The sequence below is a fragment of the Oncorhynchus tshawytscha genome, linkage group LG27, assembly GCF_018296145.1.
Source record: "Oncorhynchus tshawytscha isolate Ot180627B linkage group LG27, Otsh_v2.0, whole genome shotgun sequence".
Classification (NCBI taxonomy): domain Eukaryota; kingdom Metazoa; phylum Chordata; class Actinopteri; order Salmoniformes; family Salmonidae; genus Oncorhynchus; species Oncorhynchus tshawytscha.
In genome coordinates, this window is record NC_056455.1 from 11,209,040 (window position 1) to 11,269,987 (window position 60,948).

General features: G+C 41.5%; 2 protein-coding genes across 2 annotated transcripts in view; one reads left to right on the plus strand and one right to left on the minus strand.

Annotated features, from left to right (window-relative positions):
* LOC112246037 (ubiquitin carboxyl-terminal hydrolase 31) overlaps nt 1-17,705 on the minus strand; it is a 20,577-nt gene extending 2,872 nt beyond the window's left edge. The window contains exons 1-16 of the mRNA XM_024414299.2: nt 16,373-17,705; nt 16,077-16,208; nt 14,799-14,893; nt 14,602-14,694; nt 13,114-13,249; nt 12,219-12,366; nt 11,876-12,056; nt 10,158-10,269; nt 7,629-7,723; nt 6,631-6,708; nt 4,396-4,525; nt 3,697-3,816; nt 3,185-3,410; nt 2,898-3,056; nt 2,562-2,717; nt 1-2,371 (exon numbers count right to left, since the gene is read on the minus strand). The exon at nt 1-2,371 is cut by the window's left edge and continues 2,872 nt beyond it. Of these exons, the coding sequence (XP_024270067.1) occupies nt 903-2,371; nt 2,562-2,717; nt 2,898-3,056; nt 3,185-3,410; nt 3,697-3,816; nt 4,396-4,525; nt 6,631-6,708; nt 7,629-7,723; nt 10,158-10,269; nt 11,876-12,056; nt 12,219-12,366; nt 13,114-13,249; nt 14,602-14,694; nt 14,799-14,893; nt 16,077-16,208; nt 16,373-16,936 (3,894 nt within the window). The 5' untranslated portion in view covers nt 16,937-17,705 and the 3' untranslated portion in view covers nt 1-902. The remainder of the gene's footprint in view (nt 2,372-2,561; nt 2,718-2,897; nt 3,057-3,184; nt 3,411-3,696; nt 3,817-4,395; nt 4,526-6,630; nt 6,709-7,628; nt 7,724-10,157; nt 10,270-11,875; nt 12,057-12,218; nt 12,367-13,113; nt 13,250-14,601; nt 14,695-14,798; nt 14,894-16,076; nt 16,209-16,372) is intronic.
* A 17,720-nt stretch (nt 17,706-35,425) lies between these two features.
* On the plus strand, nt 35,426-60,649 carry LOC112246022 (interleukin-21 receptor). Its single transcript, XM_024414284.2, has 9 exons — nt 35,426-35,675; nt 35,987-36,102; nt 36,346-36,454; nt 36,664-36,851; nt 37,252-37,394; nt 37,503-37,674; nt 37,828-37,918; nt 38,572-38,665; nt 58,714-60,649. Exons 2-9 carry the CDS (start codon nt 36,045-36,047, stop codon nt 59,407-59,409), a joined length of 1,551 nt encoding a protein of 516 aa, XP_024270052.1. The 5' UTR covers nt 35,426-35,675; nt 35,987-36,044; the 3' UTR covers nt 59,410-60,649.
* The last annotated feature ends 299 nt before the right edge of the window (nt 60,650-60,948 follow it).

Here is a 60,948-nt window from a genome sequence, read left to right on the forward strand (position 1 = left end):
GGGGGGGGACATAATTAGAATCATTTGTACACTGCAAATTACCCACAACTAAGGCCAAAAAAACAGATTGTTCTCAAATACAATCATTTCATATCTTGACTACATTGAGCCACAATCACATCTTTTTTCTTCATTTTTTTTTTTTCAAGAAAATACTTGGGAACAGAGCTCCTAAACTAAACACCTTTTTTTTACCAAAAACTTAATTCCCAAAATACATACATATATATGTTTATTCTAAAAACTTTGGGTAGTCCCACAACACCCCCCCCCAAAAAAATCACTTCCTGGGCGGTTTCGCACCACAGGACGCCTGTTGCCGACCCCTGACATAGATCATTTTTTTATATTTCAGAACCTCAGCATTTTAAATATTTCAAAACAGTGCCAGTATTGCCCTTTGAACAGCACCAGGTGTAGAAAAGGAGTAACATTTTAGACTACTCCACAAACTATCTTAAGACTAGTGTACCCTTAACAGCCTTAAATGTCAAGTCCCAGACCCGTTACTCTAGTTTCACGTGACCTTCTTAAACCATGTAAAAGTATTACATAAAAATTGACAGTAATAGATTTTTTTTTTACTAAGTTACTGTATAGCGTTGTTCTGGAGAAAAATATTCCATACTGTATTTACAAAGTGCTATCTTAAAACATTCCTATTGAGTTTTGTGTACAGTAGTATACTAATACCATACTTTGCCAAAGGCAATGATTTGGTTCCATGACAGGATAGAAAGGCGCTTTTGATCATTTACATCTTGCTTATGAAAAGAAAAATACAAGTACATATATATATTTATATTATATACTCTCTCAATCTATATATATTTATATCTTAGGCACATGGAAAAAAAATTGCTGCGTACATAAAACAATGAGACTGCTATCGATATATGATGTCATTGAGGCTTCTGTGTTGGGCGTGCAGAAGATTGCATGGCAGAAAGCTTTCTGGAGGACGCCTGCTTCTCAAGAGGCTTTTTCCCATTGGGGGGAGAATTAAGACTGGATTCAGAAGTGGAAGACTTGGATTTGCCTATAATAGGTAACAGAGAGCGTCTGACTGGGGTGGAGGGCTTGGAGGACTCCTTTACCTCAGTGACAACCTCGTTCACATGATGCTCTGAGGCATTGGCCGACCCATCTTCCTCCTGAACGCTCAGCCTGGCTGTCCTCTCAGAGGCCTTCTTGGCCAGGATGCTGGTCTTACCCAGATCGGCCGACCGACGGGACTCTCTCTGGCGCAGGGCGTTCTTGAAGAACGACAAGCCCTTGTCCTCTGACTTGCTGCTGTGCCTAGGGTCCCTGCAGGAGACGCTGGGGGAGCGCAGGCTGGTGACAGAGGAGCTGCTGATGGAACTCCGCAAAAACCTCTCTGGACGGACCCCCTCTGCAAAGGTCTTGGTGGGGGTCCTGGCTGCAGCGTTGCTGCCCCAACGTGGTCTATCAACCAGAGGGCTTACCAACCCTGAGTCCCGACTGCAGCTCCTCTCCAGTATCTTCTTCCGACCAGAGGTGCTCTTCTCAAGGCCAGAGGCACTCTTCTTTACGGTGGGGGAGGGGGAAGCGGAAGACTGCGGTGTGGAGATGCGCTGCTTGCGCTGGGGGGTTCCAGCTGCCGAGTCAGAACCCTTGGAAGACAAAGACTCTTTCTTTTTGGACGGGGTCCTGGTGGGAGTAGCGGTGCTGCTGCTGGTGGTCTTGTCTTTACAGTTGGTCACCTTGGGGCCCTTCACCACAGGACTGGAAGACATTTGGGATGTAGAGGATTTGGGGGTGGAGAACGAACACTGGCGCTTCTTGGAGTTTTTCTCTGGCTCAGACTTGGTGGAACTCTTTTTGGACCCGGCGCTCTCTAACTTCGGGGCAGATCCGGCGGTGCTGCTCTTGCGTTTCTGCTCTTTCGACAGGGGGGCTTGTGCATTTTGGTCCAGGGCTGTTATTTGGTTGTTGTTGTCCGTCGGGTCACTCTTGGAGCTCTTCTTATCGGCCGGCGTGGGGGCCCTGCAGTAGACTTCGTCTAGGATCTTCCTGCCATGGTCCTGGTCGGTGCTGTTCCCCTCCATCATGGCCAAGGGGGCCCTGCCACCAGGGTAGCGCTCGTGCCGGCTGTAGCTACCGAAGCAAGATGTGGATACCTTGTCATCACAGGCCTCTCCCCTCTCTCCTATCCTCTCCAAGGGGGGAGAGGAGCGTGAGTCCAGGGAGAAGCGTGAGGGGGAGTTAGACCTCATATGGAGCTTGCCAGAGAGGGACCAGGAGGGCTTCATGCTGTTCTCACTGAAGGCCAGAGGACTGGCAATGGATGATCTGGAAGACAAGCTCTGACGCTGGATGCTCCGAACAAAGGGACGGGTCGAAAATCCACCTAAATAGATACAAATGAATGAGTTTACACTAATGCACTAGACTCAATGAAAGGATAATTGAATGCCCCTTTTTCTCAACTGGGCCTAGTAACAGCTCCTGTAAGGTTAGAAATAATTAGCTAAAGGAGGGGGAGAGGAGGGCAAAAGAGCTGAAGATGGAGAAAGACAGAGAAACCTAGTGTATCTCACCGTCATCTTCGCTGCGGTCCCCTGTGGTGAACTCCACCGACTCGCCCAGGGAGGCCAGAGAGGTGCGTCTGGAGGAGGCCCCGGAAGCCAGGCTGGCCGGCCTGCTGCCTTGGAGACGGTTCACCCAGTGGTCACACAGTGATGAGCTGGTGGAGCCTGGCACAGATAGACACGACAATCAACCCCTCAGGTCTCTCAAAGATAACCAAGATGTTGATGCTACTGTCCAACTAAGAGTGTTAAGTGACAGTTTTTATGTCACTTAATGGCATTTCTCCTGTAGCACCACGTAATACACCATCTTAACGAAACATTAGTGTCAGGAAAATCCCACACCTGCTACGGAGCTGTTGGCGGACCAGGAGGGGATCGTGTTCCTCCTCTGGTAGAACAAGATGTAGGCCGTCTGCTGACACACATCATCATCAGCGACGGGCTGGACCTCACTGTCGTCAAAGCAGTACCACTGGCCGTCAACAGAGTTCTTACAGTAAGCTGGGGGTTAGAAGAACAAGAGATTTAAGGTGATGGTGAAGAAACTGTCAGAATGTAGTGTTATTTTCCTATCCATCTACCTCCAGTCAGTGACTACTACCACCTTACTGCTAAACCACCGGTCTTACCTGTGTAGTGGCCTCCATGCATGTTTCCGTGGTGATTGCAGACGGCGTACAGGTCGTACAGGTAGTCGTCAGGGTTACGCCCAAGGCCGTAGGGTCGTCTCCATGGTGACCAGTGAGAGGGCAGGCTCCAGCTGCTCTGGGACCTCTTCACCATGTGAGGAGCCATGTCCATGCCAAGCAGAGGGAACCGCACCATGTTCTGCATCTTCACCCTCCTGTCAGCCTCCTACAGGACACAGCAGTAAACACAGTACCCAGTCAACTGAACTGGCGCTACACCTGCCTCTTCGACAGGCAGGAGATTGGTCACCAGGTAAGACTGAGTGGCAGTGACTGAACATGGACAAGACAGAACAAGCAACACTGACTGAAGGCAAACCAAGAATAGGAACCAGTCGGGCCGCCCAAAGCATGAGAAACTACCGTTACTAAAACAAAACAGGAATTATTGGACACAATTTTCAGTGGGGGAATTCGAGGGGGTGCTGAATGCTGTGTTGCTGCTGCAGTACCTGTCTGAACCTCTTGAGGTGCAGTATGAGCACATCAGGCAGGGTCCACAGGCTGAGCTTGATGTGGCCTTGCTGCAGCTGCTTGCAGTGGGGGCAGCGCCAGGCATCATCTGGGGCCAGCTGGAACAGAGACAGCCCACCCATGCGCGCGCACACACACACACACACACACACACACACACACACAGCCATCAAGGAAAATCTCCCACCGCAGTGCTTTTAAATCAGTCTCACTCACAGAGGGAGTTCCGGACTACTCTACTCCATGTTTTCACAGCACCCTCATTTCTGTGACCAGTGCCAGTTCTTAAACTGACCACCTCCAGCCTCTGCTAACCACAGTGTATATTCAGTCTATCTGGTGTCCTTCCAGACAGAGAGAAGCCATTATAAAAATGCTGTATTTCAAACCTAGAATTAGGGGCAGAATCTCCAGCACCCTCAGCATTTCAACCAAATTAAAGGCTATTGGATGTTCAGCTGTGGAATAATAAACAAACCCTCTGGTAAGAAGAGAATATTCCTTTTTCCTGGTCTCTTTTCTTGTTTAAATACATACAACAGCATCGACAGACATTGTGTGTGTGGCCTTGTGGTTTCAGCACAATGTGTGTGTGTGTGTGTGTGGCCTTGTGATACCAACACAATGTGCGTGTGTGACCTTGTGGTACCAACACAATGGGTGCCCTCCAGTGTTACCTGCTCCTCTTTGGTGTAGAGCTGGAGGCACTGAGCGAGGGTGCAGGCCTGGGGCTGATGGTGTTGCTCTCTGTGCAGATACACACTCTCCGCATCAGGGATGTACTCTTCCTCATTGAGCCCAAACAGACTTCATGGAAGGGGAGGGGAATCACAGTCAGCCAATCAATCACTCAACACACAGCCTCCTATCCTAACAAACAATACTAAATCTGACACTTCCCAATAAGTGGGTATTGCTTAGGTAGTCTAATACTTAAGGATTTCATTCCTTTATGTAATCCTGTCTCCAAATGTCTAAAGGCACCAGCATGCTTCCCAGCCGAAACAGTTCCTAAGAGTTTGTGCATACAATATGAAGGCATTATGTGACATTTCTGTTCATTTTGGAGTTTGGTAAGGGTTTTTTCAGCTGTTCGGGCACATTAGTCGAACTGAGCCGAAGTCTACACCCCTTCGTCGGTGATTGGTCAACAGTAGGGATTCTTCAATAGAGCCTTTGTCATTCAACGAGAGACGGCTTGCTTTCATGCACATTTTTTTAAATTAAAAAATGAATACTGCACCAGACATCTTAGTTAAATGTAAAATTGCACGACTATGCAAAAACGTCAAAATGAATGACAGATTTCTTGAGTTATCTTCGATTCATTCTGACTATTATGTGTAAGTTTATACTAGCTACGGCATCTCAAAATGGACAAACAGTACTATTACTGTTTTTTAAAATATTTATCAATGTATTTTAAGAAAAGTATGCAAGCACACTCGTTCGGTTTGCCAAGCCGGTTTTCGGCAAGGCGCCCGCCGAACTGAGCATGCAGACTTTTGCCTTAAAGCAAAAACAAACATCGTCAAAAAATCTATTTTATTGAATATTTGGTGGCTTTAAGGGATGTGCATTTGAAATGATTTCACTATTCGAATATCCAGATAGTCAAAATACATACGTTTTAAAGAAAAATGTGGACCTGGGAGGGCATAGACCCTACCACGTCGGAGCCAGGCCAAGTTTCCAATCAGAATGAGTTTGTCCCCGACAAAAGGGCTTTATTAGAGACAAATACTCCTTAGTTTCATCAGCTGTCCAGGTGGCTGGTCTCAGACGAACCAGCAGGTGAAAAATCCGTATGTGGAGGTCCCAGGCTGGCATGGTTACACGTGGTTGTGAGGCCAGTTGGACGTACTGACAAATTCTCTAAAACAACATGGATGCGGCTTATTGCGGAGAAATTAACATTCAACTCTCTGGCAACAGCTCTGGGGGACATTCTTGCAGTCAGTACGCCAGTTGCATGCTCCCTCAAAACTTGAGATATCTGTGGCGTTGTCTTGTGACAAAACTGCAAAGTTTAGAGTGGTCTTTTATTTTCCCCAGGACAAGGTGTACCTGTGTAATGATCACACTGTGCAGAATATTTGAGAGAAATAAGCTTTTTGTTTATATAAAACATTTCTGGGATCTTTCATTTGAGCTCATTAAACATGGGACCAACAATTTACATGTTGCATTTATATTTTTGTCCAGTATAGATTTTTTCCAAAAGTTATGGGGTCCAAAATGTACCGCTAAGTAGGAATGACCCAGCTAATTTAGTTAGCCAGCTAGCGAGGATAATTAAGGCAGCAGTGCCCCCCAAGTCATTGTCTACAACAACTCCATTCAAATTAAACAACAGCCTACCTGTTGGTTGATCATTGTAGCCTACTTATTTACTTACATTTAGCCAACTTAATTTCCTTAAATTGTAATTCCATTTTGCATTGATTAGAAATCTTGAACTTCACTTGGTACACATGGAGTCTTTGATGGTAGTGCGGCTTTGATTGACCGACAATAACAAGCTACACTCGTGAAAAGTGTGTAGGCTACTGGAACGCCTTTAAAAAAAAAAAAGGAGCGCACTCATAAAAACTGTTGTTTTCTTAAAATGTCTAATGTCATGTGGTCTGTCCTTGTATGTCGCAATGTCACATAGCCTTTTCATTAAAATAGGCCTAGCCTATCTATCTGTCTAAAATGTCATTATTTTAAATGAATACCCTCGCAAGTAATCGAATACTAACGTCCATTTGGATATTCTAATAATCGTCCCCATCCCTAGTGGCTTTATAGGGATAATTTATGGGCCTGTATTTCCCTGCAGGATAAATCTCACCACAAACACCCAGAAACAAGGCGTTTATCAAAGAGATGCAGAGCACCAGCAATATTGTTGTGCAGCGTTCACTCACTAATCCTTGGTCTCTTTGTCCCACTCCACCACTATCTTGACGTGTGACGGTCCCCCCTGGCCACAGGACTTGTATGCTCTGCCAAGGAAAGATTATGTTGAGGAAAAACGAGAATAAGCCAGCTTCACAACTTAAACACATATCAACCAACAAGCTGTATTCCTCTTATCTTCAAAACACTACAAATCTAAGTGAATTGGATTTACATTACCCGTGGCTGTCTTTTTGCCTGCTGTACACATATCTATCCAGCTTTTTAGTGTGTGTACTGTGTGACAAACTCCCATTCTAGTCAACAAACTTCCATTCTATTCAATTGAATGAGCAACTGGGATAAACTATAAACCAAACCTGCTGAGCAAGCAATGTGTGAAGAAACAGATACCAAAACATGTAAAGGCATGCCATTTAACTGTTCTGGTGACATCAGAGCATCTGATCTGGCATTCAAGTGTGGTTTGAGGATTACAAGGAGGCAGTAAACTATAAACAAAATTGTGAATTGGTGAGAGGAGGTTGTGTTCAGTAGGAAGAAAACATTTTGAAAAAGGGGAGATACTACCTGAACACAAATTATATTTTTCTGGTGAGAAACATTTTGCTGTGTGCCCTACTGAACATGACTCTGGTTGAGAGCTACAGTTGAATGATATTATAAAATATGCCATTTAGCAGACACTTATATCCAAATCGACTTACCGTCAAGCGTGCATACATTTTTCTTTTTACATAGATGTGCTTTCTCAATTTGATCACTCTGTTGTCGCAGAGAATTTTCATGCACAATGCAAACTTATTGCATTTGAGGTTTAATGAAAAATGTATCAACCCCTACAAAAATGTCCATTAATTAAGATCCACATAATATAGAAACTGGTCAAATGAAGATATCACATCTGTATTGGTGGTCCTGGGAATCGAACACACTATCCTGGAGTTGCAAGTGCCATGATCTACCAACTGAGCTACAGAGGACCAGGAATAACAAGGAGACTGACCTTTCCACTGTTGGGTGACAGAGAGGCTGCTCCTCTTGGGGCAAGAGGTACGTGATGCCAACCACACCAACCACTCGTAGGCTGAAAGGCCCCACCTGCAGATAATACCAGGACTTTAGTTACTCACAATCCCTATTCCCACCACCTGACTGCTACATATTGACATGTTGCCATGGCCGTGCTTTTCAAACCAGACCAACAGCATTCTATCCAATGAGGCAACTTAAACGTCTAACAAGCCCTTACATGAGAATCAACTGTTTATTTCTTTAGAGTCTAAGACATTGGCGGATAGGGGATGCTAAACTGATATAGAATTGTTTTAAAATGGTCATACTTGATTTTGAATTTTAAGACACTTTTAGGTACAAAAAATTATATAAAAAATGTCTTTACTACTAAAGCCCATAGAAATGCATTGAATAACACATTCAAGAATGGCAAAAAGGACAATCAAAAAATAAATCAGAAGAAACAAGGTTTTGAAGTGTCTTTTCTAAATCTAGGACATAAAAAACAAGGAAATGTCCTTATTTTGTGAAAAAAAGCTAATTATTGGTCCATTAAAATAACATCAAATTGATCAGAAATACAGTGTAGACATTGTTAATGTTGTAAATGACTATTGTAGCTGGAAAAGGCAGATTTGTAATGGAATATCTACATAGGCGTAGAGGCCCATTATCAGCAACCATCACTCCTGTGTTCCAATGGCAAGTTGTGTTAGCTAATCGAAGTTTATCATTTTAAAAGGCTAATTAATCATAAGAAAACCCTTTTGCAATTATGTTAGCACAGCTGAAAACTGATTATAGAAGCAATAAAACTGGCCTTCTTTAGACTAGATGAGTATCTGGAGCATCAGCATTTGTGGCCAGAAACAAAGAACTTTCTTCTGAAACTCATCAGTCTATTCTTGTTCTGACAAATGAAGGCTCTTCCATGCGAGAAATTGCCAAGAAACTGAAGATCTCGTACAACGCTGTGTACTCCTCCCTTCACTGAACTGCGCAAACTGGCGCTAACCAGAATAGAAAGAGGAGTGGGAGGCCCCGGTGCACAACTGAGCAAGAGGCCAAGTGCATTAGAGTGTCTAATTTGAGAAACAGACGCCTCACAAGTCCTCAACTGGCAGCTTCATTAAATAGTATCCGCAAAACACCAGTCTCAACGTCAACAGTGAAGAGGCGACTCCGGGATGCTAGCCTTCTAGGCAGAGTTGCAAAGAAAAAAACATATTTCAGACTGGCCAATTAAAAGAAAAGATTAAGATGGGCAAAACACAGACACTGGGCAGAGGAAGATTGGAAAAAAGTGTTACGGAAAGACAAATCTAAGTTTGAGGTGTTCGGATCACAAAGAACATTAGTGAACCACAGAAAAAAATGAAAAGATGCTGGAAGAGTGCTTGATGTCATCTGTCAAGCATGGTGGAGGTAATGTGATGGTCTGGGTGTGATTTGGTGGTGGTAAAGTGGTATATTTGTACAGGGTAAAAGGGATCTTGACGAAGGCTATCACTCCATTTTGCAACGCCATGGCATACCCCGAGGACGGCACTTAATTGGAGCCAATTTCCTCCTACAACAGGACAATGACCCAAAGCCCAGCTCCAAACTATGCAAGAACTATTTAGGGAAGAAGCAGTCAGCTGGTATTCGGTCTATAATGGAGTGGCCAGCAGTCACCGGATCTCAACCCTATTGAGCTGTTGTGGGAGCAGCTTGACCGTATGGTACGTAAGAAGTGCCCATCAAGCCAATCCAACTTGTGGGAGGTGCTTCAGGAAGCATGGGGTGAAATCTCTTCAGATTACCTCAACAAATTGACAACTTGAATGCCAAAGGTCTGCAAGGCTGTAATTGCTGCAAATGGAGGATTCTTTGACGAAAACAAAGGACAGAATTATTGTTTCAAATAAAAATCATTATTTATAACATGTCAACGTCTTGACTATATTTCCTATTCATGTTGCAACTCATTTAATGTATGTTTTCATGGAAAACAAGGAAAAGTGACCCAAACTTTTGAACAGTTAGTGTATATATTTTTTTACACATATTTAACCCTTATTTTGGGTAGCACAAAACTACCTTCATACTTCCATTCGTTTTTTAAAACCGGTACCGGTTATCTTTAGATGAGTCCTGAGACACTTGTGGGGGTCATAGAGCAAAATTGAGTTTGTGGGAGTCTTACCTTTACATAGAGTGGTCATAATAGTTTCTAGGACAAACTTTTCAGATGCTACAGACGTTTTCGTGAGAAGAACGATTTTTGCAACGTCTCATGGTCTGAGAGGCATCCAATGCAAAAAAAAAAAATCTCTAGCTTAAACTGAGATTTTGATTGGGATTTTTTGTTATGTAATTTATCAAATCTAGGGGGTTAAATGCAGTAAACCAGAGTGCCTACTAGTGAAAGCCTGCACAGTTTTTAATTCAGACTTTAGCCATTTCATTTAAAAAATATATATTTTACCTGCATTCTGAGGGGTTGTTTCCATTCCATTCACTATCCTCCACCCACCTGAATGTAAACTCCTGGCCTGAGCAGGTGATGCATCTTCTCCAGGATCTCCTTCTGCAGGATATCCCAGGTCACAGTGCGATCCATGTACAGTACAAATGGAAGACCAAACCTGGAACAGAGGGCATGATATTCTCCTGTTAAGGTATACTTGGAGTCTGTTAACTTCTTATGGCTGGGGGCAGTATTGAGTAGCTTGGATGAGTAAGAAGCACAGAGTAAACTGCCTGCAACTCAGTCCCAGAAGCTAAGAAATGCATATTATTAGTATATTTGGATAGAAAACACTCTGAAGTTTCTAAAACTGTTTGAATGATGTTTGTGAGTATAACAGAACTCAAATAGCAGGCAAAAACCTGAGAAAAAAAACTTACCAGGAAGTGGGAATTCTGAGGTTTGTAGTTTTTCAACTCATTGCCTATCAAATATACAGTGTCTATGGGGTCATATTGCACTTCCTAAGGCTTCCACTAGATGTCAACAGTCTTTAGAACCTTGTTTGATGTTTCTACTGTGGAGGAGGGGGGAATGGGAGCTGAATGAGTCAGAGGTCTGCCAGAGTGGCATGAGCTGGTCACGCGCGTTCACGTGAGAGTTAGCTTGCGTTCCAATACATTTCTGAAGACAAAGGAATTCTCCGGTTGGAACATTATTGAAGATTTATGTTAAAAACATCCTAAAGATTGATTCTATATATCGTTTGACATGTTTCTACGGACTGTAACGGAACTTTTGGACTTTATCTGCTCTCGCCTCATGAATTTGGATTACTGGGCTAAACGCACAAATAAAAAGGAGGTATTTGGACATAAATGGACTTTATCGAACAAATCAAACATTTATTGTGGAACTAGGATTCCTGGGAGTGCATTCTGATGAAGATAATTATAATGCTATTCCTGACATATGTTGACTTCACAACATGGCGGATATCTGTATTGCTTGTTTTGTTGTCTAAGCGCTGTACTCAGATTATTGCATGGTGTGCTTTTTCGGTAAAGCTTTTTTGAAATCTGACACAGCGGTTGCATTAATGAGAAGTTTATCTAAAGTTCATTGCATAACACTTGTATTTTCATCAACATTTATGAGTATTTCTGTAAATTGATGTGGCTCTCTGCAAATCACAGGATGTTTTGGAACTACTGAACATAACGCAGCAATGTAAACTCAGATTTTTGGATATAAATATGAACTTTATCGAACAAAACATACATGTATTGTGTAACATGTATTGTGTAACATGAAGTCCTATGAGTGTCATCTGATGAAACTCAAAGGTTAGTGATTAATTTCATCTCCATTTCTGCTTTTTGTGACTCCTCTCTTTGGCTGGAAAAATGGCTGTGCTTTGCTGTGACTAGGTGCAGACCTAACAATCGTTTGGTGTGCTTTTGTCGTAAAGCCTTTTTAAAATCGGACACTGTGGTGGGATTAACAACAAGTTTATCTTTAAAATGGTGTAAAATACTTCTATGTTTGAGGAATTTTAATTCTGAGATTTCTGTTGTTTTGAATTTGGCGCCCTTTCACTGGCTGTTGGGCTAAGATCCCGCTAACGGGATCAATATGATGTCTCATGCATAAGAGGTTTAATATAACAAATATCATTTGACCTGCATGGTGTAACGGTTTCAGAGGACAGTGGGCTGTAGTACCCATAGAAATACAATTCCAACATTGCAGTCAATATTATTAATATTACATCTCTATAGTACCTCCTCCCTTGGTGACCGGTGCAGGCTCGGTTACAGATAAGCAGGATCATCTTGTCGACCCCCGTGTTCTTATTGGCCGACGCAGTGGCAGGATTCACAGCTCCTTGCATGAAAGATGGAGTCCTGCTCATCTCACTCCCAAACTTTAAGTTGTTCTGGTTCAGGTTGGCAAGGAGACTCCCTGGATTTCAAATCCCAATCGGTCAGTGATACTCAGTCAATAGTTCAATATACATTATACAAAATGCATGACAAGTACACTACCAAAAAAAACTTTAATTGAGAAATGCCCAAATGTATTGAATAATGTGATATCAACAGTAGACGAATAGTGAAGAGGTACCTCTCTTGGTTCTAATGTTCTCTAGTCTGAAGGTCTCAGGCGTCTCAAAGGCAAAGATGGAGTCGCTCTCCTGAATGATATCGAGATCGTCGTCGTCATCACAGAAGGAGCGGTGGAAACCGTCATAGTACATCTCCGTCAAAACAAACTGAATCAGAGGGATGCGGAGATGGCCAAAACAAGTCAATACGCTGCTGCCATTTAGTCAACACTGAAACCTTTTATTTAGATAAGATGGTGAAACAGATTAGAGTTAGGCCATGCCCATTTCAGTGAATGAATTACAGAATATAAATAAACAACATCAATATTCTCTTCAGTGTATAGGCCTACTACCTCTTCTGCAAATACAGAACAATGGTAAATATGGAAGGCTACACACTATGACTGAAAACCCCCTCCCTTTCTCCTGGAGTCCTTGCCCTATCCCTCAAATCATGACAACTTTTCTTATTCTGACCAGGATGTCACACACACTAGTGTTCTGCTTAATGTAATCCAATGAGAGCACTGTATGAACGTTTCAACCACATCAAACCCAAGGCATCAGTTCTGTTGTTCTGGGATACAATGGGCTCTGTTCGAGTGATCCCTTCATCCTGATTAGAGGCTATGATGCACTAGCCTAATAGTACTTACAACAACACTGTAACGCAGCTATTAGTACTGAAATGAGCACACCTGCTGGTACAATCAGTCTAGTACCCAGGGATGAATCGTTAAAGGAAAAAGTAATCCTAAGTAGGGTACTCCTTTACTGTTCTTTTCAGATAACAATCCTTAGAAGCTAGGTACCACCAGAAAATAAAGCATTCAAGTTTACTTCTGTATGTATGTAACCTAGTAAGAGAGAGCTGAGGCTGCTAGGGATAAGAGAGCAGGAAGGAAGCAGCACCTGGTCCTGGGGGATCTTGGTCTCACGTGACACAGCATCTCGGAGTCTGGACACGGTGCTGTTCAGGGGCACAGCCACGCCGATCCTCATACAGTGAGAGTACTTCCCCTGGTAGACCACTGTCACATACAGAGGCCTGGGAAGAGAGAGGAAACATGCGAATGACAGGGATCAAATATTGGCACCATATAAGGAATTACAAAACACCAGAAAAACCACTGACAAAGGCCAGGAAATAACAGAATGGACAAACTCAACAACTTTTGCCAAATTAAACACAAGTCCAATAATCAACCTCCTAGGAGAGGACACGTTTCCACCTCCTCTAGTAATGCTGCTACAACACTGTCTGGAGACGGCTAATTTATAATTACTCTGTGAGAGCACTGAGCAGGATTTTTCTGGTGACTGTGTGGATCAGTGCTACTCTAAGCTGACACTAAGAACTCAGCCAGCAGGCACAGCAACGCAGCTCTTTCGGGAGTTCAGTTTGAGATACCCCACATACCCCTCCTTTTTAAGAGGGTTGCCATTTCCGAGTTTCTCTGTCATTTGAACTTCAGTTATGTGGGATCGGTCTTAACACCAGCTATGGCCAGAAACAGTGGCATAACAGGCTTAGCAGAACATTTATTTATTCAGATAAATAAACTAGATGCTTCAGACTAGTGATAACTGATAACCCAAAGTTGAGAAACAGAATTGTGTTTCTGGGAGAAGGACGAAGTAGTAGTGAAGCCAGAGCGGTGAGCCACTGAGCCTTGGTCTGGAGGACCATTATTCTGTCATCAATCAGATGACAGCCAGAGGACTAATGGGACATCATTTGCCACTGCATATCTCCTAATTTCACCTAATTCTTCCCATCTTTAATAATGCATGGACAGCAATGAATTTAGTGGCTTAAAAAAAAGAATCAGCACCGAACAGGCGCTCTCTCCTTGATGTGACAGTATAACACCATTGTAAAAATAGCATCACTGTATCATGAGGACAAAAAAAGGCCATGCATGTCCCAGGTACCTCCGTTTAGGAGCATTATGAATCGTCAGCTGAGTGAGCATAAAGGTGGTTTTGACTGCTAGGCACAAATAATGAAACTCAAAATACTTAAACTATGACAGAGAAGAACTCAACATATTTCTAAAAAGTCATAGGCCTACATCTTTATTTTTAGATTTAAAAGTAAGTCCATTTCCCTTTTTTACTTTAGCCATTGAGTGTTTTCTGGGCATGTAGCCCTTAAATTGACTTTAGAAATAGAATAGTCACGTAATTACTGGCTTGGTTTGGTCTGCAGATATATGCCATTTCGGAGACTTTGGCCCCAAACGACATTCCTTCTTATTTACTTTGCTTCCGCATCCCTGGGAAATTGAAATGAACCGCAGTCTCAAATAGTCTCAAGATGTACATTTCAACACTTGTCAACAGTCTTGTTCCTCCCATCAGACCCAATGATGGAACACAACAGAGGTGTGTACTCACCTTGTGTGAGGTAAGAGGATGGGCAGGGAGATGCAAAGGAAAGGATCAAAGGTGTTGCTCTGTTTTTGGCAATGCGGGCAGGTGAGCGACGACCTGTTGGTAAGAAAGGGAACTAATTTGTCTCAGAAGAAGTCATGAGGAATAAACAGAATGGAGAATATAAAACTCCTCAGGGGTAAGCATCAAATAAGACCTACCTGTACTGGGCCTGAAATAGCTCTTGCACAAATGAACCGGTTGAGAGCGGAAGAGAAGGCCCCTCTAGGCCCCCATCATCCTCTTCCACTGGTGGCTAATAGGACAAAACAGAGTGGATGAGCTCCTACTGCATATTAGACAATTTAGGATATTGAGGCTGTATTCTATTCACTGGGTCAATGAGCATCCAAAGCCGTCTGAAAGACATCGAAAGGATAAGAGACCAAAATACAAATAAAACTACCTGTGACGCTGCGGCTCCTCTGACTTATCCTCAAGGAACTATGAGCATTTAACAAGGCAGGCTAATCAACAAAGTTCTGTGGGGTCTATTCAGGTCACGTCTCTCACTCTGCATGTCTAAAGTCTTCTTCATGCTTCGGTTCGGGCTGGCGCCTAAGGTGATCCAAACGAATGTGCTCGCATACTCCCTTAAAAGACCTTTGCTTGAAAAATGACAAAGTGACAATAGTACCGTTTGTCCATTTAAGACACCGTAGCCAGTATAAACTTCCTCAACATATCTTAGATGAATTCTGACTAACTCAAGAAATCTGTCATAAATTTTTACGTTTTTGCAGAGGAGATCTAAGTCGCACATTTTACTTTTCAAGTGAACAAAATTTGAATGAAGACGATTTGTGAAGACAAACTCTACATTGAATAATCCCTACTGTTGACCAATCACCCACAAAGGAGTGTAGACTTCAGCTACACATTTTGGCTTGCCTCTAGATAGAACGTCAGCACGAACAGCTGAAAAATCCTTGCCTAAGACCAAAACAAACAAAATGTCACCATAATATATGCACAAACTGTTCCAAACTGTTTCAGATGGGAAGCAATCCAGGAAGGGGACACAGAACACCATCACTTCCTGTTCATTCTCCCACAGGAGATGAATCCGTCAGCACACCGTAAAGTAGGGAAGTGAGCTCTCTCTCCTAATTTGTTTGTCCCAGTGCTCTGGAAGATTGATGCCTGATAAGGGGCTCTGCGTTTAGAAATGGGTTAGGTCGGTAAATCTGCCCTGCAGGATGCCAGGCCCTTACCGCTCAAATGTTATTCTGTTTGGAATGTCTGAATGAGTCTTCAAAGGACATCACAATTAGCCAGCCACCTCGTCCACTCAAAGTGCTGACTCACCTCAGGTACTGCTCCATTCACTGCTAGCTCGAGGTCACATCACTGTCTCGTTGTGCTAACCTGGCCACTACCACCGTTCCTGAAGTTGCATTAGTAGGCCCCAACTCTATGATGCGCAAACAAAAGTTTACCTTAATGGAAGGCCTGTTGTTGGGATGGTTGTTGAGGTCTTCATGTACCCTGTCCAGAAGCCAGAGCAGAAACTCCTGAGCGTCATGCTGAGCATTGCCTTTATACTGCAAAGCGCTCTTTGAGACGGCATTCTGCAACAAACAGCAACACTGCTTGAAAATTCTGGTGATAGCCTAGTCTCAGAAGTATGATGTAGCCTAAATGTATTTGACCATTTCAAAGACGTGTAGTATAGGGCCAAATGCAGTTCTGTGAGAGAAGCAGTCTTGCTTTATGATACATTGTACCAACTTACTTTGAACTCCCTGCTGTGCTGTGGGGTGTATTCAAATGTCCACAGGGCCCGGACCAGTCCAGACAGCTGCTCTGTCACCTCGCCTCTGTCATGAGGGCCCTTCCTCCCCAAATGCACACCGTTTGTCTTTGGTTTCTCCTTCTCCTCATCCGTTTCCTCGACTCCCCTGTATTGTTCCAGTGCCAAATACTCAGCAAAGAGTTCAGTGTTACTCAGGCACTGGAGGATGGCATTCATGAAACAAGTGTTACCATGGTTTTTGAGACCAGACACTCCAGGGACCTTCTCTCCGAGGAAACGGTCACTATCATCCAAAGCTGGTGAATCTTTGCCTCCCGTTTTGAATAATGTGAAACCCCCATCGTCTTTGTCACCTTCAATAGCATGCCCATCTGATCCAAAATGGGACAAGGTTGACAGGGTCCTGAGGACTCTGCCCATAAAACTACCCACGGAGCGCACAGAGCTTCGTCTGAAGAGTTTCTTGCTGAAGCTACCAGATTTCTTCTCTTTAGTCATGGCTGTACTAGACATGATTGCCTGATTTGTTGGGCACCCCCTCATGCAATAAATTTCTAAATACAATCTTTCCTGTGAGGAATTAGCTGAACTATCAAGCAAACTAACTTTCAGCTGTCTCGTGCTACATCTTAATTGGGAAGTCAAGTTACATCTCAACCCATCAACTAGCTAGATAGCTAACAGTAGCTTGCTGGGATATATTTCCCATACTAGGGGTAACGTTATAGTATTGACTACCATTAAATACGAGTCAACACATTTTCAAAGACAAGCGTTATGTTGACCTAATTGGATAGCTAACCTTAGCGTGTCAGCTAACACAAGAACAGCAACTATCCATAGCTAGCTAGTTAGCTAGCTAAATTGGTTAGCTAGCTTGCAAACTATCCATTAATCCATCTTAAGAGATTCGATTTAGTAAAATACACAAATTACAATAAACTGTCGGAATGCATTTGTATATGCTAAACAAGTCAAGTTTATTCGCTGACGTTCATGCAAATCGTTTCTTGTAGCTAGCTGATTGTTTTTAGTTAGCATTTGAACATTAGCTGCTAGCCACTGCATAAGAGTCCCTTGCGCAGAAGTGTCCTTCCATCCCATCCGAAAATAAAAATGTAGTTACCAAGCAGAGACGTTTAATTCCGTGTCCTTGGTTAATTTGAGTGGGATTGTAAAATTTCCTATGCTTTCCAAGCTGAAATGTTCTCCGAAATCCGAATTTCCATTGCAACAGAGTCAGTTTTTCACACTTTCATCTACAAAAACACGGACACTGCAGGACAGCAGAGAAACAGCTGACGTAACAGAGTCAACGCCAAAATACATATGGGGGAGAGAGGGGTTCCACTGTGCCTTTTTTTCTTCTTCCATAAATCAAACGTTTTGTATCTCAAAACGTGTACTATTGAATAATAAAGTAAATGTTTTTTTGTTTTTTTTCAAATGTAGGCCTATCCATAATCATGCAGTTGACAATTAATGAAATACTTCCTGATCTATGGACAGTCCAAAAAACATTGGTTGTAAGACTGACATAAATAATTGCTTTTGGGGGGGTTCTCCTATAGTACAGGGTACAGGGTGGGGCCCTGTGATAATGCGGTTAATGAAATCTGAGAGGTGGTATTTTTCAGTTCCCACTGAGATCCAGTCTGACATCAAGTTGGTCTACTGGTATTGCACCACAACATACAAAATGTACAACAAATAGGGTGGTGAAATCAATCTGTGACTGCCACGTCTTGGCTAAATGGCCTCACCATATAGCCTACATCATACAGTGATGGATTTAGCTTTATTGAATTTTATGTAACCTATCGCGTACACATATTAGCCTATCCAAATACAACATTTAGCTCCATGATCTACTAAAACGCAAAACACAGAGACATAGTAAAACAATATATATTTTAGATTGATGTTAGAGGAAAGAGAATCAGTCTGATGAGGGAATCAGCAGTCAAGGTCACCAGCATAAAACCAATTTTAATTTGAGTTTTCATTGTGCCCGCCTCCTACTCCTTACCCACCAATCAGCATGTCTTCTGTCATATAACACAGAACGAAATTATCCTAATGCAATTTGTATATAACCTACTTTCAGACATCCGACACAATGTCAAATATTCAATTATGTAGGCCTAATGGTTCATGCATTTCCCTTGTTGTTTTACACTGAACGTAGTATGGATTTGACACCTACAAATGATGCCAACCTAAAGACACAAGGATGTGGTGAGTAAATGTGTGTTTTTAATTATAGTCCCATGAGTCACTTTCCTCATCAATATCTTTCTTGGACCTTTAGTTATTATTTTGCTGTAGCTATAGCTATTGGGTTGGTGGAACTTAGAAGTGAGGTAAAAGTAGGTAACCTAGATAAAGATCCTAGAGGCACAGATTAATCCATATGCTGCCTCCACATGCCCAGATCATTTAGTTCCCATATGCTCGGGTATGGCTTAATTTCCTGTTCTTTTAAGATGACCTCAGCACACACAGTGACTAGATACTGTGCATCCCAGCAACACCTCTCAGCATTAGGATATCTATCCAATTACATCTCTCCCAAGTAGCTCAGACTAGAGTGCAAACCATAGACCCTACATAAAAGAAGGGTGTGTAGACCATGCATTTTACTGGGAAACATTGCATGATGATATCATTACATTGAGTTCCTTCATTCTATCTTATCCTGGTGTTCAATGCCTCTATGGTGTAGTATACAGTACATGTTAGAGCAAACTATTTAATGCAACATTTAATGCCAAGAAATAAGATGCTATTTTCTACAAAAATTATAAAAGATTAAGCCACGTGACTAATGCCCCTCTGCTGTTTGGAGAAAGGAAGTCAGTCACCAAGTAAGATTTTGAAAATAAAGAATTATTTCCACTGCAGTGTAGACTACATTTCTTGGAAATTAGCACCCCCACAGCACATAATGAGAAAAATCTCCATAGATTTGAGCTGGCGAAGATTAATTTAGCTACAGACAGATGATTATTTAAAAATCCCCACGTTGGCCTAATATGACCTACAGTGTGGTTTTATAGAATGGTTTGATTAATTTGATCATTTTGTGATGGCAAAATGCATGCCTGTGCACACACTTGTGCCAATAGGCTTACTTTAAGGCCTAGATCCATTTTTAAACATGTAGGCCCACACTGCTAAATACTCCCATTATTGCTAGCAAGTGCCCCAGTTATCTGTGATTGACATTAAGTAAAATGCTCATATTGTGAGCCAAAACATCCACAGGAAAATAATCCACTGGGCACGGATGTCAATTCAAAGTCTATTCCACGTTGGTTCCATGTATTTCATTGAAATGATGTGGAAACAATATTGATTCAGTCAGTGTGTGCCCAGTGGGTATTGTTTACCAAACTTTTTAGAGCGCCAGTACTGAAGTTGAAATTTTTATCACCTGGCACATGCGCAAAACCATGTCAAATTTGAGTATAAATGCATCACATGCATGTACTTCTGTGTTGTGCAAGTGCCTTAGGTCATGATCAAACACATCTTAATTTGGAAGATTGATTTCCATTTTATTTGGGATGGCATGCCAGACAAAATTAAAAGGGCCTATTTATATAATGAATATGAATTCAGAGGGCAGAAATGATTAAATATTAAAGCATTAGACCTATCACTAAAGGAGTCAGTCATACAAATGTTATTCTTAAATCCAAACTGGTTCACTAGTAAATTAGTAAGAATGTCTCACCCCATGTTCAAGAATGGCCTTTTTCCCTTTATTCAGACTACAACCTCTCACTTTTGTTTTTTTATTTTTATGAAATCATTTCCAAAATATCTCTATTTTTAAAACAAGCCATAGAAAGATAGTTGCAATTTCAGTTTAATCCACCAGAAAAGACAGAACAAATAATACAACAAATTTAACTCAACTATACTAATTGATTTTTAAAAAACATGATTTTAAAAAAAGGGTAAAATCTTTGTAAATTATATCATAAATAGGACTGGTGAAGTTAAAGTATGTTAAACATGAAGCTAGCAAAAATATATGGACATTTTGAGCTCCGTTAGTAAAAAATAAAGAAAACTTTTGACCGGTAGTGCAGATTGCAAAATAGTTGGGAATAGATTTTTGATGTACCGATTCCATGGCACATGATTTATAAACTGATAAGCAAAACAACCCCAGATTCCAAATTTTAAATTTGAACCAATAGAATGTTATACATATATAAGGGGGATACAACCTTCCCAGCTCTGCAGATTTTGCTGTGAAGAGAGAGTCATTCGATCATATATTTTGGTACAGTAGCTTGTTTTTTGTCACAGTTCCAGGAATGGCTGAAGGACTGCAATATTTACCAGGAGCTAACTCTGCAGATAGCACTACTGGGTGATTTGAAAAGTCACAGTCAATCAATCAATAATATCATAATACTTTTAGCAAAAATGTTTCTTTAATGTACAATATGTAGAAACTATGAGAATAGAAATGTTCAGAACTTTTGTGAAACATCACAGCACAGTTGAAAAATATATGGCAAATAGAAATCCAATATGGATGGTGTTAAAAGACAGATGGAGGTGTTGAACGGAGCTGAAGGGTGGGACTAATAACAAGATAACTAATATATACTGTGTACGTAAAATGTATATAGGTTCAGAACTTTTGTGAAACAGCACAGTTAAAAATATATGGCAAATAGAAACTCAAACTGGAATGACATCTGAAATAGATGGAATATTTTAAGGGTAGAGGAAGGACAGGACTTAAAACAAACAGTACCCGCAAAACACCAGTCTCAACATCAACAGTGAAGAGGCCACTCCGGGATGCTGAGTTCCACTGTCCAGTGTCTGTGTTCTTTTGCCCATCTTAATCTTTTATTTTAATTGGCCAGTCTGAGATATGGCTTTTTCTTTGCAACTCTGCCCAGAAGGCCAGCATCCCAGAGTTGCCTTTTCACTAGTGACGTTGAGACTGGTGTTTTGCGGGTACTATTTAATGAAGCTGCCAGTTGAGGACTTGTGAGGCGTCTGTTTCTCAAATTAGACACTCTAATGTACTTGTCCTCTTGCTCAGTTGTGCACCGGGGCCTCCCACTCCTCTTTCTATTCTGCTAAGAGCCAGTTTGCGCTGTTCAGTGAAGGGAGGAGAACACAGCGTTGTACGAGATCTTCCCGTTCTTGGCAATTTCTCGCATGGAAGAGCCTTCATTTCTCAGAACAAGAATAGACTGACAAGTTTCAAAAGAAAGTTCTTTGTTTCTTGCCATTTTGAGCCTGTAATTGAACCCACAAATGCTGATGCATTTGTGGGTTCAATTACAGGCTCAAAATGGCAAGAAACAAAGAACTTTATAGTACCAGTACCAGTCAGAAATTTGGACACACCTTCTCATTCAAGGGTTTTTCTTTATTTTGACTATTTTCTACATTGCAGAATAATAGTGAAAACTATGAAATAAAAACTATGAAATAACTATGAAATAACACATATGGAATCATGTAGTAAACAACAAATCAAAATATATTTTAGATTCCTCAAAGTAGTCACCTTTTGCCTTGATGACTGCTTTGCACAAGCTTGGCATTCTCTCAACCAGCTTCACCTGGAATGCTTTTCCAACACTCTTGAAGGAGTTCCCACATATGCTGAGCACTTGTTGGCTGCTTTTCCTTCACTCTATGGTACAACTCATCCCAAACCATCTCAATTGGGTTGAGGTTGGGTGATTGTGGAAGCTAAATCATCTGATGCGGCACTCCATCACTATCCTGCTTAGCCAAATAACCCTTACACAGCCTGGAGGTGTGTTGTGTAATTGTCTTCTTGAAAAACAAACGATAGTCCCACTAAGCGCAAACCAGATGGGATGGTGTACCACTGCAGAATGCTGTCTGAAGAGTCCAACATTTGTGACAGACAAGGGATGTTTAGGGTTTTATCTATGTCAATGTGCATGGCGTTGCCTACACAATTGAAAGCATTGCCACGTTTTGTGACTAGTCTTGTTCCTGTTGCAGCTTCTTGGATCTCTGCTCGAGCACATCTGCACTACGAAGTGTGCCCAAACTTGTCTGATAATGGTGTGCAGGTCAGCTGTTTGTTTACCTGCCCCCGCCCACAATTGCTAATAACCCAACCCCAACCACGCATGTACCTGACCCTAACCCGCAAATATAGAAAATGCGCTGTAGACTACACTTGGTCTCTTTCAGACAATTTTTGTGAACTAAGTGCAGTTCTCTTAATTTATTGTGCAGTGTGAACACTCCAATGGAACTCAGACAACTCAAAATATCTCCAGAAGTGAACCGAACTGAGACCATCTCGAGGGGTGGTCTGTTCGGTTCGCTTATATTCCACAGTCTGGTTCCCTTTTTAAGGGCAATGTGAACACAAAGCTCCCAGGTTCACTTGTCATTATTCCGCACCACACACTCCCCTCAAGCTCAACTCGGGACTTCAAAGCCAATTCCACTGCATTTTTTAATTGTTCCCCTCTAATCAGGGACTGATTTAGACACGGGACACCAGATGGGTGCAATTAATTATCATGTAGAACAGAAAACCAGCAGGCTCTGGACCTCGTAGGGTAAGAGTTACCCCTGCACTAGACTACTGCAGCACTGTTTCCCCTGCCATAACCCCTCACATTGGTGCCATAAAAGAAAGAAGATGATGTGCTGTTTTTGAATATTGATTAGCAAATGTGAAGGATACACAGACATGACAAAATATATGTGTAGTTTTGTACTGATGCAATGTTTAGATTGATTGTTTGCAATGTGTGATCTTTTGGCTAAGTGAGCTTCAAAAACGTTTTATTCCATTGTGGGTTTGAATAGTGTGAAAAGACAACAACATATTTGGTCACAACATAGGGTACAAATTCAACGCTAGCTCTTAAAGGGGCAGTAGCCTATATTGGGTGTGCAATGTTCAATTACAGCATTATTTACAGCATAATCTGAAGTTATTATACTAATTATTCTGTTGTCAATAAATGCACATGTTAATATTATCTTCTGATTATAATTATTATGGTTCATCTTTTAAATAAATGCAATCTATTAGCTTCCTAAATGTGAGTAGGTATGTGAGCTGTCCGATAACAACTTCTGGCGGAGAAGGAGGTAGCTGCATCCCAATATGGAGACCGGAGTATAGGCGAGTGGGTGTGTCAAAAGGAAAGTAGTGGGCGTGTGAAAAGGAGCGGGTGTGTCAAAAGCGCTCTGCTTTAGGTTATAATAAAGACAGAAAAACTCGGTTTTAATTGAGCTGTGTTTTTTTGAGCTGTGTTTTTTTTTTCGTTTCTTGCCACGCAACTACCATACATTGAGATACAGTACCGCGAGAGTTTGGACTTCTGTTTTGAAGCCAGAGGATGAGTCTGAGTTGTAATTTCACTGATTTCTACAACAAATAATAGTTTTACAACAAATAATGGTACATTGTCAGTATTTATGATGGGTGTACAGTTGCTTCATGTGTTGTATGTGTGTGCTTACTGTGACTGTCACCATGATATTGGCTACTAATTGGCTACTAGGTAGCTATTTCCCACGCTATTTCCCATGTATCAACATGACATCTAGATGGTTATCAATATTAGTTATTTATTGTGTAGGCTGCTATCCTACTTGAAATTAAATCATGTGTGAGAAAAAAAAATCCACGTTGCTCCCGCCAGGGACACGACCATGATAACCAGTAGGAAGCTCTTCAAGTCAGCAGGTAACAAAAGCCAGAGCACTGGTCGCCAGCTTACTATCGATTCGTAGTGCAGCCCAATCAGCCATGCAAAACATTCTTAAGTGGCAACAAATCTGTCCAATTAACTGATTGGACCATATCGAGCTGCAGATACCCATAATTGTTCTGATGGAATGGCTGGTCCTGCACTTTGCAAAAACCCAGAGTGCATTGAGTGAAGGTTGTAAAAAGATCTTGGTTCTTTTATAAACATAGCAATGAATACAAAGAGGACTAATTCCTCTTTCAAAGGCAAGGGTAGTATGAATACAAAGAGAACTGAGTTATTTTGCTTTAAAGCGGACCATATGTGAAAACACCCTCACAGATAGCGGAACGATTTTTGGGTCGTGTGCTCACAGGCGACTTCTGCTATCAGAATCCAAAGATCGCATTGAAAAGACGGGTCTAGACGCACAAAAGTCACTTTGTGGTCTGATTGTGTTCAGATCTGGCTGACCACTTCTGGAGGTGGTGATTTCTCCTCAGTATGGACACAATCAGACTACCGAAAGCGCATACAGTGGACGGTATCCGAACTCTATGATCAGAATACTAAAGCTGCATGAATTGTAAGTCTAGACACCACATTTGACAGGGGGTGATTATTTTTGTGGCCTAATTTAGAAATGTTGTGCTTATAATTTCTGACATTCTGGTATGCTATTTGTTAGCCACATTGTCTATAATGAGATTATATATTGCCCTAGAAGGCTAAATAAACCATTGCTTCACTAGAAATTTAATAAATTATAGAATACATTTTTATTTTAACCTTTAACTATGCAAGTCAGTTAACACAATCTTATTTCCAATGACGGTCTAGGAACAGTGGGTTAACGGCCTTGTTCAGGGGCAGAATGACAGATTTTTACCTTGTCAGCTCGGGGGTTCCATCTAGCAACCTTTCGGTTACTGGCCCAAAGCTCTAACCACTAGGCGACCTGCTGATGAACGCTCCGATCTCACTGACATCGGTACAGTTCTGTCATCTCTGATTATTTTGCGGAGCAAAGACATTTGGTGTCAGGGGAGAAAATTAAATAACAATTTAAGATTTTCTGTGCAAAATGTCCAAATGACATTTGGACCAGTTGTATGGAAACCGAAAGCTGTGAAAAGGAACCAACATGTTTCGAGAAATATTTCAGTTCGGCTTGGATGCATATTTTCTGTAGCCTCGTTGAAATACTATAAGCTTTTATAATGTTGATAAAGATAGCACCTCTACAGATGGTCCCTAAATTGTGCATTGCATTCTCTAAAGATGCTTAAAGAAATATCTAATATTCTCAACTCCTGTTCCAAAGTCAATGTACATTTGGTGTATAATTGTACTGTGGGAAATGCTTAATTCTGCAGGAGTTAATACTAAGACTATGTGAGAGGTTACAGACCTACAGTCGGTCCAGATTCCAGTTCCTATTTAACCCATCTGAACAGTAGGCTACAGTTCCCTTGGGGTGCCATAGGCCTATTTGAAACATGTTCTGTCCCTCTATCCTATTTATTGTAAACTCTCCATTTTGCAGCTTTTCTCTAATTGAATGAAGTCAGGCATTGTACTTTTCGCCTGAGCGGATCAACATACAATTTTATGTGCACGCTCCCAAAAGCGTTTCGCGAGTGGAGTGTAGGCTATTTCGTGCAAGTAGGCCTAAAGTTAGGCCCTAACGCAAAGGCATCAACCTCGTTCAATGGAGGGCGGAGTGTCTGCAGGTTTTCGCTTCTCCCATGTACTTGATTGATTAAATAAGGTCACTAATTAGTAAGGCACTCACACCTGGTTGTCTATAGGGCTTAATTGAAAGGGAAAAATCTCATCTGCAATGCTTTAGGCTTACACACTAATGAGATCCAAACAATTATAAAAGAAAAACCCCAATGCACAATAATTCTACATTTATGGATGTTTTTTATGTATTGTTTCAACAAGCCCTTCATCCACACAATATTTCATGACTCTCAATCTGCCCGCCCTACAGGTTATGAGTCAACCACGCATCACTTGTGTACAAGAACACTAGCCGATGCTCGAGCACTGTGCACCCCTTTTCACTGCAGGCTCTGTCATTTTATTATTTTGTTTTATGCGATTGAAAATGTATACCGGTTTCATTGAGAAAGGCCTGTGAATATTATGTGATGGTATGATAGTCTGCTTCAACGTTTGAGCTTTCAGCTATTAAAATGATTTGTTTTAACCAGTTAATTGTTAATGTTCAGCCCTGCTTGTTGAAGTTAGGGTGTTGGCCTGGTACAGAGTACCAGCAAAATAAATAGTGGCAGTACGCCATACCGGTAAAGATTGAGCGCATCACAATCATTTGATCAAAGATGGCATGAAAACTGTAGGCTATTGCACCACAATGTATCATTACCGCCTGTCAGTGGCAATAGAAATGATCGAATGGATTTAAACGTGTGCTATAGGTATTATGCGTTGTGGTTCGAAGTTAACACTGACATTTTGCCAAGGCAGAGATGACTGTCCCAAGGCACGCGTGGGCAACAAGACTCATCAATCAATTTGGGCCACAAAAGTAGACCTATTATGACAATCACTGAGTTGTCATACACTTTTTGCTGTTTGTAACATACGTTTCTTTCCATTCTTCAAATGACGGGTGCACAATGAACTGTTTGGATGCTGGGATTATTTTAGTGGACGAATGTGCGCAGGTAGCCTACTTCTTTAAGTCATTTGTTTGACAAATCAGATGAAAACATCATGACTGGTTGTGTTCATGCCACATTAAACGTCAGTACATGTTTGCACTAAAAAAAACCTGTTTTTACTATTCATTAAGCATAGTGGATATGACCCCTTCATAAATTTCAAATTTGTAAATAATCAATGAAAAAGACAAATCTAAAAAGATAAGTGGTTACCCAAACCTTTCTGACTTTCTGGAATAGTTCCAAAACACTCCTCTAAACGGAACATATTTAAATATAACCCTAGCAAACATCTGAATTGAGATGTTAACCCGTGGTATTTTCCATTAGGGGGAGAACTGCTCTGATGTAGTAGGCCTACATTATCTCAAATTCTACTGAGCATCTGCCCCAACCTGGTCTCATAGACTAGACGTAACATAGTACATTTAAATCTGCAATACCCAAATTAGTACGATATTTTACATTTGGTATGGTTACATAAGACATATGGTTACTTAACAAAAAAACAAATGAGCATGGATGGATGGGCATGTAGCGCTAGTTCAAATGTCATCATGGACAATTTTAGCTAATGGACAACTTTTCAACTACTTACTACTTTTTACCTACTTTGCAACTACTTAGCATGTTAGCTGACCCTTCCTCTAACCCTAAGCTTAACCCTTTTAGCTAACCCTTCCCCTAACTTCCCCCTTAAGTTTTCTATGTGCACAAAAAGCTTATTTCTTACAAATGTTGTGCACAAATTTGTTTACAGCCCTGTTAGTGAGCATTTCTCCTTTGCCAAGATAATCCATCCACCTGACAGGTGTGGCATATCAAGAAGCTGATTAAACAGTATGATCAATACACAGGTGCACCTGTGACAATAAAAGGCCACTCTAAAATGTGCAGTTTTGTCACACAACACAAACCGGCTCCAATGTTGTTTTAGAGAATTTGGCAGTAGGTCCAACCGGCCTCACAACCGCAGACCACATATAACTACACCAGCCCAGGACCTCCACATGCAGCTTAATCTGAGACCAGCCACCCGGACAGCTGATGAAACTGAGGAGTATTTCTGTTTGCAATAAAGCCCATGGTGGTTCCCCTGCCAAATCATGTGAAATCCATAGGTTAGGGCCTAATGAATTCGTTTCAATTGACTGCTTTCTTTATATGAATTGTAATGCAGGAAAATAGTTGAAATTGTTGCATTTATATATTTTGTTCAGTATAAATGGAGAGTGCAGAATATAATGAATTGCTCTGAGACCAGGTTGATTGCCCAGGGGGTGCCACAAGGTACATCAGTGGTGGTTGGTGCCGTTTAAGATTAGGGAGGACAATTTATTTATTAGTATGGCCTTACTTCTATTACAGCATATTGGATGACTGTCATTCATATTAGCATGGCCTTACTTCTATTACCGCATATTGGATGACTGTCATTCATATTCCATTCACCAGCTCAATGTAACATCCATAGATTTAGGCTATAACGTGAACAACTAGCAACCCAAAGGTTGTGAGTTCGAATCTCATCACGGACAACTTTGGCATTTTAGCTGATTAGCAACTTTTTTAACTACTTACTACTTTTGATCTATTTTGAAACTACTTAGCATGTTAGCTAACCCTTCTCTAACCCTAACCTTAACTCTTCCCCTAACCCTTTTAGCTAACACTTCCCCTAACCCTTTAACCTAACTCCTAAACTTAAACCTAACCTTAACCCTAAATCCTAACCCCTAGTCTAGCTAACGTTAGCACCTAGCTAAAACTCATAACATATCATACGTTTTGCAAATTTGAGACATATAGTTCATTGAGCTAATTAGTAACGTATTGTATGTTTATCAAATTCGTAACATATCATATGAAATTGGTGATGGACATCCACAAATGAATACATACCATACGAAACGTAACATATCATACTAAATGGAGTGTGTCACCAGGTTGGTTGCCTCAAGGTACATCAGTGGCGGTCCGTGCCGTTTAAGATTATGAAGGACAATTTATTTATTTATCAGCATGGCCTTATTTCTATTACAGCATATTGGATGACTGTCATTCATATCAGACGGGCTCATACATAAAACATTCTCCAGCCTATAGTCTACATCTTTTTTTTTTAAGTAGTGGGACTGCCACTCTTTTTGCATTTATTGAGCTATATTAAAGAGATCCAGTAGTAGCCTACTGTTTTGGAAAGATGGGAGGAGGTTGATGTTCTGAAATGACATTTTAGCTTGTGATAGCCATATCTCTCATTTCCAAGCATCTTTGCAGGAACACGTCATTTCTCAGTACTGCAGCCACAGTGCGAGCCAAACACACAGATTTACACACACACACACACACACACACACACACACACACACACACACACACACACACACACACACACACACACACACGATGCCATTTCTAACTCGGTACAAAAAGTGGATTTAATGTCTTTCTGAATATGTCCTTGTTATCTGAGTTCCACCTGCAACTGGACAAATACGTTTATAAGATATACTTATCCCTTCCGAAATGAGAATGGAGAAAGTATCGCCAAGCAAAAGGTCAAGTAAAGTTTCACCATCATTGTAAAGCTGTAATTATTTTGTTGCTTTGACAAAGTAATTTCTGAAGATGATTTATTTAGTGATTCATTTACGTGTGTCCCTCATTTTAAGGTCAACCCTATTATGTGAACTGAACTCTCGTTTTAATATTGTGAAAATATTCCTTTTAAAATATTTTTTTTTCAAAAGAAACATTGAACATCTAATAGTCAAATCATAGAGTTAAACCAGGTGAGCTGTCTCTACTCTTTTTGGCAATTTTCTGGTGTAAAAGTGAGTGGGTGGGGCATAACACGTCAACCCTGTAACCCGTAGATAGACAGGCTAGCCATGAACCGCTCATTAAAAAAAAAGAATCATTGTGAAGCTTGCATTCAATTGCCACTCCCTGTTTCACTCAACAAGCTTCCATTCCCCCTGTCACAAGTGGATTTATGGCTGATTTAAGAAGAAATTGTCAACGGTGTTACTTTATTTAGCACTTAATGAGCAATTACTATAGTATTTTTGTTTTTTAAATTTTACCTCTTGAGCTGGGACAACATGTTTATGAAGTTGAACATGTTAGAACTTTATGAAGTTGAGAATAAAACTTTGTTTGACCAAGTTACACTTCTCAAAAGACACCGAATGAGTGGAATGACCCATTAATTCATAAACTGACTTGCCAAACGTTGGTCTGCAGACTTTCTTCCTCTGTCAAAATAAAAGTCGCCCACAAGTTAGCGCTTGCTTGCGCACATATGGCACGTTTGCAGGACTTTTTGACATGAGGTGAAGCAGAGAGGAAGTGATATGTCAGGCACCTGCATTAGACCCATGGTTGGAAAGGCCCAGTGCAGTCAAAAGGTTTTATAAATATTTCCACGCTATGAGGTTGGAATTATACCACATAAAATGATTTCACAAATAATTGTGCCGGATCCCAATGGTCACATATCCATGGCTTGGACAGGAAAAGGAGAGGAGTGTGGGTATGAAGTTAAGTTCAGGGAGAAGGCGAGGGCCTGGTCGATAAAGTTCCCCGCGCCACCGGAATCCACTAGAGCTGTAGAGTCGACACTCGAGGGACAGCCAGCCAGTGAAGTGGAAATCAAAGGGTTTGGCGGGAAACGATGATAATGGAATAGTCACGCCTACTCTAGGAGACAGAAGGTCATGGGGCTGCCCCTCTTCTCTTGTGGACCCCGGGTTGTGACGTACCGGACACCACTGAAGCTGGTGCCCCTCCTGGCCCCAATAGGGACAGAGCTCCAGCTGTCTCCGGCGACGCCACTCTGCCAAGGAGAGGGGTGTGGCCCCTACCTCCATGGGTTCAGGCTCTGCCTCAAGACAGCCAAAGGAGGGAGGTGAGTGGCGAGGTTGACACCGGCGCTCCCGAAGATTATCCAGACCGATGGCCATCCCGATGAGAGCGTCCAAGGGTATGTTGTCATCCTGACATACCAACTCCATCTGGACCTCTTGTGGAATAGAGTGTGGAGCCCTAGCTCATTCCATCCGCTGGAAGCTGCCACAGTCTGTAAGGTGATGGTGTACTACGAAGCGGTCTGAACACCCTGCTGGAGTTGTAAAAGTCACTCACCTCCCCTTCTGCCCTCTGGAGAACGACCGCCCTGAAGAGAGCCATGAACCTCTCATAGGAAACCAGCTCCTCCTCTCCTCTCTCCCAGACGGCCGTAGCCCACTCCAACACCCATCCGGTCAGCAGGGAAATGACCGTGGCAACCATATGTATTCTTTTATTGCAGTTTATTGCAACGTACCCGCCGCCTACTCGCCTTCTTTCTTTGGATTACCTGCCATTTTGGGGCCTACCTACCCACTGCCTTCTTCTCACCTGGAATCTCACGCGCTGTATACGCCTTCCACTATCTGTTTCTCTCGTGTAAGAAGAAGCCATTATTTTTCCTCTCTTGTTTCTGAGTAACTTGGTCACGCGGCCATAGACGAAGAGCCTCCGAGAGTGACCACAGTTTCCGGTCCATGCTCTTTTCGTATCTTTATCAGGCACAGCTGTGTGAAGATATGAAGAGAACAGAGGCTAGCTTGAGCAGCAGCGACAAGTCTATCAGCAGAAAGGTGTAACAAAACTGCCGTTATCACTTGTTTGTTCACTATGTTCCCACCATAATCTCACACACTGTCAAACGCTCCCTAAAACACTTCTGCGAGCAGGCCTTTCTAATCGACCTGGCCCGGGTATCCTGGAAGGATATTGACCTCATCCCGTCAGTTGAGGATGCCTGGTCATTCTTTAAAATTAACTTCCTCACCATTTTAGATAAGCATGCTCTGTTCAAAAAATGCAGAACTAAGAACAGATATAGCCCTTTGTTCACTCCAGACCTGATTGCCCTCGACCAGCACAAAAACATCCTGTGGCAGACTGCAATAGCATCGAATAGTCCCCGCGATATGCAACTGTTCAGGGAAGTCAGAAACCAATACACGCAGTCAGTCAGGAAAGCCAAGGCCAGCTTCTTCAGGCAGAAATTTGCATCCTGTAGCTCTAACTCCAAAAAGTTCTGGGACACTGTAAAGTCCATGGAAAACAAGAGCACCTCCTCCCAGCTGCCCACTGCACTGAGGCTAGGTAACACGGTCACCACCGATAAATCCATGATTATCGAAAACTTCAACAAGCATTTCTCAACGGCTGGCCATGCCTTCCTCCTGGCTACTCCAACCTCGGCCAACAGCTCCCCCCCGGCAGCTACTCGCCCAAGCCTCTCCAGGTTCTCCTTTACCCAAATCCAGATAGCAGATGTTCTGAAAGAGCTGCAAAACCTGGACCTGTACAAATCAGCTGGGCTTGACAATCTGGACCCTCTATTTCTGAAACTATCCGCCGCCATTGTCGCAACCCCTATTACCAGCCTGTTCACTTTCATATCGTCTGAGATCCCCAAGGATTGGAAAGCTGCCGCAGTCATCCCCCTCTTCAAAGGGGGAGACACCCTGGACCCAAACTGTTACAGACCTATATCCATCCTGCCCTGCCTATCTAAGGTCTTCGAAAGCCAAGTCAACAAACAGGTCACTGACCATCTCGAATCCCACCGTACCTTCTCCGCTGTGCAATCTGGTTTCCGAGCCGGTCACGGGTGCACCTCAGCCACGCTCAAGGTACTAAACGATATCATAACCGCCATCGATAAAAGACAGTACTGTGCAGCCGTCTTCATCGACCTGGCCAAGGCTTTCGACTCTGTCAATCACCATATTCTTATCGGCAGACTCAGTAGCCTCGGTTTTTCCAATGACTGCCTTGTCTGGTTCACCAACTACTTTGCAGACAGAGTTCAGTGTGTCAAATCGGAGGGCATGTTGTCCGGTCCTCTGGCAGTCTCTATGGGGGTGCCACAGGGTTCAATTCTCGGGCCGACTGTTTTCTCTGTATATATCAATGATGTTGCTCTTGCTGTCATCTACAAGTCCATGCTAGGTAAAGCTCCGCCTTATCTCAGTTCACTGGTCACGATGGCAACACCCACCCGTAGCACGCGCTCCAGCAGGTGTATCTCACTGATAATCCCTAAAGCCAACACCTCATTTGGCCGCCTTTTGTTCCACTTCTCTGCTGCCTGTGACTGGAACGAATTGCAAAAATCGCTGAAGTTGGAGACTTTTATCTCCCTCCCCAACTTCAAACATCTGCTATCTGAGCAGCTAACCGATCGCTGCAGCTGTACATAGTCTATCAGTAAATAGCCCACCCAATTTACCTACCTCATCCCCATACTGTTTATATTTATTTACTTTTCTGCTCTTTTGCACACCAGTATCTCTACCTGTACATGACCATCTGATCATTTATCACTCCAGTGTTAATCTGCAAAATTGTAATTATTCGCCTACCTCCTCATGCCTTTTGCACACAATGTATATATCTCTTTTTTTTCTACTGTGTAATTGACTTGTTAATTGTTTACTCCATGTGTAACTCTGTTGTCTGTTCACACTGCTATGCTTTATCTTGGCCAGGTAGCAGTTGTAAATGAGAACTTCTCAACTAGCCTACCTGGTTAAATAAAGGTGAAATAAAAAATAAAATAAACCTGGTAAACTGCCACGTACACAGAGGTTGTGTTTTCCTATAAAGGCTGAGACCCAACTCTTGTTTGTTGGGCTCTTAACGCTGCACTGTTGAGTGGATTGTTAACCAGCTCCAGATTTGCAAATCTTATAAAAAAAAGTTGTTGTTTTGAAGAATCTGCAGTCTCTCTTCCTTTTGATTAAAATTTCCACGACACCTTCCATGGTGACATCACCATGTGGTAAATGATATACCAATACAAAAGAGAGCTTCAAACCTCTGCCAATAGCAGCTACTTTCTCAGACCACCCCCAGACAGTCCTAGCAAAATTCTTGCTTGAGAAATTGCCCTTTGCTAAAAAGCTATTTTTGTTACTTTTTGACCATTTGAATTGAAAATCACTGTTAGGTACATAATTGTTACCCAGAAAGGATTTGATATTGAGATAAAAACAGCATTGGACCTATAATATGTTCCTTTGGATATTCGGTCTCAAATTCTGCCCAATATAATAACCAAAAATCTCAAATTTGGACTCATCAGACCAAAGGATAGATTTCCACCGGTCTAATGTTCATTGTTTGTGTTTCTTGGCCCAAGCAAGTCTCTTCTTCTAATTGGTGTCCTTTATTAGTGGCTTCTTTGCAGCAATTTGACCATGAAGACCTGATTCACGCAGTCTCCTCTGAACAGTTGCTGTTGAGATGGGTCTGTTACTTGAACTCGGTGACACATTTTTTGGGGTTGCAATTTCTGAGGCTGGTAACTCTTAATGAACTTATCCTCTGCAGCAGAGGTAACTCTGGATCTTCCTTTCCTGTGGCGGTCCTCATGAGAGCCAGTTTCATCATAGCACTTGATGGTTTTTACAACGGCACTTAAAGACACTTTAAAAGTTCTTGAAATGTTCCATGTTGAATGACCTCCATGTCTTTGAAGTAATGATGGACTGTTGTTTCTATTTGCTTATTTGAGCTGTTCTTCCCATAATATGGACTTGGTCATTTACCAAATAGGGCTATCTTCTGTATACCACCCCTACCTTGTCACAACTGATTGGCTCGAAAGCATTAAGAAGGAAAGAAATTCTACACACAAATGAACTTTTAACAAGGCACACCTGTTAATTGAAATGCATTCCAGTTGGTTGAGAGAATGCCAAGAGTGTGCAAATCTGTCATCAAGTCAAAGGGTGGCAACTTTGAAGAATCTCATATATTTGGATTTGTTTCACACTTTTATAGGTTACTACATGATTCCATGTGTTATTTCATAGTTTTGATGTCTTCACTATTATTCTACAATTTAGAAAATATTAAAAATAAAGAAAAACCCTTGAATGAGTAGGTCTGTCCAAACTTTTGACTGGTAAATATGGACAGTTTAGTGCCAAAAAATAAGTAGTTAAATACATGTACAATTGAATTACAAATGTTTCTTGATCTGTCTTATATCAGATATACTGTTGGACAGACACTTCAGAACAAACATCCTTTAGATTTTTTGGGGGGGCAGTATCTGTCGTTCAATGTAGTGTATCTGTTATAATAATTTTTCGTTTTTATTGAATCTTTATTGAATCTTGAATCTGTTTTTCCATGTATCGGCTAATAGTAGTAAGGCCAAAAATAACGTTTCATCACATTTTTAAAAATATTTTCTTTTATACTTCATGGGTTGTTAAAATTCTAAATCACATAGCAAAAGTATCCTTGTTATGTCCTTTAAACAATTCCATATAGCTTAGTAGACATTTGACGAACTGACTTGTTGGAAAGGTGGCATCCTATGACTGTGCCACGTTCAAAGTCACTGAGCTAAACAGTATGGGCCATTCTACTGCCAATATGTGTACATGGAGATTGCATGGCTGTGTGCTCGATTTTATACACCTGTCAGCAATGGGTGTGGCTGAAACAACCAAATCCACTCATTTGAAGGGGTGTCCACATACTTTTGCATATATAGTGTATGTCTCAAACGTTGTTCTCACAGATGGATTATGTTGCGAAACAGAAGCAGGGTTTGGAAGGGACCTCCTACAATGCTCACAGGGTAGCCACAAAACAACCACATCCTCAGTGACACTGCAGCAGATGACGACTTCCAATATGTCAGATATGTCATTGTGCACTGAACTTGATCACACAGTCTGTGACACAAATTAATGAATTCATTTGGCTTTAGAACTACTCGAACAATGATGCCATGTGGCATGGTTAGCCAAATCTATCAGAATCAATAAGGTAAGAATAGTATTTTTCTGAATAACATGAATAACATTGAAGTACAATATCTTTATTCTATTGTTAGCGTTGTCTACCATTGTTAAGATTTCTTTGTGTGGGGTTTGGTATTATTGTAAACGCATTTGTAGCTTACATTTCCAGACTTAACCTTTGCTTGACATGTAAGTGATAGTTTAATTCAAGACTTTCTCCTTCTTCTCGACTTCAATACAATACTATATATTTGTTTCCTACACTTCCAGTAATGGTTATTTCACTTCAAATAATGAACTCCAACACAAGGACATATGTGATTTATTGTTTTTCAGGCTTTCAGGTGCCATTGATGATCTCAGTTATTGAGCAGAACAGTCCATTGTTGCCCTCATGGCTGTGAAACAACCGCTAATCAGCTCACTGGTGTTGTGTTACCTGATTCAATATGGTAAGTTGAACTTTTTCTCATCTATTATTTGTACTATATATTGTATTGATTTTCAAGTGATGTGTTTTCTCAAACACATATCTAGATAGTTATCTACTATGAGTAGTAATTGGTTGGATTAGCAGGAAATGTTTTTATCACATCAGGGTACCAGCTGAGCCTTACCTTATATAGACTATGAGTCTGGGTACCATGGCACTGGCATCACACTGACCACATCATCCTTTTTTCCTGCATTCACAGTTGCATGTTTCTGCAATGTCACCTGCACCACAGACTACAATACATCCCTGAACTGTTCCTGCTCAGGCACAGTGCCCTCGTCTCCCATTCTCCTTGAGGCAGAGTGCAGGTACACACTGTTCTCTTTCACTGCTGTGTGTCTGGCCTTGCACCGATAGATTTAAGAGATCACATTTAAACATATTTATGTACTGTAACATTTAAACATATCATTTTAAGAAAAACATATGAATGTTACATAAACCTTTTCATATTTGGTTTTGTTTTTCTTCACAAAAGCTGTATTTGAATAGTATAATCACTGTTCTCTCTTTTCAGAGATTCTGTTGACCAAGTGAATGATAGCTGTGAAATAACACCCTCACAAAGCTGGTGTATAATACAACCAGAAGATTTTTTCATGTTAATATCCACGGACACTACTTGCACTGCAAGAGTAAAGCACACAGGAAAAGAAGACAAAAGGAAAACAGATGACTCAACTGACTGGAAATTGTATAAATTAGGTAAGTGGAGTAGACCTATGTCATAGGATGGATTGTACTTTCCCCTGAACATTGTCTCTGATTCAGTGACAAGATATGGCATGAATAAGAAGTGTTTATTATTAGCAGTAAGGTCATCTTATTAGCCACTTATCAGCCAATTACTGGATTGAGTATGGTGTCCTATTCTGCTGTGACACATTTTTATCAGCAGTTTTGAACTTTGCACAGCTTTGAAATGAGTGTTGAACAGTCTTTACAATGAGGATTATTGTGTGATGTGGACTGAGTGTCTTGGGTTCTTATGTATCACCCGCTTTGAAAGCTAATATGGTACAAATGATTGAGCTTTGTGCACTTGAATCCATACCCTTTGCATATAATGGTTCCAACCCAAGCATCTCGGCCTTTTCTTCCATAGTGAAGCCGCAGCATCCAGTCAATGTACAAGTGACAGAGAACATTGACAGCTACAACGTCACTTGGCAGATGGATAAAAACATTTACCTTGATAAATCCCTCATGTACAGGGTGCGGATTACAACAAATAATAACTATATAAAGGTAAACAAAATATATTTGCTATATTACATGTTTCCAATAAAATATTACAGTATGTGAAAGACCAGGTTCCCCAAACTGTTAAATATAAGTTTTTCTTTGGACCTACAGGATACAGTCTATTACCCTGTAAGAGAGGACCAGAGGTACCTAGTGCTAAACAGCCTTCAACTGCAACCAGGAACTCCGTATGTGGCAAATGTCCAGGCCTCAGTGAACCCTGTGAGTAACTACCAAGGTCCCTGGAGTGAATGGAGCTCCACCGTAGAATGGAGGACTACAGGTACATGAATGCAGCAAGTTTAGTTTTGACTGATCTGTGTTACATGCTTTCCCTGGATATATTTGATTGGGACTTTTTTTTTCAGGTTATAGTAATGTATGAAGTGGAGTAAAATGTCTCTCTCTCTCTCTACACTATGTGTATTTTTTACAGAAGGGGATGATAAGTTATGGTGGCAGTGGCCTGTTTTACTGACCATTCTCCCCTGTTTGATCCTGTGCTGCCTGTGCTACCTCTTTAAAATGTGAGTATGCCTTATTTATGATCCTTCAGGTAACAGTAAGTGTTTGTGTTTGCTAAACATTTTTTATCAGACACCAACTTGTATCCTCAATTTCTTCAGGTCTGCCAATAAATGAAATGTTCTAGCCTGGTCACTATCATATGTGCTACATCCAACTTCTCTGACTTTCGTCAGATGCCTTGAACAAACAACAGTTGGCTAAAGCACAAATTGATCTGCGACCAAGCTAGAAATGTTCAGCCTCTTGGTGTTTTTACAGAAAGCGTGAATACACCATACGCTTTCCTGGCATAACCTCCCACCTACACAGAAACCACAGCTGATGCTCTTTACTTGCAGATACACAATGTACATATAGGGGTAAGAAAACACAGGAAGTCAGAGCTGCTTCTACATTATCATTATACCAAACCTAACCCATGATAGCTCGGTGGTTAGGTTTGCTTCTACATTATTATTAGTAATCCACTTACCCTATAAAACATATTATAACACCTGCATAGAGAGAAATTCCATCTTCCCAGAAATGAAAAGTGAAAGTGTATTTGTGAAGACCTGAATAGTTCTGCTTATGTCACTTTCACATATTCACATATAATTTCCTTTGTGAAAACAACCTGTTTGTCACTTGCCTCTACATATCTTCCCTGCAGATTGTGGCCGAAGAGGCTACACTTGATGAACTATTCCCCAAGCCCAGAGGACTTTTTCAAGCCTCTCTACCACACATATGGAGGGGATTTTAAGGTAAAAATACAGGCAAAACAAAAAATAACTCATTGCGTCTGTGGGACTTGTTCTAAACCCCTCCAGCAGGTGTTGCCGATAGGGGGAACTTCAGCATGGCCAACAATGGGACTTTCCCATAATCAAATCCCACAATGACTACACATATGAGGGGGGCATTATAATGACTCAGTCTGCAGGGGCTTCAAGGGCTTGTTTTTCAACTCATATGTGGGTAGATGCTCAGTAGACATTGAGCTTACGTTCTACATCAGAGCAGTTCACCCCCCCAATGGAAAATACCACAGGTAGAAATCGAAACTCAGATGTTTGCTAGGTTTATATTTAAATATTTTCCGCTTAGAGTATTTTATGAATATTCCAGAAAGGTAACCACTTATCTTTTTAGATTAGCCTTTTCTATTTATATTATTTACAAAACAATTGACACTCTTATGAAGGGGTCATATCCACTATGCTTAGTGAATACTAAAAACATGTCATTTTTAAATGTAAAATGTATTGCCTTTTTAATTTGACATGACTACAACCAGTCATGATGTTTTCATCTGATTAACCAGGTTTGTGTCCAACGTTTTTATGCGGGTAAAGTACGTCAGATAAAAATGTAATGAATGACAGGCCTGATGGAAACGGTAAACTTTCCACATGTCGACTAAACAAAATATGATAGACAATGTGAGATCTTTTTGTGTCGGTAAATTGAATTATGCGAGAAATTTCGGTGGAAACGCTTTTATGTGCAAATATTGATAAAATAACCATAATTTCGAAGTAAACTTGGAGTCACGCGATGACACGTTGTGCGTTCCTCAAACTATGACTTTTCGGGAAAACATGCACTTTTAGTTGATTAAACTACAGATTAAATACATTATGATTAACTTCACATGGTGGTGAAAGTGCTTTTTAAAAAAAATCTCGCTCTTTTGTCCATATAATCTCATCATACGTGCGCTCTAGCCAACAGCGCGCAGATAGCGCGATGAGTTGTTCCCAAACTATGGGGGAACTCAGTCCAGGTTTCAATTTACTCTTGAAAACTGTAATAGTAGAATGCACAAGGAATAATTTCGAAAATGGGTAGTGCATCATCAGTTTTCCTCTTGTCATGTCAGTCATTGCATACCTTAGAGAGCTTTTTATAACGTGTTATAAATGTCCATATAAACTAGCCCATGTCAGCTGTTTTTTTTAGCCCATATATTTTGTAGCAATGTTAGAGTCACTCAAATATCACATGCATACATATTAGACATGGCAAAATGTATAGAATTGCAAGAAAATTAGCTTTAAAACTGCTAAATGCTCTCTGCAACCCATGACAAAATGTGTAGAATTTCAGGAAATAAAGACGGGTATGAACAGTTTGTGTCATGAACAGTGCTTGTGCCCAAAGAAATAGACGTGGGGGGCGCGGGATGTTCCCCAATGCTGGATGGGGTGGGGTACTGAGTGAAAACGTTTAGGAACCCCTGGGCTAGAGCGCACGTGTCAATACCAGAGAGGGCACACAATATTTACATTTTTGTCATTTAGCAGACACTCTTATCCAGAGTTATTTACAGGAGGTTAAGTGTGTTACTCAAGGGTACATCGACCGATTTTTCAAGTAGAAGATTTGGGGATTCGAACCAGTAACTTTTCGGTTACTGGCCCAACGCTCTTAACCGCTAGGCTACCTGACACAAATTATCACACACATTATTTTGTGAGAAAACCATGAGTTGAAAATACGATGGCAACCCATTTTAACTTATTTGTATGTGCACTACACCATCACGCACATCCTTTTATAGGTAACAAGTCATTTTGATGGAAACACATCTCTAGCGGGAAAATGCGCATATTTGTTTTATGTGGATTCTTTGATATTCGCATGAAGATCTGTTGCCAATTCCTTCAAAAAGTAGGCTACTTGTGCACGTTTGTCCACAAAATAATAACAGCATCCAAGCAGTGCACTGTGCACCCGCCATTTGAAAATGGAAAGAGACATCTGTTAGGCTACAAAACACCAAAAAGTGCAATGACATTCGGGGATTGTCATATTAGGCATACTCTTGTAGCCTGATGCGTCTTGCTGCCCACGCGCGTTTCAGTCTCAGCCTCGGCCAGTCATCTCTGCCTTGGCAAAATGTCATTGTTCACGTCGAACCACACAGCATTTTGGAGCGTATACCATACGTTTTTAATTAAATTCGCTCATTTCTATTGCGACTGACAGGCGGCAACGATAAATTCTGGTGTAATAGCCTACAGTTTTCTTGTGATCTTCATTTAAATTATTGTGATGGGCTCATGTTTTACCGGTAAGGCGTAATGCCACAATTTATTTTGCTGGTACTCTACCCGACCATGGCGGCTTACTTTCACCCATGACTATAATTATATCCTGATGAAGGAAACAAATGTGTTGGTAAAACATATTAAAATATCAACAGCCTCTGTCACCTAGCTCTAAAGTGTACACCCAGTACCGTTTATCATCAGGGGGCTCATTTATCAACTGTGTACATTTCTTATTAAATTATTGCAGAGGTGGAGGTTCTAGGATTTGTGCATGCAACAAAATATATGCATGTTTTCATTGATAAATCAGAGCCATATTATATTTGTGAACTCGGGAACGAGCGCTACAATCCCACCTGGAAAAAGCCCTTCATTCACCTTTTATGGTGACAGAAATACGAAAATTTGCTGTATGATTTGGAAATGTTGTAACTGGGCCATGTCCGTTTCTACAAGAAAGCACAATAGCACATTTGATAACATTTCTGTGGAGGTGTAGGCAGAATGTTTTAACTTCCCAGACATGCCACTATGCAAATCTTATGCCATTAGTAACCCTTAGTGCAATCCATATAGCTTTTTAAAATTATTATTGTATTATGAAAAGTACAGTGACTTCAGAAAATATTCACAGGCCTTGACTTTTTCCACATTTTGTTGTGTTAGTCGGAATTTAAAATTGATTAAATTGAGAGATTTTTCTTCACTGGCCTACACACAATAACCCATAATATCAAAGTGGAATTATGTTTTTCGATTTTCTTTTTACAAATTAATTCTAAATTAAAATCTGAAATGTCTTGAGTCAAAAAGTATTCAACCTACTTGTTGTGACAATAATAAATAAGTTCAGAAGTAAGGATGCGCTTAACAAGTCACATAATAAGTTGCATGGACTCAGTAGTGTTTAACATGATTTTCGATTGTCTCTGTACCCCAAACATATAATGAATTATCTGTAAGGTCCCTCAGTGAGCAGTGAATTTCAAACACAGATATAATCACAAAGACCAGGGAGGTTTTCCAATGCCTCGCAAAAGGCACCTATTGTTAGATGTGTAAAACAAAAGGCAGACCCTCTGAGCATGGTGAAGTTATTAATTACACTTTGGATGGTGTATCAATACACCCAGTCATTACAAAGACACAGGCATCCTTTCTAACTCAGTTGCAGGAGAGGAACAGCTCAGGGATTTCACCATGAGGCCAATGGCGACTTAAAAACTATTACAGAGTTTAATGGCTGTGATGGGACAAAACTGAGGATGGATCAACAACATTGTATACTCCACAATTGACAAAGTGAAAATAAGTAAGCCTGTACAGAATAAAAATATTCCAAAACATGCATCCTGTTTGCAACAAGGCACTAAAGTAATACTGCAAAAAAATTGGCAAAGCAATTCACTTTTTGTCCTTATTGCAAAAGTGTTATGTTTGGGGCAAATCCAATACAACACATTACTGAGAACCACTCTCCATATTTTCAAGCATAGTGATGGCTGCATCATGTTATGGGTATGCTTGTAATCAAAGGGCGGGGGAGTTTTTCAGGATAAAAAAGAAACGGAATGGAGCTGAGCACAGGCAAAATCTTAGAGGAAACCCTGGTTCAGTCTGCTTTCCACCTGACAATGGGAGAGGAATTCACTGTTCAGCAGGACAATAACCTAAAACACAAGGCTAAATCTACACTGGAGTTGCTTACCAAGAAGGCAGTGAATGTTCCTGAGTGGCCAAGTTAAAATTGTTACTTAAATCTACTTGAAAATATATGGCAAGACCTGAAAATGGTTGTCTAGCAATGACCAATAAACAATTTGACAGAGCTTAAAGAATTTTGAAAATAATCATGGCTGTAACCACAGCTGTAATCACACAGTTGATAAATGAGGCCCCTGATGATAGAAGCACCTTTGGCGGCAATTACAGTATTAACTCAGGAGTGTAAATGAGATATTTATGTGTTTAATTTATACATTTGTTTATTTTTTTTAATTCTGAAAACGTGTTTTACCTTTTTCATTATGAGGCATTATGTGTAGATGGTTGAGTAAAACATATTTGATCAATTTTGAATTCAGGCTGTAACAACAAAATGTGGAATAAATCAAGGGATATGAATACTTTCTGTTTGAAAAAGTATGTTTTATTGTTAACATACAGTGCTGTGCCTATAATAAAATTAAGACTTTAACCCCTATTGCTCAGCCCCGATATCTATGTACCTCAACCCACTAACCCCACACACCCCGGCCCTGTTACCCCAATGCCCTTACCCTAAGACCCACATGCCAATACCCTAATATTGATACAATTAAGCCCCGATGCACATGTATCCTTGCCCTATAAGCCCTATTTCTTACCCCTAGACAGTAGTTCCTTTGCCAAAATACCTCATCCCTATTACCTGCTTATCACAGCCCTGTTCCCCACTTTGCCTAGGCCTGTATTCCCCAAGTATTCCGCTAATGATTTCATAGATAACTCATAATACAGTGGTATAACACGTGCCAAAACCCCACTCACTTTTATTCCTACCACAAACTTGCTGCCAGAAAAGATTTGAATTGGCAAATAGACATCCATCCAGACCCATTGCCTGTATGAGCCTTGTGTATCCCTACACCCCATTACTCATAACAACTAAGTAAATCCATGGGCACACTCAAATAAAACAGGTCTACCCCAGTGCCCAAGCCTCAACGTTCATACAAACCAGGTCTACACTTTTGTTGTCTTTTTTTAATAGTTGGGGTGGCGCTACAGGTACAATATTCATATAATTTAGTATTCTGTTCATATCATGTTTCCCATTCATTATTTCACACATATATTTTCGTGTTGTACCTGTGGGCTGCCACTCCGGTTAAAAACAAACATAATTTGCATCATATTACAGTTTAAGTAATAATAAATTCAGAATGTGCATGGAAAAGAAAACAAAAAAGAAGTGGGTCTCCAAAAACTACCCCCACCCTCCCATTCCCCCGACCTCACCCAGATAACATGTCTCCATCCCACCTCCAAATACGATTATGATTCAAGCCCATATAATAAAGGTCAAAGAAACATAGTCGACATGTTGCTATGCTATCTCCTTGCTGACGGCAAATGTATCTGTTTTATCATTAGGCTATGTTTTTATGGTTTTATTAGCCAACCGTTATTTTTTGGTGCATAAATGAGGCCCCTGCTTGTTTCTCAACTACAGTTACATCAACATCCAGTAGGGGGAAGTGATGTCCATGGGAAAATGAAAGCCATGCATAAAAAAAAAACATTTGAGATAGGCCAACATTGAAGGAATATGTGTAGAGAGAGACATAGATTCTGTGTCTGAAGTCAGTAAACAACCAATGGTGTCAAAACAAGTGCCTATTCAGAATGCCATTATCAATTTGTACTGGGCAGGGCTTTGGTGGGGCACAATGTGTACTTGTTTTGAGATCAGTCCGAAAGATCCCTTTTCATATCATCCAGAGTATAACAATTGCACACACACACGCGCATACACACACACACAACAAATAGATGATGATAAATCGTTTATGGGTAGATGTAAATAATCTTTTCACATAAAATTGTGAAAATGCAAGTATTTGAAAGAGCGCTGAAATCTTTTACTTCCTCTGTGGCTGCAGAGAGTCTGGCAGAACACCAGTAGCATTCTTGATACACACGGGAAACTGTTGTCCGTGAAAAATCCAGCAGCATTGCAGTCCTTGACATACTCAAACCAGTGCGCCTGGCACCTACTACCATACCCCGTTCAAAGGCACTTAAATATTTTGTCTTTCCCATTCACCCTCTGAATGGCACACATACACAATCCATGTCTCAATTGTCACGAAGGCTTAAAAATCTTTCTTTAACCTGTCTCCTCTCTTTCATCTACACTGATTGAAGTGGATTTAACAGGTGACATTAATAAGGGATCATAGCTTTCACCTGGTCAGTCTGTCATGGAAAGAGCAGGTGTTCCAAATGTTTTGGACGCTCAGTGGATAGTGTTCACGTTTGTATTCCTAGGCATTACGAATCAAGCTCTGCAGAAACAGACATCCAACTGGAGCACACAGACAGTGGTGTAAAGTACTGGAGTACAAATACTTTAAAGTACTAAAGTTGTTTTGGGGGGTATCTTTACTTTACTATTTATATTTTTGACAACTTTTATTTTTACTCTACTACATTCCGAAAGAAAATAATGAATACAGAATCGTTACTCGTTACATTTTGTAAGCTTAGCAGGACAGGAAAATGGTCCAATTCACACACTTATCAAGATAATATACCTTGTCATCCTTACTGCCTCTGATCTGGTGGACTCACTAAACACACATGCTTCGTTTGTAAATTATGTCTGAGTGTTGGAGTGTGCCCCTGGCTATCCAAAAATAAATTAAAACAACTAGAAAATTGTGCCGTCTGGTTTGTGCAAAATAAGGAATTTTAAATTATTTATACTTCTACTTTTGATACTTATTTGAGAAATGACATGTATTTTTGATACTTAAGTATATTTAAAACCAAATACTTTTAGACTTTTATTCAAGTAGTATTTTACTGGGTGACTTTCACTTTTACTTGAGTTATTTGCTATTAAGTTATCTTTACTTTTACTCAAGTATTACAATTGGGTAGTTTTTCCACCACTGCACACAGATAATCATATCACATTCACATGAATTATTAGAATATTACTTATGATTCTGTATTAATATCAGTGATGTAGTGGTAAAAAAAAGTGGAAAATGGATAAGATGAACATTCACCAATAAACGAAAAAGTATGACATTTGTATAACTGTATTGTTTGCATTTTAATGTAGGCCATGTCGAGATGTTCAAATTGAAACATATCTTATTTTGAAGTTCCTACCTTGTTTGATAAGACTAGTACAAATATTGGGTCGAGACCCCAACTTTGGGAACCACTGTACTAACCTCTCTCTCTCTCTGCTAGCTTCCCCTCTCTCCTCTGCATTTGTTACACCCCTGAAAACAGGGGAGAAATAATCACGAGAGTGATACGGTGTTGTATTCTCAAAACGTTTAGTTCAATCATTTCACAAAAGTAACACATTACAAAACAGAAAAACCATTATACAAATAACACAGCAAAATATCTTATTAACAACGTACATGTTCATTCACAATCGACATAAAATGGCAGCTACTCTCAGTACGATGCTATTCTTCACTTCAACCGAGCAGGGCTAATATTACTCTCTTCAAACATAACTCTAACTTCCTCAAGACGTTACTAAGGCACACCTTAAACACTCTTGACATGTTAGTGAGTTATAACATTTAAATTTCTATTTTTATTATCAATAAAGTACCTGAAAACAGGGGAGAAATAATCACGAGAGTGATACGGTGTCGTATTCTCAAAACGTTTAGTTCAATGAGAAAAGACCGCGATTTTCCCCAGGAATATGGGTGGAGACCAGAGCAATCGATCTCCGGCTCATAGATTAAGAGCATTTCGTAGATGACAGATGAACACTTTTAGGCACCACAAAATAAAGTAATCAATATAACGTTTACACATTACTCTCACAATTCGTACCCTTTGACATATTTTAACTTTAACACAATTATATGAATGTTATCAATCTCTATCAACTAATACTGAATGCATCTTTTTAACCTTAGATGTTTTAAGATCCTCACATACTATGAACTTACTAATACTTTTTAATGTATAACAGGCTATGAATATTTCCTTTAACCTGTCACACTCTCCCCGACAAAATAAATGTTGTCCCAACATTACCAACATTGTCTTCTTCAACAGTCCGTATGCACTGGACCTAGAAAATCCTCTTCTGTAAGGTAGTACTTGAGCAGAGGTCAAGGGTCACAGTTCAAATATAACTAACAAGTTATATTCACAGTCCATATCTGTTGACCAGCTATATAACATAAGCAGTATTTTCTCATACTATTGATCAGTCCATGGTCAAACATGTCAACTCTGTAGCCTCAGGTTTGCTGAAGCCCATACATGTAAGGTGGCTGAAAGTAACATTGCTGTAGTGATGGCAGCCATGGAACCAGTCCTGGTGCAGAGTAGACAGGGAACAACTGTGGCTGTGGCTGTATACTGTAGCAGGAAGGGATCCCAAGCTGATCATAGGTGATACGTCTTGGAGGGTGTCTCTCTCTTTGTGGCAGCTGGTAGGCTGGTTCCTCAGGTTCAGCAGCATCAGTATATGAAGGAAAGGCACTTGGTGGATGATCATCAGGCAAATTTTCAGCAGGCAAGTCTTTAACTGTTGTTGTCTCCTCCAGCCGCTTTTCAACAAGAGGCTGTGCTGGTAGCGTATCAGGGACTGGCACTGCAACTGTCTGTTTCACTGTTGGGGGCCTGTGTTCCCACTCTCTCGCTGGTTCAGCATTCCTCTCCTCAGGTACTGTAGGAGATGTGGGAACCTGTAGCAGCTCATGATGAAGGTCATATTCATCTCCACTGTCTTCATCAAAATCTAGAGTCTGTGATGCAGGCTGGTGTCTCCTCATTTTCTGACTTTTAACCACTTTGGTCATTTCTGGTTGTGTCTCAAAAGGTAAGTGGTCACAGGACATGAGCAGATTTCTGTGCAGGACCCTGGAGCGTCCCCTACCCTTTTCTGGTCTCAATTCATAAATCGGCAGGTCTGAACCCATTTGTCTCACCACTGTGTGAATTGTATCTTCCCAATAGTTACAGAGTTTTCCTGGTCCTCCTCTTGGTGTCAGGTTTTTAATCAGAACTCGCTCACCAGGCTGTAGCACTGAACTCCTAACTTTAGTGTCATAGTACTTCTTACTTCTTTCAGCGGCTTTCTGAGCATTTTCATTTGCAATGGCGTATGCTTCTTCCATCCCTCGTTTCCAGTTCTCCACGTATTCTCGCTGGTTACTGGAACCTGCCTCTGTGCACAATCCAAAGAGCATATCAACTGGAAGCCTGGGTGATCTCCCAAACAGAAGATAAAATGGTGAATAGCCAGTCACTTCGCAACGGGTGCAGTTATAGGCATAAACCAGTTTGTTCAGAGACTCCTTCCAATTTGACTTTTGTGTCTCAGTTAGTGTCTTTAACATTTGCAACAATGTTCTGTTCATGCGTTCCGCTTGACCGTTTCCCATCGGGTGATAGGGTGTTGTCCTGGACCCCGCCATGCCACTGAGTTTCTTTAACTGATGGAACAACTGATTTTCAAATTCTCCCCCTTGGTCATGGTGGATGCGGGATGGGAACCCAAACTTCAGGGCAAAGTCATTGAAGATGAGATTTGCAGCAGTTTTACCTGACTTTGATGTGGTGGCGTAGGCTTGAGTGTAACGTGTAAAATGATCAATAATCACGAGGATGTACTCATATCCCCCTTTGCATCTGTCGAGATGAAGGAAGTCTATACATACCAGTTCAAATGGCTGTGTTGTCACAATGTTTGTCAGAGGAGCTCTTGTTGCATGGGCTGGCTTTTTCTGCTTGACACAGCTACAAGTTTTAGTCACATAGTGCTCGATGTCAAATTGCATGAAAGGCCAGAAGAAGCGGTCACGTACTAGTGATACAGTGCGGTCAGTACCTTGGTGTCCCATGTTATTGTGCAACTCTTCCATCACTTTACCTTTGTACTGCTCTGGTAGAACTAACTGCTTGCGGGCTGTAGTGATTCTGTACAGAATGCCATCACTGTATATTGTCAATTTGTCCCATTCTCTGAATAGGCATTTTGTCTTTGGACTGAATTTCTTTTGCTCTTTAACTGGCGGTTTGGAACCAGACAGTTTGAAATTGAGCACAGGACGGATGACCAGATCAGATTCTTGTGCTTCTCTTATCCCATCTTTTGGGATCGAGCTGGTTGTTGCAGTGGTTGTCTCACCTTCAGCTGATACTGACATCGATGCAGCTGAAAATGACCAAGGTACAACAGCCTCTTTCTGTACCTCAACTGCTTGTATCGTGGCGGCGATGGTGTCTGGTGGAAGCTCCTCAGAACATTCTCTCATCAGTGACTCTACATCCAGTGGCATCCTTGACAAAGCATCTGCATCACCGTTCTCTCTGCCTGGCCTGTACTTTATTGTAAAGTGGAAATCAGCCAAGTCTGCAACCCACCTGGAAGTGGTTGCGTTCAGTTTTGCAGTAGACAGAATGTAGCAGAGCGGGTTGTTATCGCTGTATACAGTGAAGGTCGGAGCATAGTACAAATAGTCATGGAACTTATCAGTGATTGCCCATTTTAGAGCTAGAAATTCTAGCTTGCTCGAGTGGTAGTGATAGTTCTTCTCAGCTGCTGTTAAGGTTCGAGAGCCATAAGCAATGACCCTAAGCTTCCCCTCTTGCTTTTGGTAAAGAACTGCTCCCAAGCCTTGGTGTGACGCATCAGTGTGTACAACAAATGGCTGAGTGAAATCAGGGAAACCTAAAACTGGTGGGTGAAGCAAACACTCAATCAGCTGTTCAAGTGCCTGTTGATGCTGGTCAGTCCACAGGATTGGCTTGTTTGAGGGCACCACATGACTTACTTTCTTTGTTTTTGTTTTCCGTGGGTGGTCAGGTAATTTCTCTGAATCTGCTTTCAGGAGGTCATACAGGCAGCTGGCACTCCTAGAAAAGTCCTTGATGTACTGTCTGTAGTAAGTGAGTAAACCAAGCATTTTTCTGAGCTGGCCCACAGTCTCTGGTCTGATTTCTTTCAATGCTCTTACTGCTTCAAAATCGGCTGGGTCAACTCGGCTGCCCTCTGCAGACACTATTCTGCCCAAATAACGGACCTGGGGTTTAAAGAGATCACACTTACTTGGTTTGAGTTTAATGCCATACTCTCTGAGACGCTGCAAAACTTTTCGCACATCATTCACATGGCTGTTGAATGTTTTACTGAAAACTAGCGTGTCGTCCAGATAAGGAATGCAGATGTTATCCCGGAGCCCTTCCAAACACTCCTCCATACACCGCTGAAAAGCTGCAGGAGCGTACATGAGGCCGAATGGCATACATATCCACTCATAGAGTCCCCATGGGGTCACAAATGCTGTCAGTGGTCTGCTCTCTTCAGAGATGAACCCCTGGTGATACGCTTTCCCCTGATCTAAGAGGGAGAACCAGGAATTACCACCTAAACTGTCCATGATGTCTTGCACCCGAGGGATGGGCTGGCGGTTGGGATGTGTCTTTCTGTTCAGATCTCTGTAATCTATACACAACCGGAGGGTCCCGTCCTTCTTACGAACGCACACGACAGGTGAAGAATATGAAGAGTTTGACTTCCTAACCCAGCCCTGGACTATGAGGTCATAAATGTAACCCTTCATCTCCTGATACAGTGGCCTGGGCACTGACATGTATGTGCGCTTTACTGGTTCAGAGTCCTTTAGAGAAATAGTCATTTTCAATCGTTCAATGCAGCCAATGTCATTGTCTGATCTGGAGAAGGAGTGACACTCTTCTCTAAGCATTTGCCTAACAACCTCTCTCTGTTCTTCGGTTAGGTGAGTTAAATCTACTGGTGGATCCCACTGTTCAGTAGCAGTACATGGGGTTCGAACGCTGGTGTGATTCACTGTGGCTGGGGTGACAGTTTTTTCAAATACTTGGGCAGGTAACACAGTCATAATGGTTTGTACTGTACCGATTATTGTGCGTCCTAGCAGGGCAATGTCGTGGTCAGTGGGGTTAGAGACATCAAGCAGGATAACTGGAAAAACACCTTTCCTGACTGACTAGTGTGTCAAAGAACTCAAGGTCGTCTGGCCACTGCGGGTTCAGGTCTGGCTGGAAAAGCATTGTCATGTCATCTTTGAAAGGCTGGGAAGCTACACGGCACTCAATCTGAATGCTACTGTGTTTTGGTACAGCAACCTTCTCTTTCTTGGTTTTCACTGCGTATTCATCTGTCTGTTCTGCGCTAACAGCCTGTATAAAAGCTCTCACCTTGTTTCTTTTGAGGCTTGGGAAAGCTGTTTTTACTGTACTGTATCGTTTAGTCTTTTCGGTCATTGTCAGGATGTGCTCGATAACATTGAAACCTATGATGGGATGTGATAGGTGACAGCCTTTCATTACCAGCACCGGGATGATCAGTTCCTTTGTTTGGTCAGTTTCAGAGGCTAGCCGAAAAGTTGTTTCAATCCATCCCAGGTACGGCATTTCAGTCCCATTTGCTGCAGTCAACCTTAGATCATCAGGTGAGTCCAGGATTTCTGAAACATCTCTCAGCCTTGCGTTTGGGAGAGATTCCTCTTTCCATCGTTCATCAATGACCGATACCTGAGAGCCTGTGTCCCATAGAGCTTGGAGGTGGTGGCGATTCAGGTGACACTCAATAAGGCACTGTCTGCCGACTAGCGAGGTGACCTTACGGGGGTGGCAACCTTGAGCTAGGGATGGTAAGGAGTGGGCATTTTCCTCTGTGCGGGAAAACCTTCCACTATTAGAGTAAATTTTCAGGTGAGTGCATTTTTCCTTATGTTTAGTCCAATGTTGGTTTTGACATACTTTGGAACAGTACAGTGTCTCTTTACATGATGAACATTGTTTCAGGTTCTCAAATGAATCTTCTCTGGCACAATTTGCACATTTCTGGGACTTTTTGGTAGCTACGGTTAACACTCGTCCCTCAGCGGTAACCCGTTTCCGTTTAAAGGGGCCTCCCTTGATGGTCTGGCTCCCCGGATTTTACATCCAGCTTGAAAATGTTCTCCACTCCCACATCGGAAGCAGTGTGTGCAGCGTGCATCTGTTCTGGCCTGCTGGCAGACAAAACACCTCCTTGGAGCTTGAGCAGAGCGGTTGGTATACCAGTTAGGTGCATATTGATGCTGTGCAGGGTCAGGTGCTTGGGACCGACTGTAGCTGCTGTAATACTGCTGCTGGGAAACAGGTGGCTGGGGGTCCCTATCTGGCCTCCTAACTGGGGGTGGGGCATAGGCACAAGGCGGTGACTGAAACATAGGCTGCTGTAATATCTCCTTAATCTGAGCAATCTCTGCACTGAGACCTTTTAGAGAAGCTACACCTGTCTTAAGTTCAGCTAACTCTGTTAACAGTCCTGCGGGTATCTTAGCTTTGGCTTCCTTCACAGGACACTTTGCAGATGGCGTATCTTCTAACTGGACTACACTTACAGTTGTAGCAGGCTGTGGGGCATTAAACCGCTTTTTGTTTCGTCTTTCTATCTCATTAGCACAAGCAATGTTAAGCTTCTCTAGCAAAACCTCATCTGATGTTTTGCTCTCTAGCAGGAGAGGCTGCATGTCTATCCTGATACTGTCACTCTGGAGACCCGTAAGGACTGTGTGAAAACACATGCTCTGGACTAGAGCAGGGTCATACTTAAGCCCTGATTCTGACTCCTGGGATGCAAACAGTCCTTTTTGCCTCAAATCTAAAATGCGCATCAGGAAGCTTTGAGGGGTCTCCTTGCTATGCTGTGCTTCTGAAGCTAGCTGTTTGTAAAGCTCTGTTGCACTCTTCTCTTGGAAGTGGGAACGCAGGATACATCTAAGTGTGGGAAGAGTTAGCTGGGGTTTACCTTCCAAGTAGCTGCGTAGCTGTGAGCCTGGAGAAATAGCCCTGACTACTGCGTCTACTATTTCTACCTCAGGATAGCCTCTGTTAAGTCCATTTTCAATCTGATGGGCAAGGCTTGAAAAAAATCAGTTTTTCTTTCTGGCCCGGTTCACCTATCTGACCAGAAATTTTAAACTCTTTGCGCCAGTATGAGCTGGGCTGTGCATTGGGTGAGAGCGGCACGCTCCCCTGAAGATTGGCATGTTGTTGGGGCTGACGCAAAGAATCACTGGCTTTGGCTGCAATAATCTGCTCAGTTCCCACCCCTTGTTGTGGAGTTACAGTTCTCAATTCCTCTATTCTGTGATGTGTTCCGGCTGGTTCAATATCATGGTCAATTTGCCCTGTTTTGTTATCTATGCCACTGATCATCTCTGTCATTTCGTCTCTAAGTAGCAACAATTCCGACATGCCGCCATCTTCTAACTCTGCGACTTCCTCTCTTTCAAGGAACATCATAATGCGAGTCATTAATGCTATGCGGGATTTGTCTTTAACATCTCTGTTCACCTGATATTTCAAGGAAATCACATATCTCTAGTAATTTGTCTTTAGTCAGGGTGTGCAATTCTCCTACTACCTCTTCCTGTAGTTCTTCCAAGGCGCTTGTCATGTTGACAGAACAGGAGGAACTTTTACTGTGCAGGAGTTGACTCTGAATTAGATGGTCCTTACTGTCTCTGATGGTCGATCAATGGCCTCAGTTGACACGTACTTAACCACTAACTTCCAACTTCCCTCGAACAGCAACACTTTCCTCACTGCAGCCTGCCTGAGTTGTTATGAGGAGATTTAGCTGGCTCGGAATTCAGCGACCAGGGTGTGGAAACTGGACATCTGAGCAGCTATCTCAGCAGAGCCTCCAAAAATGTTACGCCCCTGAAAACAGGGGAGAAATAATCACGAGAGTGATACGGTGTTGTATTCTCAAAACGTTTAGTTCAATGAGAAAAGACCGCGATTTTCCCCAGGAATATGGGTGGAGACCAGAGCAATCGATCTCCGGCTCATAGATTAAGAGCATTTCGTAGATGACAGATGAACACTTTTAGGCACCACAAAATAAAGTAATCAATACAACGTTTACACATTACTCTCACAATTCGTACCCTTTGACATATTTTAACTTTAACACAATTATATGAATGTTATCAATCTCTATCAACTAATACTGAATGCATCTTTTTAACCTTAGATGTTTTAAGATCCTCACATACTATGAACTTACTAATACTTTTTAATGTATAACAGGCTATGAATATTTCCTTTAACCTGTCACACATTCAGCCTCGATCACCACACCAATGTCTCAGTAGCATACTCTCTGTAAAGCAAAGTTATTATGAGAATTTAGTAGCCTATATGTTGCTCCTGCTGAGGTAGGCTCCGTTTAACGTTAGCTTCTTACTTCATTATTCAATCTGGCTAAATAATACTAGCCAGAGCACTTCAACGTTGGATAGTGTTATCCTACCCTAACCTTAATCCTTACCGTAACTATTTTACATTTAAACTACAATGCGTTAGGGACGTCACAAGGATTCCGAATATCATGGACTCTTCAAAGTTACTGCAATATAAATCTCTACCGGCACCTAGCCACCTGACTGACTATTTACCAGTTGTGCCCTCATTCTCCGAAAGTCGGTTTTGGTTTGTTTGGGGGATGTCTGTAGACACGGCATGAGTCGCAGAACGGTTTTAAAATCGCCTTTTGTACGGCATCTCGCAAACACTGTCAGAAGCCGAGCAGCAGCTCTAGTTTTGCCTACCTACTCAACTGAGCCGACTCCGAGTTTAGGTAGCTCGTTTCACGTCTCAGGCCATGGCTTGTTCCGCGAGAGGGTGGAGTTAACCGTTTTGAGAGAGTGGTGAATGTGCTACTAAAAAGGCTAATCCGGGGGACGAAGGTGAACGTAACAAACAATTCTTTGGCAAAGAGGCGGGCGCGATTAGAACTCGGTTAGATCAAGAATATAATGTAAACTCGTACATCGCCTTGGTCCGTACAATTGCCCTTATTTTAGCGCCCCAAAAACGTAATACTTCCAGATCAACTGTAATGTCAATACCATTGTAAAGCACAATTTCTCCCCTTTCCAACAGAATCAATTACATGACCTAAACACTGCCCGTTTCTGCATAATTCAAGCAGGCAATGAGCCTGTCGGGTCTTTCTAAAAATGGCGGGTGTGGAAGCGAAACTAATGCGTGATAGTGAGAAGGTGAGATGTCATGTGGGAAAATAGTTTTTTTTCACTCTTATCTCCTCTAAAATGTAAATACAACACTATAAAGAGTTTATATAATGTGTCATTACATACCTATTTGAAGGTTTGTGTCGAATTTGAATCAGGTTTTTAAGGCTGTGCTAAAGTGATCTTAGAAGTAAACAGTGGCTTTGAGAATGTTATCGCATGCAATGATGACGCAAAACATGACTAGGTATCCTCCCCTTAACCCCCTTACCCCATCACTGTCCATTTCTTGTTTTTAAAGGATGAGAGAAGTGCTACACTTGGTGGAGAGAGATTGTAAGGCAGAAATAGTTGCTTTATGCGTGCTGTACGTTACAACATGATACGTCTAGATGTAACTGAGGGTCCGTTTTTTCAACTTTTCTCCAATACTATAGAGCCGTTACCATGTCGATCAATGCTTGAATAGAAACCTAGTTCACACCCCCGATTTTGAAGTCAACACAGTCACTACAGTCCCATTAGTTTTCTTCGTAGCCTCGTTTGAATGTTGCGGTTGCACACATTTGTATGGAATGGGGTGAGTTTACGTTAATCATCTTCATTTATGTCATTTAGCAGACAATTCCAGAGCGACTTACATTTCAGAGTGCATACATTTCAAACTTTTTTCTTCTCCTGCGTACTCGTCCCCCGTGGGAATCGAACCCATAACCCTGATGTTGCAATCGCCATGCTCTATCAACTGAGCTTTGATCAATGCTGGGAGCAATATTTACAGTGGGGAGAACAAGTATTTGATACACTGCCGATTTTGCAGGTTTTCCTACTTACAAAGCATGTTGAGGTCTGTCATTTTTATCATAGGTACACTTCAACTGTGAGAGACGGAATCTAAAACAAAAATCCAGACAATCACATTGTATGATTTTTAAGTAATTAATATGCATTTTATTGCATGACATAAGTATTTGATCACCTACCAACCAGTAAGAATTCCGGCTCTCAAAGACCTGTTAGTTTTTCTTTAAGAAGCCCTCCGGTTCTCCACTCATTACCTGTATTAACTGCACCTGTTTGAACTCGTTACCTGTATAAAAGACACCTGTCCACACACTCAATCAAACAGACTCCAACCTCTCCACAATGGCCAAGACCAGGGAGCTGTGTAAGGACATCAAAGATACAATTGTAGACCTGCACAAGGCTGGGATGGGCTACAGGACAATAGGTAAGCAGCTTGGTGAGAAGGCAACAACTGTTGGCGCAATTATTAGAAAATGGAAGAAATTCAAGATGACGGTCAGTCAACCTCGGTCTGGGGCTCCATGCAAGATCTCACCTCGTGGGGCATCAATGATCATGAGGAAGGTGAGGGATCAGCCCAGAACTACATGGCTGGACCTGGTCAATGACCTGAAGAGAGCTGGGACCACAGTCTCAAAGAAAACCATTAGTAACACACTATGCCGTCATGGACTAAAATCCTGCAGCGCACGTAAGGTCCCCCTGCTCAAGCCAGCGCATGTCCAGGCCCGTCTGAAGTTTGCCAATGACCATTTGGATGATCCAGAGGAGGAATGGAGAAGGTCATGTGGTCTGATGAGACAAAAATAGAGCTTTTTGGTCTAAACTCCACTCACCGTGTTTGGAGGAAGAAGAAGGATGAGTACAACCCCAAGAACACCATCCCAACTGTGAAGCATGGAGGTGGAAACATCATTCTTTGGGGATGCTTTTCTGCAAAGGGGACAGGACGACTGCACCATATTGAGGGGAGGATGGATGGGGCCATGTATCACAAGATCTTGGCCAACAACCTCCTTCCCTCAGTAAGAGCATTGAAGATGGGTCGTGGCTGGGTCTTCCAGCATGACAACGACCCAAAACACACAGCCAGGGCAACTAAGGAGTGGCTCCGTAAGAAGCATCTCAAGGTCCTGGAGTGGCCTAGCCAGTCTCTGCTGCCAATCCCTGCTGCAGTGTGTGCAAACCTGGTCAAGAACTACAGGAAACGTATGATCTCTGTAATTGCAAACAAAGGTTTCTGTCCCAAATATTAAGTTCTGCTTTTCTGATGTATCAAATACTTATGTCATGCAATAAAATGCAAATTAATTACTTAAAAATCACACAATGTGATTTTCTGGATTTTTGTTTTAGATTCGTTCTCTCACAGTTGAAGTGTGCCTATGATAGAAATTACAGACCTCTACATGCTTTGTATGTAGGAAAACCTGCAAAATCGGGCAGTGTATCAAATACTTGTTCTCCCCACTGTAGATGTTGACTCATAATTGAGTTTCTTTATTGTGTACAAACTATATTGTAGCGACCTTAACCCAAAACCTAGCCAAAAGGTTTGGACCTATTGGCTTATTTTTATTTGACTTGGCAAGTCAGTTAAAAACACATTCTTATTTACAATGACAGCCTACCCCAGGCAAACCCTAACAACACTGGGCCAATTGTGCACTGCCCTATGGGACTCCCAATCACAGACGGTTGTGATACAGCCTGAATCAAACCGGAGTCTGTAGTGACACCTCTAGCACTGAGCTACAGTGCCTTAAACCACTGCGCCACTCGGGAGCCCAAATGGTAATGGTTAAGGTGTTGGCTTGCAGTCGCGGGACCTTTGTTCGAGTCCCCGTTGGGGCTACACCCCCAAATTTGCTACACTGGTGTCAGAAGTGTGATGGAGCAAGGGCGGCCATCAGAAAGCAGTGTAAACTTGAGGAATTTGGTATTGAGATTCGTGGAGACACACTCTCCTGGAGGTAATTGGTAATGTAGTGACCTTAACCCAACACCTAGCGACCTCATCAAGAGGTTTGGACCTCTTGTTGTATTAGTTAAGGTGTTGGCTTGACAGTCGCTGGACCTGGGTTTGAGTCCCAGTTGGGGCTACACCCTGAATTCGCTTCAGTGTACTCATATGTAATTATGGCCGTGTCCATGACAGTCACATCATTTCAAAAGATTTAGCAGGCAGGAAAAAGCTAATGAAAGATAAACCAGAGTTACTGGAACCTGTGAAATCATCCTCTTGCAGCAGCCCACAGATCTAAGACACTGATCTTGCCCGCACTACAAGAACTGTAGATTGGTATCTTCACTTCTCTGCCACACACGAGACACATTAGATCTTATTCCTGCTCAACCTAATGTAAACCTAAACAAATCTGTTTTTCTATGGTGCCCTTTCACTAAGCAGTATACACTTCTCTGAACTACCCAGATGTTCTGTGAGAAGTTCAAAGTCATGAGGATGTCCACAGGGGTTTGGTTATAGTTGAGGAGCATGACAGAGCTGTACTAACTATGCTAACTACAGTCAGGTAGTCAGGTATACTAACTACAGTCAGGTAGATGTCTTAAAGCATAAGCTCAATGGCAGTGATGAACGCACATAAAGCAAGTCCCTGATTATATAGTATAAAAATGACTTCACAGCAAATTACATTATATAAAGAACACATTTTGTCAATATATGATAAGCACAGTCGGGTAGATGTTTTTTAAATGCCCTCTCTCTTTAGCCCTCTGACAGCTGTTAGTGGTGCAGTATGGCCACTTACTGCTGTCTTTTCAGATGGAAAACAGTGATTAGATTCTGCTGAATTGCTCTTCACCCAGATAAGGTATTTTTGTGAAAAAACTTGTCCATTCATATCTGTGGGCAACATCTTGCTCTAGGATTCAGAGTTGTATAAAATAACTGCCATCAGTTTCATAAACATTTCTAAATGTTAAAAAATAAAAAAGGTAATTCTTTCTGTGATTGATCTTCATATTGACGACGGAGGTGATAAGCTCTCATTCAACCTTTTGCAACCAAGTGTAGCTCAGTTGGTGGAGCATGGTGCTTGCAATTCTAGATGACCAATACGTGAAAAATGTAAGCATGCATGACTAAGTCGCCTTGTACCTACCTATTGCTCCTTAATCATCCATTTTATCATTAATTTTTTGCAGAAATGGGTTGGACCTGTCTTCGTCTTCAGTGAGCTGGATCCCTTGGAGAAAAACCCATCTACACAGATGATGACTGAGAAGCAGCTAGACATCCTCGGTCTGTCCAGGCTGAGTGTGGAGGAAGATGGCAGCAGTGGGGACCAGGGCACCTGTCACTCCGCTGGACACGTCTCCATTGATACTGTGATGGTGTCTGGGGAGGAAGGAGCTTTGTCAGGGAGTTCTTGGGTGACATACAAGTGCAGCCAAGGTGGGGAAAGCTTCTCCCAATATACTGGAGGCAGCAGAGGAGGTATGGACAGTGAGACAGAGGGCCCTCTTGGTGCTGGGGCAGAAGAGGAAGGAGGGTTAACTGGGCAGAGTGGAAGATGGGCATCAACGGGCCTGCCTGCTATGAAGTGGCAGCTCCAGCTACAGGTCCGCAACTATCAACCAGAGCAGATTTCATTGGACTCAGAGGACGGCTACCCTCCCTTGGTGCTGGATCTGGACAGTGTGGACACCATTGACAGTGGAGTCTTTGTTGAGTCTGACTGTAGCAGCCCTGTGAACTCTAACTTTGAGTCTGAGGAGCAGATAGACTCTGGTTTACTGAGTGGGGTAGGCAGTTCCCCTTCTGAATATGTTAAACAGTGGGTGAGGGGTAACACTATGCAAGAGGAGTCAACCAATTCAGGACAGAACAGGACGATGTGAGTTCTCCGTCACCACCTCTGCCACTGACAGTGCTCCAGCATATTTGTAAAATTCCTTACTTTCTCTGGCATAGGTATATTGTTCATATTGTCATCATGTTTAAAAAAAAAAAAGTGGAGTAGGAATGATTTCTTCCCAACATAAAAATGGTTTATCGTCGTAATACAATAATATTGTTTGACAGTAGTTGTCATGTTGTGTTATGTAAATAGATGTAGATGACTCATTTTGGCCTTCCCAGGCCTAGAGTTTGACCTTCATGTAATGAATAATTTTTTTGCGGATTAATTTCTCATGCAAATTCCCTGTAGAAAGGGTATTGTTTTTATATAATGTTTGTCATCTAATGTGTCTTATGTTTGTGACAATGGATCCAATTGAGGAGTTTGCATTCATGTTCAATCGCTTGTTAATTCTTTATAGGGACAATCCGCAGTTGCTAACTAGTTACTTAAATATAGAAACTCATTTATTCCTTGAAGAATATAACTTTTAAATGCCCCATGAGCTTAGTTCAACTGTCGTACCCAATCAGAAACCAAAATATAAGCTTGTTTTACTCCAATGTTTGTAAGCATTGTAAGTGGAAACAAAAACTGTATAGCCTCAAAATATGCTTAAAGTTTTGATAGATTGGTCATTCCTTGCATCAATAGCGCTGCCTATGCATTTATGAGTGGTTACATTTCTCCAGGCCCATCCCACAGCTATTACCAAAACAGAGACTGGTGGCTTTGTTATTGTTTCAACTAACGATTGCCCATTTAAAGTACAATTTTATTCCTCATATGCATGATGAAGTCCCACAGTGGTCAAAACAATCTTATTAAGTAATGGGAGCGTTCCAACATTCAGATATTATTCTTCTTTTTCTGTACGATACAAAAATGCAGGTCTGCTTTAATGCTTTAATGCAGTTCTGTCATTGTATGCAAATTAAATAGACCATTTCTCTTTACAATTTTCATTTGCTGATAAGAAATTATAGCTATGTGGAGTAGTAAACGAAAGCTTGGCAGCGGTAGGCTACATCTGATAAATTGACTCGCCACTAGGTATCGAATTCTATAATCTAGATATTGCCATTGCACTGTTATCACAATGAGTTAAACCACTGTCTAGTTTCCATAAACAATCTTTGAGAAGGGTGAAACAGATTGATTTGACTGCACTGAAGAGTAATGATAACATATATTTTTATACGAATTTCAGGAATATTATAATAAACTATAACTTAGTTCATCCTATTCCTAGATGCTTGAGTATGTGTCACACCTTGACCTTAGTATTCTCTGTTTTCTTTATTATTTTGGTTAGGTCAGGGTGTGACATGGGTGATGTATGTGTTTTTTGGTCCTGTCTAGGGGTTTTGTATGTCTATGGGTGTTTACTATTCTAGGTGTTATGTATGTCTATGGTTGCCTAGATTGGTTCTCAATTAGAGGCAGCTGTTTATCGTTGTCTCTGGGAACCATATTTAGGCAGCCATATTCCTTGCGTATTTTGTGGGTTATTGTCTGTGTTAGTTGCCTGTGTCTG

Excerpts from the sequence above, each read along its gene's own strand:
- LOC112246022 (XM_024414284.2), top strand. The coding sequence starts at position 36,045 with ATGGCTGTGAAACAACCGCTAATCAGCTCACTGGTGTTGTGTTACCTG. Across the intron at positions 36,103-36,345 it reads GTGTTACCTGATTCAATATG|TTGCATGTTTCTGCAATGTC; the intron begins GTAAGTTGAACT and ends CTGCATTCACAG. Across the intron at positions 37,675-37,827 it reads CGTAGAATGGAGGACTACAG|AAGGGGATGATAAGTTATGG; the intron begins GTACATGAATGC and ends TATTTTTTACAG.